This window comes from Meleagris gallopavo, chromosome 30 (genome assembly GCF_905368555.1).
Source record: "Meleagris gallopavo chromosome 30, MGAL_WU_HG_1.1, whole genome shotgun sequence".
In the NCBI taxonomy this organism is placed as follows: Eukaryota; Metazoa; Chordata; class Aves; order Galliformes; family Phasianidae; genus Meleagris; species Meleagris gallopavo.
The window spans coordinates 642,447-711,333 of record NC_139433.1 but is presented as its reverse complement, the minus strand read 5'-3'; the positions used below and the strand labels follow the sequence as shown (position 1 = coordinate 711,333).

Sequence of the window (68,887 nt, the reverse complement as noted above, 5' to 3'; positions counted from 1 at the left end):
ACTAAATGCACTGTAAGCATTTTATTATAAAGTGTTGTCTGTGTTAGGAACACAACCTGCTGCAGTACCTTAGGAGCTCTCTCAGCCTGCAGTGTGCCAGGACTAACATTATCACCCAGAGAAGCGAAGAGGTGCCTCTATTGGATATTGAGCAATAACAGCAGCTGGATATTGAACAGCTGTGCAAGATCTTACTGTTTTTTGCATGTCCACTAGCAGCTTACGGGGCCAGGTGGCAGTGCTGGAAACTGTGCGATGTCCAAACCCGTGGTGTGCCTCTGCTGGATAACTAGATCATACCTGATGCACACAACTTGCTGAGCATTTAGCTGAGAACATGATCGTGTCTAAACATAGGAGAACCGTAATTTTTGTAGGTAGGCAATGTGGCTGAACTTGCTCCAGTTTGTGTGGAATTAAGTCTCTGTCCCAAAGCAGACATGTCCTACAAACTGAGGCAAACACTCATACTGAATTGGTATGAGAATAATTACCATTATGCGAGTATCTAAAAAACAGTAATTACATTTTGAACTTAGGCACGTATTCTGATAACACTTATCCATCACAGGACATTTCACTTCAGAGCATGAAAGCTGGTGGAGCCTGTAAGAGATGGCAAACATGTTCTTATCATGGAACTGTTGGGCAACTTTAATTATAGGCACTGCTGTGCTGAGCTTCTCTAATGAACGCATGGCACTGACACAGTGGGTGTCGTGACCTAGTTCAGGGAAGTGATTTAGCAAGAATTTACCTCAGAAAGTTATGCTCACTAGACCTTAAGAACCAGCAGGTCACAGTGTGTTCTCTATTCATGTTCTAATTAGAGTTCATACTTCTCTGGTATCATTAACATAAGAGAGGAAAATTAACAGTTTATGCCATCAGAGTTTGGAGGTATTCTGATTTAATTTACCGACAAGTAAGTCTATAATAATAGCAGGGTAGATGTGATTCTGGCACTTTATTATTTCAATAAAAAGTAAACTCCACCCATACCAACTTTACAGTTCCTGTGACTTTTAGAAATTAATTACAAGAGTTATCTGTACCCTGTGAGCTTGTCAACTTGCTGATATAACTAGAATCTATTTTGGGTGCATGCCATTAAGATACTATAAATGCCGTGCTTTCTGATTAGTACTATTGTTAGGTCAGCATTTCTAAAGGGACATGGCCTAAAAGTCACTATGACTTTGACAAATTAAATATTTTTTCCACAGCAGAGTTCTCTCTCCCTCTCTTTCAACACCACTCTGTTTGAAGGTTTTCTTTCTTCTGAGACTTTGTAATTTGGATGAGCTCATGCTCTGCCTCCATCACTTCACACTTCATCTATCCATCCCATCCCTTTGCCATGACATTCAGTTCAAAACCATCTCAGACATCACCACTGTCATGTTCACTTCACCCCTAGTTTTCTAGTCAAAGAAGTGTGGAAATAGTTATTCTGGCCCAAAGCAATAACCACAATTTCCTCTATTCTGTGTGAAGCTGTTGTGTTAGCACCGACCCTGCTGCCCTAGAAGACTGGTATCACTGACATGATGCTCCGATTGAAATGTGGAGGCTGAGAAGTACAAACCTGATACAAACCAGACACAAACTTCCCTGGCTACTTGGCTACCTGTTTGACATCATGTCAGAGTCAACTGACCTAAAACTTTGAGCAGCTTAGTAAGATTTTAGTCTATAGATCCCTGTGACTTGCGTGGATCCGTATAGCAAAAGTCAGTCAAATTCACGTACCATTGTCTCGATACCTTTGTTATGTTCCTTTGTAGAGGAAGACTACAAGCAGATGCACTAGAAGCCTTCTTTTTTTCAGGGACAGGGACAAGACGTGGCAGTTGAGTTGGCTGACCTCTGTGAGTTTCTCATCAGTCCCCTTCTCAAGAGGGCTGAGGTCCTTCAGAATCATGGGCTGCTCATCCAACACACTGAATACTCTCCCACCCGGTTTGCCATCACCTACAAACTTGCCAGAGGTACCCTCCATCCTGTGCCCTGGGTTTCTGAAGGAGATAATCCCAGCAGCAGCCCTGGGGAACATCAGCATTTTTAAAAATCTTTTTTTTTTTATCTTAAATCTTGATCTGGTTCTCACAATGTATCTGTAGAGTGGCCAAAGCAGTGAATCCAGTAGAAAACTCTCAGCATTGTCCTAATCATGGTAACAATGCAGTGCTTTCTAACAGAATTTAAAAAGACCCAGACAAGAGATGTAGAGTGTCTTTCCTGACATATTTTGTATTTCCTTTCTGCTGACTTTAACTCTATTCCTATGGTCTCTGTAAGGTCCAAAGACTGAAGCAAAAGTATTTGAAAACCATAGATGGTAAAACTCTGAGTTTATTTCTTTTCACTTTTGATTTTATCCCTATAGAGTGTCTTCATCCTTCCTCTTTTGTTCCTTTCCCATGCAGTGATTTCTGTTAAAAAAAAAAATAACAACACCATTCCAGCATGTGATTTTACTCCTCCTTAAAACTATAGAGCTGCAGCACTTATTCATAAAAACTGTCTTCATCAGCTCTTATTCATCAACTGTCTTCTTTCTACAGGCATGCATGTGCATTTGCCCAGGCACAAAGGTCATGGCAGTCTGGTGAACTTCCCCTTGACTGTAGAAGGGGAAACATAACCTGTGTTTTCAAGAAGGGAAAAAGAAGGAAGATCCAGGGAACCACGGGCCAGTTAGTCTCACCTCTGTGCCTGGCAAGATCATGGAGCAGGCACTACTACGGCACAAGGAAAATGAAGAGGAGGTGATTGGTGGTAACCAACATGGCTTCACCAAGGGTAAGTCATGCCTGGCAAGCTTGTTGGCCTTTTATGATGGAGTTACAGCATCAGTGGATAAAGGAAGAGCAACTGACGTCATCTACCTGGACTTGTGCAAAGCGTTTCACACTGTTCCACACAACATCTTGGTTGCCAAATTGGAGAAAAATGGATTTGATGGATGGAGCACTCGCTGGATGCAGCATTGGCTGGATGCTGGCACTCAGACAGTTGTCAACAGCTCAATGTCCAGGTGGAGACTGGTGACGAGTGGTGTTCCTCATGATCAGTGCTGAGACTAGTGTTATTTAATGTCTTTGTAGGTGACATGGGCAGTGGGTTTGAGTGCACCCTCAGCAAGTTTGCAGATGACACCATTCTGAGTGGTGCAGTCGACGTGCCAGGGGGAAGGGATGCCATCCAGCGGGACCTGGGCAGGCTGGAGAGGTGGGTGCATACCAAGCTCCTGGAGTTCAACAAGGCCAAGTGCAAGGTCCTGCACCTGGGTCGGGGCAATGCGAAGCACGGATACAGGTTGTGTGGAGAATGGCTTCAGAGCAGCTCTGAGGAGAAGGATTTGGGGGTGTTGGTGGGTGAAAAACTCAGTGAGAGCCAGCAGTGTACGCTCACAGCCCAGAAGGCCAACCAGATCTGGGCTTCATCAAGAGGAGTGTGACCAGCAGAGTGAGAGGTGATCCTGCCCCTCTGCTCTGCTCTTGTGAGACCCCACCTGGAGTACTGCGTTCAGTTCTGGGGCCCCAACACAAGAAGGACATGGAGCTGTTGGTGTGGGTCTAGCTGAGAGCCACGAGGATGATCAGAGGGCTGGAGCACCTCTGTTGTGGGGACAGGCTGAGAGAGTTGGGCTCTTCAGCTTGGAGAAGAGGAAGCTCCAGCGACCTTCTAGCAGCCTTCCAGTACCTGGAAAGGGCCTACAGAAAAGCTGGGGAGGGACTTTTTATAAGGACATGTAGTGACAGGATGAGGGGAAATTATTTTAAGCTGGAAGAGGGTAGATTTAGATTAGATATTAGAAAGAACTTATTTTCTATGAGGCTGATGAGACACTGGAACACATTGCTGAGAGAGGTCATGAATGCTCCCACTCTGGAGGCATTCAAGGCTGGGCTGGATGGGGCTGTGAGTAACCTGGTATAGAGGGAGGTGTCCCTGCCTATGGCAGAGGGTTGGAACGAGGTCATCTTCAAAGTCCCTTCCAACCCAAACTATTCTATGATTCCATGAAATACAAGCTGACCTCTATACAGTGATACTTATATGCATGCATATGTATGTACATTCCTGCACAGGTACACATGCATGCGCACACACGCACACAGTCATGGAGAAATACAGTACCTCAACTTTCTTAGTGCCATCCATAAATAATAGTCAGCTTTGTAAGTGCTGCATGCAGTCATAGCTGGCTCAGCCATCACTGAAACTAAATGTCACAATGTCTCTTACTAGGTCTCTATTGTTGTATTCACTTGTGCTTGACTGTGCACCGTGCCATGGAAGGTCTCTGCAGGGGCAACATCACTATCCTCCGCAGTAGGACTGTGTCTTCTCAGAACATGTGCTTCTGAAGCAGGCAGTTCTCAGTAGGTTTGCTGTCCTGCTTTTCCCCAGCAGGTGAGTATTATTCAAGGGCTGTAACTTCCTGGAGTCAGAGACCAAGACTGTTATCCCCCAAGTGATATCCATTGCCAGGGTGCCTCGTGTGACACGGTGCAATGCCTTCCATGACCTCCTCAACTACTCCAAGACACAAAGGTAGCTTGGATTTCACACTTATGTTTTATACACACAAAACTCATATGATTGAATCATCTGCAAGGGGAGTTGGCTGGCAAGCTTAGCAGAATACCAATAAGTGTCATATGCAGCTGAGACCTGGTATTAGACTCAAATTAGATCTCTTTTTTTCTTTTTGCTCCACAACAACAACCACACAAGAGGTTTACACCTCCCATTGCCAACAATCAGTCTCATTGTTTTCAGTGCTGGTCACTGTTGCTGTACATACACAGATGGGTGGTATCTGCCTCACCCAGCAACACTAGTCATGTCCAGGGTCACCTGTTCCTGGTTTGCAGCTGTGACCACAGGGTCAGACATGAGAATTTGGTGCAGTGGTTCTCCCCTGGGCTCCTCAGGAGCAGGTGGCCATCAGCACAAGGAAGGGGAACTTGTTGCTTCAGAGATGCTCATGGCTTTTGAGCCGGAATGGCAAGCAAAAATGACACTTGCCACAGAGACAGCTGAGGCCTGTGACTGTGAGACGTTTCACCCAACAGGTGTGGTGAATGATGGGAAGCAGTGCAGGAAGGGTTGGTGTCATTGGCCTGGCTTTAAGGTGGCATGGTGTCCTTTGCCTTGCAGGGATTTGACCATGTCCAAGTGCCAGCCAGTTCCATCCCTGGACATTCAGCATAACAACAGCCTTTGTCTTCATATGAATGGTGGTAGAGGTACATAGTGGAAATGCAGCAGTGATCTCCAAGATCTGCTGCACCTCTGTAGCAACAGCTGTAGAAGGCATTGGCAGAGGCTTCTGCTGGCATGCCAGACTAGTTCTCAGCTATTTTGGATGCCTTATGTTCTGCATGTCTTGTCATCCATGCTAGATATCTGAGGGGCTAATGGCAGAGCAGTAATGGGCCATACAGGCAAGGTGTGTGCCCTTCCCAAAGCCCATCCCTTCTGAAGCAGGAGCAGGCTAGGCAGGCAATGTTGCCCTCCTGCCCCTCTTCCAGAGAGGGACATCTCCCAGACATCTTCGGGCACTGCCTCCCAGCACTTGTGTGTCTGAACACTCGCCAGCCACCCAGATCTTCTGTTGGCATCTCTGGGATGCCACAAACCAGATTTCATCTTTTCTGGGATACTGTCCTGTTTCCTTCTGGCACACAGCTCTGCTGATCAGGACGTCACTCTTGGGCCAGCTCAGAACCTGGTAAGCCATGACATAGTCTGTGGCTGTGATGTGATCACCAACACCCACTAGGTGGTGGCCCAGCACAACAAAAGGAAGCTTCCTGGGCCCGGAGAGCAGCAGGCCAAGTATCTTTTGGCTTGAGGGACTTCAGGAATGTGCTAAAGCACAAGACCAGTGGGCACCGTCCTAAAAATGCCATGGAGTGATCAACAAAACCACCTTTTGTTTTGAGAGCTTCGTCACCCAAAGTTGTGGCTGACTTCCAACAAGGGGCATATGTGGGAGGGGAACTAAGCAAACTCGTGATTACGAAGAGATGCCTCAGGATGGTCCCATGGTCTGCAGCCTAATTCTCCATAAACTTGAATCCAGCTCTCAGGATTTGACTCTCTGAGCCCTCTGGTCCAAACCTCTGGGATCAGTGTGTGGGTTGTCCTCATGTTCTGTGTGACAATATGGCTGAAAGGATGAACAGGAACCTCAGTAATTGCAGCCGCTCAGGGGCTGAACTCAACGGCTTAGAACCTTCACAGAACTCTCTATGAGAAACTGCATTTCTGGGAGACCCTGGTCTTTGTGGCTGTGCCTATTCTGTGACTCTAGGATTCATGTTCAGAAGACTGTCCAGAATGAGCTGTGCAGGTAGAAGAGGAGGAAGACTTGGACTGGTTCTCACTGGAACCGCCTTTCCATCTGAGGAGTATCAGTGTGCACAAATAGGTACCACTGCATCTGTGGGTCTGAATCCCAAAGGTGAATGCATACAGCCCCAGCCTTGAGACCAGCAGTGGATTTTTACAGCAGCCCTCATCCTACTGAACATAACCACTAGATGGGGAAGCAGGCACTTCATTTCACAGGATCTCTTACTCAGAAATTTCCCTTCTTTGCTATTGACTGTGCTCATGTAATGTCCAGAATCACCACATTCTTGCCTCTCTCTGATGCCTATAGGCATCTCTAAATGCCTACCTCAGAGGCCTGCTATTTAGTTTCAGATTGTGGGATTTCAGCCCACCAGGGTTTGCTAGTGCTGCACCAGGTTCCAACAGAAAGACCCCGAATCTGGAGGCATGCAGTGCACGGGTGGGGAGGAAATGATTGAACAGAAGAGCTTTCAGATACATTTGCAAACAAACATTACCTTTAGTCTCTTCTCTGTCTTCTATACAGCAATTATTTTTCCTGGCAGCCTGGAATATTTTTGCCTGTAGTAGAATCGAGGCCTGTTTTGGCTTCATGACCTACCTCTTTAAAATGCCATCAAAACCAATTATTAAATTAGAAACAAAAGCTACAGACATACACTGTAGTGCATACGATGGGGGAATAAAAGCTTTGTGGTGCGATGCTGATGTGCCTGGTAATCAGTGTTTGTTCTGAATGACAAGGTTATCAGCCGTGATGACTTCTACCATGACAATTTTGTGCATTTAGAATGTTTTAGTGGAAAATCTCTCATTGTGTGAATTCCAGGTTTCATTCTAAGCGGTACCTTCCTGCAGTAAGATCATAGGAGGCAATGCCCAAGAAAAGTGTGTATGTGTATGGATGTTGCTTCACATGTTGGAGAAGCTGATGGAGCTGGGAGGGCTGCAAATGACGCAGGCTGTGAAAAGACCCATGTAACTGTGGCAGGTTCCCTCATTAGCTTTCACCCAGCGCTAAAAATTGTTGACCTTAAAGATAACCAGTGTGAACATGTCTTCAACACCCAGCTGCAGAATTTTATTCAGCATTTGATTTAAATTAATATTCTCTCTTTAATGACTCCTGATGGCACTTGACTACTTCAAGCCAATGCCTTTAGCTCTTCTGGAGAGACTGAATTCCCGAGGAGCCAAAAAAATCACCTGCATATTGTGATCACACCAGGACTTCTGGAGAACTGCAGCAGTGCTGTGGAAGACCAGCACTTTCAGGATGAGGAGTCTGAATGCACTCCACAGCACACTGGACTGGCTGCACAAACCATGAGCATGAGATGCTTCTTTTTGTTCAGATATTAAGGGAGATTTAAGCAATTATAGCTTAAAAGAAAATGAGACTGAAAGCCTGTGTCTAACTGTCATGTAATTAAGCACTGCTATTTCTCATTTGAGGTTTTCAGTTTACCTGAGTTTGAGCCATACTTGAGTTATCTTTATCTCTTAATCCTTTCTCTGCTTGCTTCTTTACTACCTGATGAAGCTCTTGAAGACTGCATTGCACAAAAGTGCACCTGAGGTCCCAGTTTCTCACTAAACACAGAGCTTTGCAGATAGGCTGCAGCTAGCCCAGTGTGTTGCAAAATCATGCAAAAGCATTCCAAACTCTTACAGTCTGATTACTTCTTGCACAACTTCCTCCTCAGAGCTGAGGTGCCCCTGCAATTCCATAGAATCACCAAAAGACACAAAGTGGTTGATATCTTGAAACAAGTGTGGGCAACAGCCCCATGCGTTGGCATGTAGGCAGTGTGAATCACACAGCGCAGTACTGGCTGAGCACTGTGGGACTGCATTCCCAGCAGGGTGCTTGCAGGCCCCATGCAGCTCCGTGCAGTGCACAGCCTGCAGCTCAGCAGCTCTGGCCAGCAGGCATGGCAGGGAGAGTGGCAGCAGCACTGTTCTGCTGCTGCACAGGTCAAGGCTGAGGTGTTCAGGGCTCAGGAAAGAGCTCATCTGGCATTTACCAGGGAACCCTGTGTATGGCTGTGTGCTCTGAGAAGGTTATCCTTTGTTCTAACTTTGCACATGGTTCATAATTAACGTCAGACAACATTAGTACCACTTGCAGTCACTTTTCTCTCCAGGACAAGCTGTCCCCCTCAGCTCTCTGCATTGCAAAATCTGAGTTCAGGCCTCCTGGCTCCATCCCTTCAGCAGCTCCTGCTGCCCTCTGCAGCCCTTGCCCAACATCTGCCAGCAGTGAGGGATTGGGGCACAAATCATGCTCTTCCCACACCACTGTCTGTGCAGCCTGGCAGATATCTGCAGTGCATTGGAGGTTGCACTCACACTGGCTTCCAGCCCGGCTGGGAGGGCAGCAGCGTGGCCTCGCTCTCGGAGGCCAGCAAGAGTCAAAGTCACAAGAAGGAAAAAGAAGCAAGTCAGATGTGATGCTGTGTGGGGCTGGTGGATAACTGCTCCTCTCCAAAGGATTTCTTTCCCTCTCAGCTTGGTCCCTGGCTTTTCTCTGCAGCCGGAGGTTTGCAAATGCTGTTGTTCAGTCTCGGCAGGCAGAGGTTGGCCTCTGGACAACGCTGGGCTCCCTGCTGCCGCCTGAGCCTTCCCGATGCTTCACTCCAGCTGGTGTTTTGCATGAAGGTGCAGTGAGGGCCCTGTAAAGGTAATGCTCGGTTTGCTGACTGATTTTGCATGAAGGTGTTATGTTATCCATACAGGAGATTCCAAACTTGGAGAGGACTTCTGTTCCAGGGGAAGCATTAAAGGTGCTAAGACTTGCAAATACTGGGAAATACTTATTCTTCTTCCTGGGGTTCATACATTTTGTGCTATTTCCCATTCTCACAGCAGTGGGTGATGATGGGATGTCTCTCATACAGTTTGCTCTGCTTACAAAATTTGTGCACATTCAGGCTTTGTGAGAAGCTTACACACCTGCACCTTTCAAGAAGCAGCTTTCATTTTTGGTTTCATATAAGCAAAGGCAGGACCCTGACTGTCACCTCACTCACTTTAGTTCCATCTTTCACATTTTCTGCAATAGCTCTGCAAGATACGCACTTTAACCAGAACTTGAAAATTAAGTTATGTGCTAGATGCCTGGAAATGTTGGTTAGAGAGAGCGAACTTCCCTTCTTCAAATGTTTGTCCCTCTTCTGATACCTTATTTTAAAATAGCTGACCTGGAAAGTGGTAATAGACCTCCTCCATCAACTCATTTTTGAGGCAGTATTTCAAATGTGTGGATAAAACTTAGACATGCATCTAAAAACCTGTCTAAGGGGAAGCATATAGTAGAATGGAAGCATTAGTAAATAGTCTTGTTATTCAGTACAGAAGGAAAATCCTTCAGAGAGCACTTCCTGACTGCGCCTCGCTGCCCTTGTCAGTGCCAGGAGCAGGTTATTGCTGCAGGCTGCATGACTGTTTCTTGGGTGAATGGGAGATTTGCCCTGCACTTCCTTGTGCATACAGTGATCACACACAGCTGGGTGCCTTGTGGTTATTAGCAAGTGAGATGCTTTTTTAGGGATGTGACATTAAAAGTCTGAATAATGTTTGTTTCTTGATTTGCTGTTTAAATGCATAGCTTTCTGAGATGCCCTCTGTACTCCTTTAGCATGTAGTATTAAAAGGAGCTCAGCAACAGTACATTCAAAGTGTGGAGCATAGTTTCCAGGATTTACAGCTGCCTCATTCCCGTGGGATTTATTCCCGATGGCTACTAATGGGTGTATGGGTGACCTGAGTGACATTGTAACACGAGGCTTTCCACCAGGCACTTGCAGGCATTTCTCACTTCCTAACAGGGGATAAAACATACCTACAGCGAGCACAGCTGCAAATCCAGAAGGTAAGAACATGTGGATGGGAGGGAAAGGACAAGCATTAAAGAGGAAATAGGGGAAAAGGTGTGCACAGACAGGCAAAGAGAGAGATTGGGGCTGGTAGCACTTGAAAGCTTTCAGATTCTCAGCCTGTCAGTATTCCTTCAACAATGTGAGGCTAAACATATATGCTGGGATTACTTTAGTCTTGATAGATGGATAGTCGGAAGTAAGAAAACTCCACTGTACATCATTTTACCAACTTTACACAAGTTGGCAGATTTCAGGTTGGTCTGGGGCAGGGATGTCCAGGGCCGATCACATAGCAGAGGAGCCAGTAGTGAAAACATCTCACAAACTTGTTTCTTGTGCACTGCCTGGCCAGAGCCACAGGAGAAGCAGGTTCTGCTGGCAGCCCTGTTCCGGAGCTTCACCCATCATGTCACCCTGTACTGACTGCCAGCAGTGCTAAAAAAAGTACAGTGAAAAAGAGCAAAGGAAGCAGGACGCTGCTCCATTGCTACTCCTTATCATGGTGCTAAGAGGGCTGAGCAGATAGTGCGGGTGTCCTGCTAAATGTGACATGGCAGCCAAGCAGAGCAACAGCCCAGCGAGCAGATAATCACAGAGCCAGCAAGGCTTGCTTCCTAAGTGCCTGCGTGTGCTCCGCCATGGCCAACAGAGTGGAATTTTCCAGCTGGTTAGTCAGACTGCGCGTGCCACGCTCCCAGCTCCCCATCGTGGCCGCTTGCTGATGCCCGTTTAGCTTCAGGCTACAAACTGTGAGATTTCTCAGGGGCTTCTCCTAGGTCAGGAACAATCACTGGAAAAGTAGATCAGAGAGCTCACAGAGGAGGTGGCCTGATAAGCTGCGAACGTGCCTTCCCTCTAGCTCAGTTTCTGTAATGAGCTGTGAGACAGTTTGTGTGGCTCTGTTGACAGCATGCAGCCAGCACCACTCCAAGATTCTCCATGCTGCTGTTTGGGCTTCGTGTGCTTGCCTGAGCTAAGTCTAACGGTCTCCTGGCCACTGCCTCACTCATCTGCTTTAAAGTCTGCAACAGAGAGGAAGAAAGCTGAGAACTCAGCGAGGATGCTGGGTTAAGGAAGGAGGCATCTCATATAGTGTGATCGCTCCCTTGTTGCCATGCTGCAGGCTGGCAGGTGCGTCCTGCCCACGGCACCCTGAGTGCACACAGAGGCCTCCTGAATCACGACCCAGCACTGCATGTACAGCTGGGTTCTTCCTGGATGTTTAAGGAGACACAGGCTCCAAAGCCCTGCAGCAGGCCCCAGACCCACACAGCAGGCCCCAAACCCACATGGCAGGCCCCAAACCCACACAGCAGGCCCCAAACCCACATGGCAGGCCCCAGACTCACACAGCAGGCCCCAGACCTACACGGCAGGCCCCAGACCCACATGGCAGGCCCCAAACCCACACGGCAGGCCTCGAGCCCACATGGTTGGCAGGCACTAAACCCATGTGGCAGGCCCCAAGCCTTCTGTAGCTCTGCGTGGGGCAAAATTTTCACTGGAACACAAGTTCTGGAGATCTCTGTGAAGGGAAGACTGTGCTTGCACCTGGAATTCTTCAAAGTATTGGCCTTTAGAGCAACATTCTACACCAAGGCAAAAATGTCTTTTTGTCAACATTAGGAGTCAAAGAAACATGACAGAAGGATGAAAAAAAGGGAAAAAAGTCTCTGAAGAAGAACATGATTTTCCTAGAAAGAATTGGTGAGAACAAATTATGAAGTCTGTCAGGAGTGGCTACAAGCAGCTGGTTTTAGAGGATTCTGCAATTCAGTGAAGGAAAACCAAGGCTGTGGACTTCCTACACAGCTGTTTTCTCTGAGAAATCCCGTGATATTGAATTATTCTCCTTTAAGAAAGTTAGCTGGTAAATAATTGGATAGATCTCTAAGAAAAAGCAAATTGCAAAATCAGACCCCAGAAGTCCATAAAAGTAGCACATGGGTTTGGGAATAGAAGACAGGGAACCCATTAATATGTGTTAAGGGAAGCAATTGTTTGAGGCAGGGATCTGGAAGAAACCTGGAGCTGCTAACTGTCCTGTCTACTGCAGGACCATCCACACTGATTAAGCTTTTATATCTCAGATCTCAAGTGCATTTTAGTCTGTGCTTGCAAGTGCTGTATGCACAGGTGTTTCCATGTCCACATTAACTAAGGTATGCTTGTATACTAACAGCCCCTTGGTGTGTTAGTATTAAGTTCTGCTCAGCTTATCTACAGCAGCAGCTGGCTGCTTCTTCCAAATTATTACATACATTCCAGGGTCAGGTAGACCCACGCTTATATAATTTGCCTGGAATTGTGGTGAATTCATCACCACCAGGAAAGAGTAATGCAGGTTCAGAAATATTTCTAAATAGTATATTCTACTTAAAAGAAAATTAATTAACACAGGGCTATTCCTGTCCTAAAAAAGGAGGTCAGACTAAATGATCACAAATGGTCCCTTTTGTCCTTGTAATACACACATACACAGAGTTGGGAACTGATGGAGAAGAGCCTAATGCCAGTGGTAATGCCATGTGGAGAATACCAGAGAAAATGGGCCGAGTTAAATTTGGACAAATATATCATCAGAGCAGCAGAAGTATTGCCACCCTGTTTTCCCAGCTCAGAGAAGGCAGACTTAACCTGTGGTAGCACTGGACCAAGCCACATGAAATATTAGTAAGGTTTTTTGACATTCTCCAGTTTGTACAGCTCAGTCATGTAGGATGTAATGTAATGTTGATGGAAAGCCATGTAAACCATTCCCCTGATGTAATGAAGTTGAGGCATTTCAGGATGTTAATACGGAGCATGGTATAGGAGAGTATGCGGCTGTGCTGCTTCACAGTGTCTCATCCTCAGAAACAAACCACACACAGAAGTAACAGTTGTACCCACTACGTTCTCTGGACTGCAATTCCTGCCAAGAAATATTGCTCACTGTTTTTGCATCGCTTGGCTGCACAACAGTTGCAGTCAGACAGTATGGTGTATGCTGCATGCAGCTCGGCAGCTTCCTCTCAGCCCAACAGCTGTTCAGTTTTGGTCTTCCTATTTTGTGGCTGTCCTATGGGATGCTATTCTCCATATTAATTAAATCTTCCCCTCCGTGACTTCCCAGGTGCCAGGGACCCACTCACACCCCTCAAGCCAGAGACCATCCCAGAGCAGTTGCTGCCAACCCAATACCCATTTCCTTAGAGCCCAACTCTTATTTGAAAATTGGGTGAGATTCTCCTCTTCCAAGCTGCTCCTGGCTGCCCCATCAGCACCCAGCTGCGTGGGCAGGGAGGCTGAGGAGCTGGGGAGGGAGAGCAGCTTCTTCAAGCCATCCTGACAACAAATGCAAGCTCTGTGCTAATGTACAATGAGGCAGCTGATATCTGTTGGCAAACAGGATGTGACCAGAAAGCATGAGAGCTGGAGAAGCTGTGCAGCATGAAGTACAGCCAGACATGGTCTGCAGAGGTAGGGTGGTGGAAGGACGGAAGTGTAAGTGCAATCTGCTTATGGAAGAGAAGAAATAGAGAAAACAATTTTCAATAAGCAATGCCACGTGCACATTAGAACCGTGTCTGCACTGCACAAAGCACATTCCCAATTAATGGGCAAGACATTGAGTAGAGTAGGATTCAGTGTAAAAACACAGTAAGCAAAGTGAAACAAAGATCCTTAGGAAGAACTTGTTTATGACATGAAACCTGAATAAATCTTTCAAATACGTAAGGCAGAACTGCTAGACAATTTGTATTGCTGGGAGGAAAGCAAAGGGCTGAAAGGAAGAGTCAGAGGTGAGTTTGGGCAGAGAAGGGAATTTAAATGACTTCTTGCATCTATTCCCCCCTATCGGTGGGGCTTTGGGTGAGATTTTCATGAGAGCTGCCATTTCTACCAACAAGGTAAAAATCTAATAGTGAAGCAATGATACAGGTCAAGTGGGAGCAGATTTGCATGGGTCTGATCCCCAACAAAACAGTTCTTTACTTTTCTGCATTTCGTGTGTTGCAAGAGTTTAAATTTTGGCTTTTTGTTTCAAAATAGGGCAAAAATAAATGTCGAAATATTGGCTTTTCCCATAGGAAGGAAATGCCATTATTTGAGCAGCTCTGCTGAACGCAAAGGAGATTCATTTGCAGAAACTCTGCTAACTTGGAATGAAGGTCATGGCTGCATAATTGGACTCTGCTCCCTGGGCCAAGTGAGCAGCACAAGATATAAAATTAATCCCAACCCCCAAATTAAGGTTACTGTAACAAGGAGAATCAGACCACAGAATTGCAAAATCCAGCAGAGGAAGATTTGAGGGATTGCTTAACATATCAGAAAATCACATCTTTCCCCATGGCAATTAGCAAGGGGAATATCAGCACCTGGGTTTTTGCACTTGAGATTCATGGCAGCATGCTTCCTAGTGTGTTCTGCTCAGCAGCTGGGAGAAACTGAGTGCTGTCAGAAGGCTGAAGATAAATGCTGACTGGGAGGTAGTGAACCTGTGGGCATAGCTTTCTGCTGGATGCTTTCCAACCCAGCGCTGCAGCTGTTCCACTGGGCCTGAATATCTCCCTGTTAGACAACCAGAAGCCCCTGTGCAGACTTTACTTCAAGAGTCCTTTGCCCAGATCCTCACTCTTTTAGGACTGAGGTCTCTTCAAGCTGAGCAGAGGCACAGGCTGAGGACATGCATCAAGAGGGTGCAAAACAAGCTGCCCTGCACCTATGGGACATTTTTAGTCTACTTATGAGATAAGCACAAATCTTTCTGAAAGGCCCTTTGTGAAGGAACTCAAAGGGAGCTGATTTGGGAAAGCAGCTCCGTGCAGCGTCAGGCCGGTGCATTTGTCCTGTTTGATAACTTGAAGGTGCCTGGGAGTTGCCACAGGTAAAAGTCGATATGAAATGTGGATGAAGCTGGTGAAAGAGAAGTTCTAAGGCACTCAGCATCGTGTGTTCGTGGCTAAAGAAAGCACAGTAATATTAAATGGGGTCTAAGGAACTGGGTAGGAATTAGCACAGATTCTATGAGCCAAGCTGAGCTGCAGGCAGGGAAGGTGGAAACAGACAATTAACCACCATTAATCAACCATTTTGTGCAACTGCTGAGCTGGCCAAGTGCAGGGCAGCTCTGCCCCTCTCTGGGTAGTGCCAGAAATGCACTGTGCATGTGAGGAGACTTTTGTGACTGCAGCCAATCACCCAGACCTGCAGCGGGCAGCTAACAGCAAGATAGGTGCAATCCTATAGGGACAGCTGCTGGCTGGAGGTGGCTGAGCCACCTCCTCAACCCTCTGCCGCCACAAAACCAGCGGCATTTTGGAAAAAAATCAACTCACATTCCAATACATGCTTTGTTGAAAGGGTGAGTGACACTTTGCAGTGCACGGGGCTTGGGTTTCCAGTCCAGCTGATGCTCACATGAGCTGAGACCTCATCGAACTTGTGCAGCCTTTGGTAGGAAAACCTGTGCCTGTTTCCTCCATTTACGAATGAGCCACTGAGTCATGTGCAGCAATTTGCCTGGTGCAGGCGTTGTGCCCTTGTCTCCTGATGCAGCAATGGCCTGTATCTGTGCTGATTTGGCAGATGGAGGAAGGGATAGAACTAGTCAGGCCTGCAGGCTCCAAATGGCCCATCCAGCAAAGCCCCATGGGGTCACCCTGCGAGCGAATGTCTGCCTGCTGCTGCAGGAAAGCCCATGTGTGCTGGGAGCTGTGACCTGAGGCTGAGGAGGGCTCTTCCCTTCCCAATGAATCTGACGAGGACGGAGGGCTCAGGGGCATTTCAGCTCCATGAGCTGACACTGAGGCTTTGATCTGCCCCTTGCTGGAGAAGTCAGGCTATGGAGCAAGTTCTGGCTGCAGACACAGTGCATTGCTGCTGGTCTGCACTGGAGCTGGGTACACAGCAAAGCCCCTGCTCTGGGGGATGGAACAGGGGGGTTTACCACCTCCCTGTGACCTGTGTGTCTGGTAGGAATGGGAACAGAGGTGCTGCTGTAACCTTGATACTGGGGCTTGTATTTGGGAACTCATTTTTTCACTCTGCCCCAGCTGGCTGCGTGATGCTTACAACCTGACCCGTGCATTAATGTAAATATTGAGATGCAGGGCAGCTACTGAAAGGAAGCACAGCAGGAACGGACATTTCACAGATCAGTGAACAAAGGCAGTGCCTCCTTCCTTGAAAGCAGAGTTTGGCTCCCTGACAGACCGTGTTGCTAACACATTTCCTTTGCACGCTCAGTGAATGTGCTCTGCCTTGGGACTTGCCTAACTCACCACCAGGAAACTGCAGCTATTTGGCTGAGGTACAGGCACATGTCCATCCCTTTGGGCTGCTGTGGACAAACCACGTCGGTTTGTCTGGATCTCAGAGCTCCTGCTCACACGGCGGGGCTGGGGAGGATCTGCCTGCTCAGAGGGATGCAGGTCCTGCTGTTCCTGCACACAGCCACCCCAGCCAGGCAGCAGGGGATGGGGATGGGGATGAGAGTTGGTTCTTAGTGAACAGCTTGCCCTGCTCTCCATTACTGCTAACTTTCTTGTGTGAGGAGGGAGAAGAAAGTGCAGTGATAGCGTTCAGCCCAGTACGGACTGTGTGCAACATCACGCTGACAGGTGCTTCTGTCCTCTGGTCTCCTGCAATCATCGAAGATTTCTTCAGTCTCCTCCTCCATGCCACTCCCCCACCCCTGCTCCATGTATCCTGAGCATATTACAGTCTTCCTTTCCTCTCTCAGGAGGCATTGCTCAGAGCTCTCTGCTAACGCTGTACCTTTCAAAGGAGAAAATCCTACACCCTGCCTTTGAGCTTCGAGAATCAAGGAACAAAACAGCTCAGAATAATCCCCCGAGGAGAAAAAGACCTTCTGCCTGACCACTGACACTTGTTCCAGGTGAGCAGTTTTGTTGGGAAATCTGAATGCATGAATCAGAGCGATGCCCGGTCTGGTGATGGGATAGGAGCAGGAGGGTGGATGGAGATTGCCTTGGGCACAGATGTGGGGGCAACAGGGACAGCTCTTGTCCCATGTTAGGAGAGGGTTCTGCCCACATGGGAATGCTTTAGAAGTGGGGCTGTATTTGGGGCAGGATGCCATAACGATGGGCAGGTGAAGAGAGCCAGCGTTGTCACGGGACATTGGTATGATTGAGGGCTATAGGAAGAAAAGCACTTGTCCTCCCAGGATTGGATTTAGGGCCCCAAACTGCAGCTGGTCACCACTGTCACTGTGCTCAGTGGGGATGGAATTCCTGCCCCATGCACATCCCCTTTGGTCCCCTCGCACTGACAGCTGGTCCCAGCACCCATGGCTGGGCCCGGGCAGATCTGCTCTCCTGTGGCGCCTGTTGCAGAGGGATGGGTTGGCTGGCAAGGAGCTGGGAGATGAACATGGGCAAACCCCAGCGCTTCCCGAGTGCAAAGCCTTGCCAGGGGCTGCTATAGCAACTCAGCAATAGCTGAGCCCACCCCAATTGGGCTGGCGAATGGAAACCTTCAGCGTAGGCACTTTGGTGTCATTGCCTTCAGTGGGTGCTGCCCTTCTAAGGCCAAGCAAGGGGCCGGGCTGCTAAGGCTCCAACTGGCGTAGGGATGAGGGTGACTCCAGCCCATGGCCCATGAGTCATCTCTGTCCTGTCCCACTCAGCACTGGGGGCAAAAAATGGCACAGAGGCTGGATTCAATGCTGCTGACAGCAGGCGCTGAGCTACTGCTGGGGGAATGGGACAAGAGGGGGCAGCCAGGCAGCCCCTGTGAAGTGCTAGTTCTTGTGCCAAGCCCCTTCCCAGCCCCTCTCCTCCTGCAGAGATTCCCCTTCCCTCCTCTCCCTGCCTGTGTGCTTCCCTGCTACTCCCCAGGGAGACTTTCCTCCCTGAAAATCCTACCGCTGTTGACATTAAACACGATAGCAGAGTTTCCTTGGAGACGAGAGAAACAGTGGGCTCCAAAGTGCTGATTATTTCACGGTTTCTGGCTGGCTTTCAGTGATGAAATAAAAAGAAAAGAGTTGTGATAGCAGAGGGAGGAGGGAGCCCAGGGCAGCCTGTGTTGAGCAGGGCACTGACTCTGCTTTTCCAGTGCCACCTCTTTACAGCAGAGTTTCCTGAGTGTGCCCCAAGCAGCAGTGCAGCAGCACGCGCCGTGTCAAACTGTGCTGCTCTGGGACTGCGCTGCCCCTCTTCCCAGGCCCCTGGAGGCCAAAAAAACTGGAGAGAGACTTTACTGTGGGCAGTTCTAATTTGGCTGACTTCTGCTAGTCCCGGGAGTAAAACTGGCTAATTAGATTAACCCTTCTTTATTATTCTACATCAGCTTTAGCAGCAGGGGGACAGCAATATGAGTATCAACATTTGGATCACTCTCTCCTGTCCATTTGTCCCAAGCGGTGACAGTGAAGTTTGTCCCAAGATGACAGAACTTCAGCTTTGCTTTTACCATCCCCAAGCCAGTCATCATGGCAGGAGTGCCCTGCAGTGCCACATCCCAATGGTGGTCGAAAGTTTGCTTGGCCTGGAGGAGCATCTCACAGAGGACCCACTAAACTGATAGCACCCACTCCTGCTGAGACACCTCTGGGGTCCCCACTCAGTCATTTCAGTGAAGCAGCATTTTTTGGTTTATGTTTCAGACTGGTGTAAGAGTGCTGAGCAGGGTTTAGAGGGTGAGAGAAGAGGAGTGAGGAACCAGGTCTAGTTCTGTGCCAATTATGCATATAGACCTGCTCCAGGACACTGCTGGGGACAGTCCTGCTGAGCCTTGTCACACGGTGTGCCACCGTCCCTGGAGAAGCTCAAAGAAAGGGTAGATCTGGCATGAGTGGCATGGTGAAGATGGGTTGATACTGGGACTAGAGGATCTTAGTGGTCATTCCCAACCTTAATGATTCTGAGTTGATGATTATGAGATGGAGGGACTGCAGAATGGCTGAGGATGACATGGACCTCTGGAGATCATCTTGTGAGCATCTCTGCTCTAAGCAGCATCAACCAGAACTGGTACCTCAGTACCATTGTTCAGGACATGTCTTGTCAGTTTTCGAACATCTCCAAGGACAGAGATCTCACAACTTCTCTGGGCAGCCTGCTCAGTGTTGAACCACTCTTACAGTGAAAAAGTGTTTTCTTATGCATGAGTTCTTGTATTTCAATTTGTGTCCATCACATCTCTTCTGATCACTGGGCACTGATCAGGGTCTGGTCCATCGATGCACACCGTGCTGTTAGTTGCCTTGTTCCATCTGCACAGGGATCCTGAATTCCAGCTCCCCACCTCTCCACCACATCCCTGTGAGCCCAGCAAGAGTGCAGCCGTATTGCTTTACATGGATCTACTTTCTCCTCTTGATCCTGCAGTGCTGTGCCCATTCATGCAGAGGCACTTCAGAGGAGTTCTCATTTGTGCTGTTCTCCCCAGAAAAGTGTGAGTTAGTGCCTTTGTCCCTTAGTGCCACATGCACACATCTCTTCAATACCTCCAGGCAGGAGGACTCCACCACTTCCTGCGCAGGCTGTTCCAACACCTGACCACCTTCTCCATTAAGTAAATCTTCCTAATGTCCACCTCTACCCTAAACCTCCCCTGCTGCAACTTCAGGCTTTTTTCTCGTATCCTATCCCTCATCATCCAAGAAAAGACTGATGCCTTCCTTGCTGCAACCTCCTCTCAGGCATAAAAGTATTTTAAGAAATCAGCCCTGAGCACTGAGAAACGCTGCTGGTGGCCATCTCACAACTGGATTGAACTCCATTCACTGTGGCTCTTTGAGTCCATCCAGTTCAATGCACCCCAAATGTGGTTTGCCCTTGGCTGCCCAGGCATACTAAGTTGAGCGTGCATCACCAGCACCTCCAGACCCCTTTCTGCTGAGCTGCTCTCCAGTTACTCGTCTCCCAGACTGTACCCATGTCTGGCATTACTCATCCCAAGTGCAGAACCCAACCATTTCCTTTGTTGATCTTCACGTCATTGCTAATCTCTCTGTGCTCCAATATATCCAAGGCTTCTTGTCCCTGTGCGTCCCAGTTTAGTATAATGGGAAAAACTGCTTAGCATGTACTCCCCTCCCACATCCAGATAACTGATAGAAATGGTGAATGCAGAACTGAGCCCTGGATAACATCACTACTGACTGTCTGCCAGCCAGATGTTACCCCATGCACTGTGACCACTAGAGCTCTACCATTGCTCCAGTTGTGCAATGTGATGACCCAGCATAGTGTGAACTGTCCAATTCACAGCTGGACAATTTGTCCGGAAGGATGCTGTGAGAGATGGCACCACAAACCCTACTGAAACCCAGAACGGTCACATCCATCACCTTCCCTTCGTGCACCATGATCTTATCCCAGAAGATCAGATCACTAAGGCAGGACCTTCCTTGATGAACTCGTGTTCTATGTGGATAGCAGCTTTGTTCTTTGAACAAAATGATAAATGTCTTCCTTCCCCATTTTTTACTTTCACCATCTTCTGACTGCTGGCCTTAAAATGGTCAACATTCCACTGGTTATGACAAACCTCATTGCCAGGAACTAGGCATTAGTTTTGCAACACTGGGCTTTCTTACAAAATATACTGTGCTCCCTCATCTAGCCTTGAAGTTACCTCCAGAGCTGCTCTCTTGAATATCTCAGTTCTGGCAGAGCAGAGGCTGAAGAAGCCTCTGATTAGGAATGATTAAGAAAGCCTTCACCAAGAAAGCAAAGCTACCTTTTTCCTTCTGGGAAGGAAAATCCATGCCATTGCAGACTGCTTATCTGCAAGAAGTGTGTTTTGACAACTTACTGCAGCAGCTGGAGGACTTCCAGCTGATGCAATAGAGAATATTTACACAATTTCAGGTTGGCGATGCAGTGGGAATGTGCTGTAGAGAGGGCTGCTGGATTGCAAAATGTACAGATGGAGAAAGGCAGCAGACAGCAAGAGGGTGGGGACATCACAGAGCGGGTCCTGGTGAGCTCCTTCTGTGCTCTGAGAAGGCTGCTGAGCATATGGTGAGCATGGCATCCTAGTGATTCATCCTGAACTTTCCTGCATCAAAATAGAGATTTTGTTTTCTTTGCATGAAAATACTTTTTTCCTGCTACGTGTGGATGGGGAGACGTCTGGAGAACAAAACAGGTGAGTCCCTCTGCAGGCGTGGGTGCTGCTCCCACCTTCCCTGTGTGGGAACCCTTGTCACTGCTGTGATGTGGTCTAAGGAAGGGGAGGTCTGGAGGAGAGATCAGTCTGCATTCTCCTCGATCAGTGCGGGTCTCCTCAGGTCGCTGTGGCAAATGGGAAGCCTGCTTTGCACCAAGCAAGCCGTGGTGGTGACAGCAGGTTCCATTCACTGAGAAATGGGAGCACTGCATATAAAGTGCCCTTTGCCTTCCCGAGGTGTGCCGGTGCTTGGTGAAGAAGCAAGCAGTTTGGGAGCAAGAAAGCCTCAGAGGATCTGACCCTTTATTTGTCAATTCACTTTGCAGGAGTTTGTTTGCAGGAAGTCAGACTGCATCCCTCCAGCAGACATATTTCTCACCATGAGGGCAGTAAGCTCTGGGACAGGCTGCTGGAAATCCCGCAGATCATTTGATCCTCTTTGGCTCAGGGAAGGGATTGTTCAGTGAGTTTGTGACAGCAGTGGGTGAGGTGTGAGGGGTGATGCTGGTAAGGTCAGACAGGAGGACACGAGATGTGTGAAAGGCCTTCTGGGGCACAGGTACCGTTTCTTAATGTACCATGAAGGCACAAACATTCTTGTGTGGCCAAAGGCTGGATGCTTAAAGCCTTCTTTCTAGAGGTGGCTGGATTTTAGGGAAGCAAAGAGATGTCTGAAGGGACTTTCAGAAGCATCGATGCATCTCCTGCATCTCTCAGTTCTTAAATATATTTAAAACTCTGTTCTCGGTAGCAACTCAGATAAAGATGGAAACATCTATTTAATCATTAAAATTAAAAAAAAAAAAAAAAAAGGAGTCCAAATAAATCAAGTCATACCATGAAGCACTGACTGTTTAATGCCTTGATCTCATGGTAGGTATTTGTTTGGTCCAAAGCAGAGGTGGTGTGCACTTCCTGAGGAATAGGATCTCGGTGCCCGGGGGTTTCTTTGACTTAAATTCAGGATTGCAAATGGAGAGGCTGTCATTTGCATTGCACCACCGAAGAAAGGTCTCTCAGCAGCTGCTGAAGTGCTGAAGTGCCCCTTGGGTTCCTGAATCCATCCAGTCTTACATTTTCTTCACAAACCCTTGGGAACAAGAGTCATTTTCAGCTCCTTTCTCTCCTGCGCTCCTCCCCAGCCAGCGCAGGCAGAGCAGCGTGCAGGGGCCGGCCATGAGCGAGCAGAGCCACGTCAACAGCCTGTTCCTCAACGAGGACGCAGCCAAGCGGCTCCACGCCGAGGGCCGGGTGCAGCGCCTGCGGCAGGCCGTGCAGAAGCGGGCGGCGCGGGCCAAGAAGAGGATGAGCAGCATCACTGCTGACAGCGCCAAGAGCTTCTTCCGCAGAAACGCCTTTGTCCTCTTCACCATCGCCGCGGTCTTGCTCGGTATGGGGCGTCGGGCACCGGGTGTAAGCGTGGGGGAAAGTCTGCTTATTCCGTGATGGTTTTGTTTTATTGTAATGGTTTGTCTGGGGAGATGGAGCTGAGGGGGCCCTGTGTCTGTCGCTGCTCTCGTAAGAGTGAGCACTTTGGTGGTAATGGTCTCGCAGGGAACAGCCCAGTGGAGCGGCAGGAGGTGGTGGTTCAGCTCAAGGCTGCCATGCATGTACACACGTAGAGGGGGAGAGAGCAGGCGGAGAAAACTAGAGCGCTGCATTACAGAAAAGAAAGAGCATTACGCTCCTTTGGGGAGGGGAGGAGCAGAAGGGAGAAGAGGAAGATGGAAGCCACGCTGTAGGATGGAGTGAGGGCAGGCCACCAGCTCGCTATGACCCCTGTCCATTTTCATCCCTTGTTGACCCACAGGGATCATCCTGGCCTTTTCCCTCCGTCCCTACCAGCTGACCTACCGCCAGATCAAGTACTTCTCCTTCCCAGGAGAGCTGCTGATGCGCATGCTCCAGATGCTGGTTCTTCCTCTCATTGTCTCTAGCTTAATTACAGGTGAGAAGAGCTTTCTGGTGCTTTCAGCCAAGGCAGTACTCAGCAAAGTCTGGTGCTGGCTGTTGTTGGAGTTTCCCTTTGTGCCCTGCCTGCAGGTGCTCAGATAAGCAGGGCTAATAATGACAAGCCTGAACCTACAGCTACAGTGACCATGGTTTACACTCATATCCCTGCTGGTTCAGTAGTGGTGAAGAGAAGCAGAAGGCTTTGTGCTTTCTCACAAGGCTGGGGAGGGCACAGTGTAGTGCTTCCAATGCCCAACAGTTGAGCACTAAGAAGGGTTTACTTGTTCCAGGTATCCCTGCTTGTGCAGGGGGGTTGGACGAAGTGACTTCCAGAGGTCCCTTCCAACCCTAACTTTAACTATAATTCTGTGATTTCATTCAGATTAACCTTGGATGTCAAAGTTTGTTATCCAAATGTGATTCAGATTTCCACTAGCCTAAATGAGGTTAATTTGTGCCAGTCCAAGAGTCAGAGTTGATTCTTAGCTGGAGCACCTGCCTCATCCAGGTCCTGGTAGAAGACAAACCAGCCAGCCAACCCGTCAGAGGGCAGAAAGGGTTGCAATGCAGTCCATTCTGTGAAACATCCCACCACTAGGAATTAAAGACCCATTGTCCTGGGGTGGCATTATTTCCCTTCTGAGAGCTTTAGGAGGAAGTTGCTATATTCCCAAATTCAGCTTAAGATTTATAAATGTTCTGCATCTTCATGAGCTTAAGCAACTTCCCCCCATATCTACTTCACCCTGGAGCTCCAAAGTCTGGCCCTTGCACTTCCTAGAGACCCAGCTCCCTATCCCTGTCCCCTGCATGCTTTGAAACTCACTCTAAGATAACAGACTTGCTTACCTCGTCTGTCTGCCTGACTCCCCAGGAATGGCCTCTCTGGATGGCAGAGCCTCAGGGAAGATGGGTATGCGGGCTGTGGTCTACTACATGGTGACCACAATCATAGCAGTCTTCATTGGCATCCTCATGGTGATCATCATCCACCCAGGCAAAGGATCTAAGGACAAGCTTCACCGAGAAGGCAGAATTGAGCAGGTGCAGACCACAGATGCCTTCATGGACTTGGTGAGGTAGGTGGACCAGTTGTCAGTCCATATCAGTGAGAGCAGACTCTTCCACTGAACATCCCTTTGAAACGCCACAGCTTTAGGTATATACAGCCAGGGAAAGAGGTCTTTGCTGAGTCTTTCTGAATATGCTACTTTTAGCTCAGTCAGGGGAGGCCTATCACCTTCCTGCAGAGCTGCAGCCTTTGTCCCATATTTGAGGGAATGGGGATTTTTAGCCTGGGAAAATTTGGGGGTGATCTATTTACAGTGTTCTGCTGCCTGGAGAGGAGTTGAAGAGAATATGGAACCAGATTTTTCTGAGAGGTACACAGGGAAAGGGCAAGAGCAAGCTGGAACAAGCAAGATTCTGATTTAGCACAGGGAATAAACAGTTCCCCATAGGTAGCGTAGATGGGGTACTGGAAGCCAAGGAGATGAAGGAATCTTTGTCCTTGAAGAAACTCAAAGCTCTGCTGAACAGCCTGAAGAAATCTAGCATTGAATGAGGCCATCAGCAGCCATTTTCCAGTAACTTCTGCGACTTAGAATAATGGTGATCAAAATCAGTATTTAACAGTGAGGTTGGGCTAACACTTCTTGGTTTGACTACATTTGAACCCAGGCTTGGAGGATGCAAGGTGGTTACCCAGCTTTGTCACTCTGAGATACAATGCTTGGTCTGCAGCCCTGGAGTCCTGCCCTTCTGTTAGGAGTCCACGTGTTGCTTTGACAAGATCAGTTTAATCCAAAGGCTATCAAACTAAGAAGTGGACTGAGACCTGACGAGTGCACAAGGATCCAGTGTCACTTCTCCACTGGAATTTCTGAGATGTGTTACGTCTGACATTGTTTCATTTCTTGCTCGTTTTACTTAAGAGTCTCTCCTGTTTGGGAAGAAAAGGAGCACCTCACAGTACAGTGTTTGCACAGAATAATCTGAAAGGACTGGAAAACAGTCAGATTGAAAAATAGTTGTAATGGAAATGTGGGAAGCAGGATTAGCAATGACCATGTGCACTTCAGAGATCCACCTAATAAAGACTGCCCCAAGTATCCAGCAAGTTGAAGAAATGATACCCAATATATTGTCTGACCCCCCCGTTGTCATGACCTTTTGCAGCCAGCTGTGACATGAAGCTTCGTTTCTGAGGTACAGGATAACAGAGATCAGATGAGTGCTGTAGAGATGAGGCTGAGAACATGGCAACATGGTACTTTTTCAAGATTCAGTGAGTTCTGATGATGCTTTTGCAATGAACCCATGTCCCAGTGAAAGTCTCCAGCCAGTGCTACCATCCAGGAACCAAGTGACTGGTCATGATGTCTAAGCACCAACTTTGCAGAATGGGAAACCAGTCAGAAGACACCCAGAAGAAATGAAGCTGGCTGCTGGATGCTCTGGGTTCAGCTGAGAATGATAGGATGGAGTCAAAAAAGAAACCATTCAGATTGAACTTCATGCTTTGTGAGGATAGGCTGAGGGAGCTGACCTGCTTCAACGTGGGGGCCAAGGCACAATCTAATAGCAGCAAACAGCTACTTCGGCACAGCTACAAAGATGATAGAGCCAAACTCCCCTCTGAAGTGGCAGAAATCTTGACAAAATGTGCAAACCAGAAATATTGGCTTGGGGGGGACAGTGGTACATTAGGATATCTTTTCGCCCAGGACTGTGGTGCAGCCCTAGGGCAGCTTAGCAGAGATGTGGGAGATCTCTGTCCCTGGAAGTTTTCAAGGCTTGGCTAGACAGAGCCAGAGCCAAATGTAGCGTCTGCAATGGTTCAAGGTGAACCTCCTGAGGGCCGTTCCAACTGCTCCTGCAATCTGTGACTTGTGCTTAATAAGCCAGAAAGATGGAAAGGATCATTTCTGAGGCATACCTGCAAATTACTTCATTGCTCACCCTGCTTCGACTTTTTAGGATTTTGTATGCATGTTAGAAAAGTCATCTAGCTCCAGATCAGCTCCAGATCTTCAGCCAGACAGAAAGGGCCAGTCTGCTCCACAGGCTGGCACTGTGGCTGTTGTGACAAACAGTATTGCTTTCAGACAGAGGCCTTGGCCATGGAGCCCACGTTTGCTGGGATGTCAGACAGGACAATAACTCTTTTCTTGTTTTATCTGCAGGAACATGTTCCCACCCAACCTGGTAGAAGCCTGCTTCAAACAGGTACGAGATCCCACCCGACCTACGGCCTCCCTTTGTGCACTGTGCAGTAGCATATATTCCACAGTAATCCAATGAAGGGTGATTACAGGGATTTCTTTTATACTGCCTTAGTGCTTCCCTAATTTTAAGCACTCAAGGAGGAATTCTAGTCAGTCTGTGTTGTAGCATTCCCCAAGCAAGTGACCATGAGCCTTTATCCTGCAGTTAAATGGTCCTGTGTCAGTCCTGGATTACCAAAGAAAGAAGGAAGTTGTTCATTTCATGTTGGTATCTCTCACTAGAAAGAGAAATGTTGCATGTGGATTAAATAATCTCATTTTTAGAGTTGTAAAAATTAGAAGATATAGGAGACAACTGCAGTACAGAGAAGAACTGATAAAGGATTAGATACAAGTGAACAACTTTGGGGGATCTGTCTGTTTAGTCCATCAAGTAAAGATAGAGCATCTGACTTGCAAGATTATAGATACATCCAAAGGAGAGAACAATCTCCTTAATCTTAAGACCAAAGAGTAGATATGGACTTAAAGGTAACAGTGACTTAAAATGAAAGCAAGAGTTCAAATGGAGAATTTGATGCAGATTTCAACTTTGAAACAAACTACCTAGGGCAGAATGGAACTCTGGCTTTTGAAATTGAGATTAAAAAAAGGGGGATGTTTTGGTCATACATGAGTCAGTAGGTGGCATCTAGATGCAGTTCTTCAGATGCTCCAGTGCTCTCTTTTGACCTTAGGCTCTGTGAACTTTTCAGCCAAAACATTAAAACTGGGAGTTTGAGAACATTCATGGCAAGTGTCCCACTGAGGTCAGTGATGACTTGCAGTTCTCTCTGTTCTTTGGGCAGAGGTACGACAGCCTGGCTGTCCTGAGCTCCTGAGCGAGGGCCTGGGAGTGCATCTGACAATCTCTGTCATTTCAGTACAAGACGCAGTACAGCACCAGAGTCTTCACCAGAACCGTCCTTCACAGCAGCAATCTCACAGCAAGCATGGCAACCACTCAGCTCCCCGCGCCTGAGAACTCCACCGGCATCCTGGAGAATGTCACACATGCCCTGGGGACCATCTCCGAGGTGCTGACCTTTGAAGAAGTCATTCCCATCCCGGGCTCAGCCAATGGGGTGAACGCTCTGGGGCTGGTAGTGTTCTCCATGTGCTTCGGTTTGGTGATCGGCAGCATGAAGCAGAAGGGACGGGCCCTGCGGGAGTTCTTTAACTGCCTCAACGAAGCCATCATGAGGCTGGTGGCCATTATCATCTGGTGAGGAGCACGGCCGGTTGGAGCAGGAGGTCTGCAGGTGCAGTTTCCGCTGACCTGATGAGAAATGGAGTAGCTTTAAGGATGACGTGCATAGGAAAAGTAGATGGGCACAGCTCTCCTTTGGCTCCATCAGGCTGGAGAGAAAAGTCTGGATGGGATATTTGTTCACATTTCATTTCCTGTTGTTCTTTGTTTGTTTGTTTTGTTTTTACCTTAGAAATATCAGGTACACCAGGACTTGCTTTCCCCGAGGCTGCTGGAAACATCCTTGGATGACCAGAAAGCTGAAGTGGAAGATCTCTCAGCCTTACCAGCAGGCGTAGGGCATGAGGCTTTCCCACAGAAAGCTTTCCTTCCAGCTGTGTTCCAGGAGCCTGAGCTAGCTGAATCACAGTCACTGCTGCCAGTTTCCTGCCCCTCAGGGCAGCACTCTCATGCCTTAGCTCCGAAAGCTGAGCTGGGTTGACAGGATCAACTCCAAGTTACTGCTTTTCAGCTGGAGGTCTCCCAGATCCCACCTCCTCCAGATCTCAGCTCCTTGTTGCTTCTTATGCCTGCACTACATGGTCCAGACAAGGAAGGCATTGCTGCAAAAAGTCTTCTTAGTAAGCAGGATTTTACCAAATCTTGTTGTTAAGCTCTTTACCTGTCTGTGGCTCAAGCTCTGAATGGCAGTTTGTTGTTGGAGAGATATGGGACTGGCAGAACATGTGGAAATGCCTGACAGGGAAGGATCTGTCAGCTCCACATCTTCTCCCCCATTCTCAGTCACTCCAGCTTTCTTTCCCTGGTGTCCCAGTGGCAATCTTGTATTGCAGAGAAACATCCTAGGCACAGGAGATGGCCTTACACAGACAGAGATACGGGGCAAGAGCAACCTTGAGCTCACAGCAGAGCCATGCACTGCCTGGGAGCCCCAGCCCCTCTGGCATCTTTTCCTCCATGGATGAGCCAGAATCTGGGGCCTTGCTTTCCTAAGGGGAGACAAGAGTTGCTCAAGGGCAAAGGAAGGGAGAGCAGAGTGGAAGAAGAGGACCTGCACACTCTTTATTCTCACAGACCATTTGAAGCTACCTTCAACTACCTGAAAAGGCAGAATTCTGATGGGCTGGACACTGGTTATGCTCAGGAAATGGCCTGTGCAAATACATTAGGTAATGTTTGAAGACATCCCCTGCCTCACCAAAACACTGCTGGTGCAGGAGGCAGGACTGTCCCCCCCGCACGCCTTCCTGGAGCCACAGCCTGCAGAACATCTCCCAGGAGCTGCTTTGTCCTGGAGAGATCTGGCCACAACCTGCAGCCAAGAATGTCTTCCAAGAAAAAGGTCAGAGGAAATGAAATATTTGTGAAATCCTTTCCTGAAACTTTTCCAAACCTCCCAGGCTAAGTTGGAGTTTGGCATGTGGACCTCTGAGCTTTGTGCATGAGTTGCATGTGAGCTCCTGAGCTGTAGAGGCCAAGCCCTGAGAGGGGTGGCCATGGAGCTGGGATTTCCTTCGGTCCAATTATTTGTTCATTTAGTTCAGTGCCCATGATAATTCCCTTGCCTGTGTTATGGCTTCCTTCCCTTGGACCCTCTGCTGCTCATGAGATGCACTGTTGGGAGAAAAAGCTAGAAGAAATGGGAAGGGTAGCAGCATGCCTCAGAAAGAGGTTGCACATAAACCACGGCTGCCTTCACAGATTGTTGTCCCAGTCCTCAGCACACCAGCTGTGGGTGCTCTGTATGTTCCTCTTCCCTGCACGAGAACCTCTAAAGATAACGAGGCATATTGCTAGGCACACAGGACACTTGCTTTTACACCCATTTCCTTCTTACTTCTGTAACTGTGCCTCTCAGTGAAAAAGATCCCCTCAGCCCAAGCTCTGCTAGGAAAGGAAGGGACTGTGAGGGTTCCTTATAACCCCCCAGCAATGCCACAAGCAATGTTGAGGAGAGATATAGGAACCTGGAAGTAGGAAGAAACCTCTACCAGTGCCCAAGCTGTGCACCCAGCTGGTTTTTGACTCTGAGATCTCTCCACATTGCCAGAAAAGAAACCAGCAGTACAGTCCACCAACCAACATGCTCCTGGTGTGCTGGCTTATGGAGGATGTGCCCAGAAAGCATGCACTGAAGCAGGTACGGAGATGGGGATACCAGTTCTGAGCACTGTCCATGTGTTTCATCCGCAGGTACGCCCCAGTTGGGATCATGTTTCTAATTGCTGGCAAAATCCTGGAGATGGATGACCTGGCGGTGATGGGGGGCCAGCTGGGGATGTACACCCTCACTGTCATCGTCGGGCTCCTCATTCACGCCCTCTGCATCCTGCCGCTGCTCTACTTCATCGTCACCCACAGGAACCCCTGGGTATTCATTGCAGGGCTTCTGCAGGCCCTCATCACAGCCCTGGGCACCTCCTCAAGGTACAGTGGCTACACCGCCTCGGGGGGAGGTGAGGTTGGAGATGGTGTGGATATTCCGTGGCTGCTGCTCAGTGCTTTGGTCACCTTCAGTGCAGCTCTCAGGTCTCACCACTTCAGGCACTAACAGCATTTTGCATTGGTCCAGACAACTCATTTCAGAGCAGAAAGTTCCCTGCCCAGGAGACCTTATCGTGTGCTCCTCTCCACCCATCAGCTCACAACCCGCAGTCCTCACAAACATGGTGGTGACTGTGCTTGCAGCCCTGAAACACTCAGCTCAGGACACAAATCAAACCCCACTGAATCCCAGCATTATTTCCCGTGCACACACCTCCACATATATCTGCTCACACGCATTTGCACACTTCTTTTTTGCCTTGTGTGCAGCTGCTGTCAAACTTCCAGGAGTGTCCTCAGTCACTCACACAACCAAAGCAATGGACTGTGGGGTGCTGTTGTATCAGTTTCTCCTACATGCATTTTCACACTGAAACACAAAAGATAAACTCACATATTCTTTTCTTATGTACTAAGTTGGGAAGGGGAAAGGACATGAGTTTTTTAAGAGCTGGAAAAGAAGTTTTGGTCTTGAGGCTCCATTCTGTGCACCCAGAATCCCCCAAATCCTCTTCTTTTGGTGTTACACCAGCACCACCAGCACCACACAGCCCCTGCCCATCCCCCTGAGGAAAGCCGTGTCTGAACGGGCAATGCAGCGTGCACCATACTGAGGAACCCTTGCTTAGACTGTTCTTTCTCCTAGCAGCATCTGGCCTCTGGCTCACATGGCAGGGTGAGAAACAGGTGGGTAAGGTGACAACCCAGGCAGCAGTTTGGTCCCCCTGGCACAGCCAGCACATACCTGATTTGTGGTGTTTTCTAAATTCCTTTTAGCTCAGCGACTCTGCCCATCACCTTCAGGTGCCTGGAAGAAAACAACGGCGTGGACAGGCGCATCACGAGGTTTGTGCTGCCCGTGGGAGCTACCATTAACATGGATGGCACCGCTCTGTACGAGGCCCTCGCTGCCATCTTCATTGCACAAGTCAACAACTACGAACTCGACTTTGGGCAGATCATCACAATAAGGTGACTTTTGAAAGGGCTGAGGGTTTTGGGAGGGATCCCATAGCCAGCCCTTGGGTAAGCCTGTTTTGTTGGCTTGCCTGAGCTTTCAGGTTCCTCTTTCATTTGGAAGTATGGAAAATGAAGGGGAAACTTCCAGGAATGGAAGCTAATAGGGCTTGAGTGCCATTATTCGAGACCCTTATGACCTTACTGCATTCCCAATTTGGGCCAACCCTTGGGCAGAGCTGCTGTGTGCACTCTGCTATGGCTGGTGCTGGCAGGACGTGCTGGATTCAGTCTGATGCCCCACATGTCACTTTCCTTCTCTGTGACCGGGGCAGAAAGGCTTCCAAAATGGTTTGTAGATAATGTGCTGAGACTCTTCCTGATGCTTCTGCAAATGTGACTGCCTGTATTCTTCCTTTTGCTGAGAGATGTGCTTTGCTTTCTCTCCAGCATCACTGCCACGGCAGCCAGCATCGGTGCTGCAGGCATTCCCCAGGCTGGGCTGGTGACCATGGTTATAGTGCTGACATCAGTGGGGCTGCCAACTGAAGACATTACGCTGATCATCGCTGTGGACTGGTTCCTGTGAGTTCTCTGCTCAGCAGCATGCCCTGTCCTGTGCTCCTGTGTCTGCACTCCCAGTGTCTCTGCTACAAGCAGACTCCGTGATCTGTATCAAGAGGCCTTTGCACAGAAGTCCTCTCTGTTCATTCATCTTCACCATATACTTCAGTGACCCAATGCATCAGAATTCACTTACAGATCAGCTTGGTGACCAAGCAGCATGTCCTTAGTTTGTTTATCTTACTAGATAACTATTGGAAATGATCTCCAGATCAACAGGGACAGGTTGTGTCAGTAACAAAAATTCACACTGCTGAATGACAGTGGTTCTGTGCTACTAAACAAGGACAGTGGGATAGGGTGGGATGGGATGGGGAGGGATAGGGTGGGATGGGATGGGATGGGATGGGATGGGATGGGATGGGATGGGATGGGATGGGATGGGATGGGATGGGATGGAGGGGACTGGCCAGACAAACCTGAGCATCTAACTAGCAACACATTTCCACTTCTATCCCTTTTAAACTCTGGGACAAGTGATTTCTCAGGAGCACCCTCAGGAATGAGACTGAAGAATGTTCTGTCTAAATCCTAACTCAGGGATACATCGGCAGTGTTTCCTCTGTTCTTCTGCCTTGTGTATTGCTGGTTTGTAGCCAAAGCAGCCCAAGTCTGCTCCCAGCCACAGCTGAACAGTGGGAAACAGTCTGGTCCAACACCTCCATTCATTCTGGGAGAGGTGCATAAGATCAGAACTGACTGGAAAAGCTCACACCTCCTAAGATACTGAGTTATCTCTTGCACTTACCCAGAAAGATTGCTTTCAGAGAGGTACAAAAGTCCTACCAGCTCTTGTAAATGCTGCAGGATATTTTGGTTTGCTGGACTGATGACAGGTTTTCAATATTCAGGCTTATATATCAGGTTTTCTTGAAATGTTCTTCATCCCCTTAGCTAATAGTAAGAAGTTACATATCACTTTTCTCTCTAATTTTTCAGAGACCGCCTTAGAACGACCACCAACGTCCTGGGGGACTCTCTGGGTGCTGGCATTGTGGAGCATCTCTCCCGGCAGGAGCTGGATGCGCAGGAATGTGAACTCGGTAATTCTGGGATAGAGGAGAAAGAGCAGCCCTGCCAGCGGGTCTGCACACACAACGACAGCCTCAGGCACCCCAGCAGGGAGACAGCACTGTGAAGTCAGGCAGCATTACACACTCGTGCTGTATAAAGCCAAGACTTGAAGCAGAAGTCTTGGAGGACAGAGAGGAGGACAGAACATGACAGACTTTCCAACATCTACACTGTTCTCCTCCCCCACGTGCAGTCTCCCCTGATCCCTTTTATCCCCCATCTCTTTCCAACTGACCTTAAAGAGGAGAAAATTAAATGGCAAAGAAACTTTTGTTCCATGAAAGCCTAGTTTAGTCATTCTTCCTGGAGTTCAAGAGCTAGACCTGAGTAAATAAGGCGCGGTGGATGAGCTGGACCAGGAGCTCCCTCCGTTCTGAGCTGAAGTTGAAGCATAGTTAATTGACAAGGTGGGTCGGTGACACCCCCACCTGCGGACTGGCACCAGGATATTGGCATGATAATCATTGCTAATCCTGCAGATGCAGAGTGCAAAGCCTTCGCTTGGTCAGTGGCTTCCCTTCAAGATTTTGGCAGCTTTGAGATCTCTGGTGGGCACCTGCACTCCACTTCAACTCTTCACTGGCCAGTGCTTGTGAAAAACCAGTGTTCTTGTGTACAGTCCCAGCGTTTGCACAGTAACACCACCAATGCCTCCTGAAGTCTTCTCACCCCTCTGGCAATCCTTCTGGCTGTGGGTATTGAGGTCTTCTATCTCTCGAAAGAAGATGGGACCACAGAGTAGGGACAGGGCTGTGCTGCTTGGTAGCACAGAGGTCAGAATGGCTTTCCATTCATGGAAGCAGTGAATTATGAAAGTAGCAAACAAATAATGGAGCGTATCCACTGTCCAACCTTTGAACCAGTTCTCCTCTCAGCCAAGCTCTGCCAAACAGTTCACTTTGTTTCCTTCTAAATATCTGTTCTCCTCTTAGTGAAAGCAGAAGGGGAATTGCAAAGCTTAAGAGCAGTGTGCCTCCTGCCTCATGCCACGGCTGCTCTGTGCCAGCTGTTTCTCAGCTCAGAGGCAGGGACAAAATTACAGAGCTGTCCTGTGCTGTCTGTGCCTTCATCCATGCTACAGTATTGCAGGGAGAATGCTGCTGTCTTGGGCTTTTCTCACACTTAAAGTATGCTTAAACTATGCTATCAAAGCTGGTCGGACTGCATCTGCAGCATTTGCTGCTAAAACAAGAGAAAAGTGACGATCTGTTTCTCACTCATTTTTATAAGCTTTGATTTTGGAGTCCAATTTTTGAGGCAAAACTGAGCCCTCAGGCAGAAGGCTGGAATACGTGGTGTGCAGCACTGTTTGTTACTCTCCACATTCAAGTAAAGGATTATGAATGTTCTGAACATCCGAGCAGCTCCTCGGGCAGCAATTCTGGGAATATATCTGCAGTTACAATTACAGAAGTGCATCATCTGGGAATGTCTGAAATGCTGAAAGGCAGCAAAATCCAAAAGCTGAAATCCAGCTGCCCAAAAACTTGGCTGTAATGCTGTTTCTACTTAGAAATAGAGCGGTTTCTATGGTTTTCAGTATATATTGGGGAAAAAAATCAGTCTTTTATAAGACTTACAGAAAATTGGACAGGAAAAGACCCCCAGAACCCAGGCAGGGATGCAGACAACCCCAGCAGGCCCTCTCTGAGCAATGCTGATCTCTGGGTTGTATGTCCCAAAGCATTTTTTCCTCCCTGACATAAACCTCTCCTTGTCACAGTGTAAGAACGTTGTTTCTCATCCTGACTTGGCAAGTGCGATAAGAAATCATTCTCCTCCTCCTCCTCTTTGCATGAATATAATTATAATGTCTGCTCTTCTCCTTTCTAGACTAAACAGAGCCAGTTCTTTCAGTATGCCCTCTCAGGTAAAAAATACTCACAGTCCCATCCTCTGGACTTTTCCCTCTGTTCCACACCTTTCTCCAACTGGATTAAGGACAGCTGGACAGAACGATCCTACTGAAGATCTATTAGCACAGAGGAAAGAACATTTCATGCACACTGAGATAGAGATCTTAGCTTCAGCTTAGCACGGGTAACAGCACGCTGCTCAGGGGATCTGCTCAAACGGCAACAAATTCAGGTCTGCTCGGCTTATCTTAAATCCCAGTGAGGTATGATAGTGAGGTTAGACCTGAACTTTGATGAGATAGCTGTATCTAAAGGCTGGATCTTAACCTCAGAGTTCTAAGGTGTGTTAGCTTGCATCTACAGTGAGCTAAGACAGCACTGGCTTAGCACTGACACAGCTCAGCTGATGTGAGTCCACACCAGCAGAAAGAACAGACCTTATAAAATCCAACCGTGCATGATGATTTCACAGCAGCATGGTAGCATTGCCTCCACCCCACTGATGATGCACAATAATTCCTACACCATTTTAAGCAGAACTGCTGCCTAGCCAGTGATTTCCCAGCCTGTGTTTGTGCAGTTGATTATTGCTACCTAAATACAGTAATTTTATTTATCCTTATTGAATCACATCTTGCTTTTCTTTTTTTGCAGATTATTTGTCCAACTTCTCAAGAAAGCATTGAATTCTACTCCTGAAGAGACTTCTTGTATATATATATATATAAAGGGCAAACCAAGGGATGAATTGGAAGAAAAGGAGAGATGGTTGGATTGGACTCTAGCTCAAGTGGGAATTAATTCTGGGAAGCCCTACGGCATGGGTTATGCAGAGTCAAACTAGTTGATCATGAATGTCCCTTCTCTTCTGGCTTTATAATATATGCACATGCTTTCTGGTTTAGAGGTACTGCAAAGGGTCCTTCTGATTGTTTCCAAAAGCTATCAGAAAGGATCCTTATGGTAACTTAACTAAACTCAGCAGGACTCTAACCTGTTTTCAGTTGCTGTTAGCAGATACATAAGCATATCACAAAAGGGGCTCTCCATACTGCACTGCATTGGCATCATCTCGCTTGTTCCCACCAAGCATGCTGCTCCAAGCCTTGCCATGTGATTTCTTACCTTCAACAAAAGATTAACGAGCACAGATGAGTAGATGGCTCCTTTTCCAATCTTGCAAGCCAGTTTGCTGTGGGGAGTTTCAGAATTCAGCTGATATTTTTTTGCTGTGGTGTCCACCCATGTTGTGGACCAATCTATGATCAGGATTATCCATTTGTTTACAATACCCAAACAGTATTGTCAGGAATTTGCTTATATATACACAAATATATCTATATACAGGTGTGTGTGTGTATAAATGGGGTACACGTGCACACGTACATATACACACACAATTATTCTGCTGCTGATCCAAGGACAGGCAGTACTGAACCCTCGGTCTGTGAGGTTGCATACTTAATTTTGACACTCAGTTTGATTTGCAAAACTACTAAAACAACAGACACTGCTTTACATTACAGTAATGAGTCTTCTAAAGCAAGGTTTATTTGGAAGGAGCTAATTGTGCTAATTGTGAGCTGTGGCTGCTCCCAGTGTGTATATCCCAAGGTCTCGAGTCCCCACGCTGTCCAGCTTTGCAAGGAGGCAAGCTTTCAAGTTTTCAGCCAGGAATACAGAAGTGTTTGTACTCATTCCAAGCCCAAACTCTGACCTCGTACCAACTCAGCCTTCAGAACTGCGCAACTGAAAATATTAAATCATTTTATCAGCTGTCTTTTTAAGTTATCAGCTATTTGGGAATGTATGCGGTCTTTCCTTTACTGTAGTACTGCTGCTTCTAGTTGCAGAAACACAGCAAGTTTCTTCTCTTGGCAAATAACTTATTCCTGATGACTGGATGGGCAATGTTTGGGCTGAAACAGGGAGCTGCCTCAGTGCATACACCCATGAGGAGCTCTTGGATCAGGACACATCCCTTCAAAGGGAATTTAAGAGAGAAAATATGTGGAATAGATTTTCACACCTTGGGCCATGGATCACATTCATTACATAGTATGTGCACGTTCTTTCGGAAGCCGGATCTGCCCATGAAATCTGGAATCACAAAATCTTTTGCTCTCCCCAGGGGTGAAGGTGGTAACTGGAAATCACTGCTGCAGTGGTGGTGGTGTTGTCACATTTGGGCAGTTTGACTGTATTAATTCCCAAGGCCTTTCTTTCCATGCTGTGAGTTTCAGTGTCAATAAAGATAGTTTGCATATTTGAAAAATAAAGGGAATGTTTTTCCACAGCGCTCTTACATGATGTTTCCCCCCCCACACTCTTCTCCCTCATAGCCATGACCCCACGAAGTCAGGGATGCCACGTTCAGCATCATGTGTTACACGGCCTTATCTCCATGTCTCTGTGCTACAGGTCAAGTGCTAAATTCAGATTTTTACAAGGTCTTTCCCCAAAGCTTTTCCTTTGATGCTGTCTTCTGCATATGTCTGCTATGGCACAGCAGCACAGGGCTGGCTTACTTGCTGCATGTGCTGTGCATAGCACATAGGCACAAAACTTCTGTCTGGGAAATCTACCCAAAGATTTCTGGGGCTTAACAATAATGAATTTATATTTCTCTGAAATGCTGCATTAGTGGCACGGTAATTGAGCAATGCTTAGCTCCTTCTCCCTTTGAGAACCCTTCTCATCTTCTTTCTGCTCCGTAAGGAGCCCCAGATCTCAAATGGAAGAAGGAAGTCTATGGAATGTGGGGAAGGGGTCCGGCTGTAGGGGAGGGATATAGAAACACTGTCAGGGCATGCAGGGATGGCACATGGAGGTCTAAGGCCCACTAAGAATTACATCTGGCGAGAGAGGTCACAGCAAAGAAAGGCTTTTGTAAAGCACATCCATAGCAAAAGGAAGACTGGGGAAAATGTGTGGCTGCGGATGATTGAGGTGGGTGCTGTGGTCAGGGAGGACACCGAGGGGGTGGGGTTGCTGAACACTTCTGCTTCAGTCTTTATTGCTAAGGCTGCCCCTCAAGAATCCCAGATGCTGGAGATATTTGAGAGCTATTGGTGATCGGTGGATGGTTGGACTGGGTGATCCTGTAGATCTTTTCCAACCTTGTGATTCTATGATTCTATGATAAGAGAGAGTCTGGGGAATGGAAGACTTCCCTGTGGTTGAAGTGGATCTGATCACAGATCATCAGGGCAAACTCAATGCACAGAAATCCACAGGCTCTTATGTGTGCTGTGGGAGCTGACAGAAGGGACCACCAAGCTGCTCTACATCATCTATCAAAGGTCATGGAGAACAGGAGAGGTGCCCGAAGGGCTGGAGGGTGGGCAATGTCTCTCCAGTGTCCAGGAGGGCAAGAAGGAGCATCTGGGAAAGTTCAAACCAGTCAGCCTCACTGCCACCCTGGGAAAGTGATGCAGCAGTTACTCTGGAGGTCACCTCCAGGAAAACAGAAAAGAAGGTTATCAGGATAGTCAACATGGATTCACTGAGGGGAAATCACACACAAGGAAGCCGGTTGTCTTCTGTGCTGCTGTGACCAGCTGGGTAGATGAGGGGAGAGCAGTGGGTGTTGTGAGCACTGACTACAGTAAATTTGACATGGTCTCCCACAACATCTTCATAGTGAAGCTAAGGAAGCAGGGAAGGATGGGTGGGCAGTGAAGTGGATTGGACAGTGAGGAGAACTGGAATATGGGCAGAGCTCAGAGGGCTGTGATGAAGGGATGGAGTGCATCCTCAGCCAGTTTGCTGATGGTACAGTGCTGGGTGGAGTGGGTGACACTGCAGAAGGCTGTACTGCCATTCAGAGAGAGCTGGGCAGGATGGAGAAGGGCGAGGAGGAACGTGATGAGGTTTAATGAGAGCAAGAGCAGTCTTGTGCCTGGGGAGGAATAACTGCATGCATCAGGAGGCTGCAGGGAGACCTCAGTGTGGCCTTCCAGTACTTGAAGGGAGCATATAAACAGGAGGGGGAACAGCTGTTTATGAGGGTGGATGGTGACAGGACAAGGGGAATGGTTTTATACTGAGACAGGGGAGGTTTGGGTTGGATATTAAGAGGAAGTTTTTCAGCCAGAGGGTGGTGAGGCACTGGAACAAGTTGCCCAAGGAGGCTGTGGATGCCCATCTCTGGAGGCATTCAAGGCCAGGCTGGATGTGGCTCTGGGCAGCCTGGTCTGCTGGTTGGTGACCTGCACATAGCAGGAGGTTGGAACTGGATGAGCACTGTGTGCCTTTTCAATCCAGGTCATTCTAGATGGCCGTGCCCAGAGGGTAGTGGTTAATGGAGTTCAGTCCAGCTGGCAACCCATCACAAGTGGTGTCCCCCAGGGGTCGGTACTGGAACCCATCTTGTTCACTATCTTTATTGATGACCTAGATGAGGAGATTGAGTGTGCCCTCAATAAGATTGCAGATGACACCAAGCTGGGAGGTAGGGTCGATGTGCCTGAGGGTAGGGAGGACCTTCAGAGGGATCTAGATAAGCTGGATCACTGGCCTGAGGTGAATGGGATGAGGTTCAACAAGGCCAAGTGCCAGGTCCTGCACTTTGGCCACAACAACCCCATGCAGCGCTACAGGCTTGGGGATGAGTGGCTGGATGACTGTGAAGAGGAAAGGGACCTGGGGGTGTTGGTTGATGCTCGGCTGAACATGACCCGACAGTGTGCCCAGGTGGCCATGAGGGCCAATGCCATCCTGGCCTGCATTAGAAATAGTGTGGTCAGCAGGAGCAGGGAGGTGATCATCCCCCTGTACTCAGCACTGGTGAGGCCGCACCTCGAGTATTGTGTTCAGTTCTGGGACCATCACTACAGGAAAGACATTGAGGCCCTGGAATGTGTCCAGAGAAGGGCAATGAAATTGGTGAGGATCTGGAGCACAAGTCTTATGAGAAATGGCTGAAGGAGCTGGGATTGTTCAGTCTGGAGAAAAAACCTGAAATCCAGGAGCTTGGCATGGGCCCACCTCTCCAGCCTGCCCAGGTGCCACAGGATGGCATCCCTTCCCTCACGCATGTCAATTCTCCATGCCTCCATGGCTGAGCATTCCATTACAACCAAGAGTTTTGAGGAACTTCTCTCCTTTGTGGCCTCCTTCTTGACTCCTCACATTTTTATTCTCAGAAATTCACCTAAAAGCCTTTGCAAGAAAATTATACTGCAAGCTGAATGATGTGAGCTGCTTGCTGCTCTGGGATTAGCACAACCCATCCCACTTGAACACAACAAAAAGTCAATGGAACTACAACTGGCACTCAAAGAAACATGAAAAACACGCAAAAGGACCTTGTAGAAGAGAGAAACAGAGGATGCCAGAGTGTGGCATACATCCAGGGACAAACTCAGACCCCAGGTAAGAGAAGAAGGGTCACAGAGACAGCAGTGGATGGAAGACACGAAACATTTGAGAAAGAATTACTTTATGATTCTGGAAAAGGACAGAGACTGTAAGGCTGTAGGACTGGGAGCCCTGCAGCAGCCAGAGCCACAGGCAGGGCAGGGGCTGCAGTGGCCCATGGGGGGACAGAAGATGCTCCATCTTGGAACAGGAGTGGATGTGCAGGCAGGGCCTGGCAGCGGGGCTGCAGCCAGCCAACTCTCATGGGGCACGGCCTTGTCACCAGCACAGCACTGTGCAAACCTGGGAACCACAGGAAGGGCTTAGAGGAGGTCCTGGCAAGAAGAGATGCGTTTCCAGGGCCTCCTGGGCTGGACGAGATCAGAAGGGCTCCTTTCAGCCACGGGAACCTCAGGCATTCAACAAGCACTCAGCCACATTTGCATGGGCTCTGGGAAGGAAAAGCACTCCTCCCACTGCTGTGCTACAGGGCCCTGTTCCCCCTCCTTCCCATCACCTCATGCCTGGCTTCCCGTGGGGGGTGGGAAGTAACAAACCTTTTTTTTTGTATATCCATGTATATATCTTTTTGTATATAATAAAATATTTTTAAATATTTAAAAACAGTCCCTTCAAAAAGATTTGACCTTTTTTCCTTGAAACTAATGCAGCAATGTCTGTTTCGGTGGAAATGGCTGCAATTGTAAGTGAGTTGTCGTGGTGCTCATCAGAGATTTTGGATCCAGTTTTACACATGGATTCTCCAAGGGGAAATCATGAGCCAACCTGCTAGCTTTCTCTAAAGTCATCACTGGCTGTGTAGTTGGGCGGAGAGCAGTGGATGTTGCACGGGCGGATGGAGGGGAATCGCCCTGGGTCACTGTGGCCAGAAGAGACTCCAGCAGGGGCAGTTCCCGTGGGGGAGGAAGCAGGGGCAGATGGTCCTGCTGTGCAGATGTACAGGCAGGCATAAAGATACCTCACGTGTCATGGCTCTTCTGCCTCCACATTGTTTGGGTCCTGGCAGTTTTGTCTTTAGACAGGGACTCAGTCAAGGCTGTACACCCAGAGCAGGATTTTCCAGGTGGCGACTGGTCACCAGTGCTGCCCCCCAGGGCTCAGTACTGGGGCCACTGCTATTGAACACCTTTATCAGTGATCTTGATGAGGGGACTGAGCGCACCCTCAGTACGGTCACAGACCACACCAAGTAGGGAGGGAGCGCTGATCTGACCAAGGGGAGAAAGGCGCTGCAGAGGGACCTGGAGAGAGTGCATCGATGGGCCAAGGCAAACTGTGTGAGTTGCCATAGGGCCAAGTGTCGGGTCCTGCATTTTGGCCACAACAGCCCCAGGCAACCCTACAAGCTTGGGGAGGAGTGGCTGGAGAGCAGCCTGACGGAAAGGGCCCTTGGTGGACTGATGGACAGTCGGCTGAATATGAGCCAGCAGTGTGCCCAGGTGGCCAGGGAGGCCAATGGCACCCTGGCTTGGCTCAGGAATGGTGTGGTGAGCAGGACCAGGGAAGCCATCCTGCCCCTGTACTGGGCACTGGTGAGGCCTCACCTCGAGTGCTGGGTTCAGTTTTGGGCAGCTCAGTACAGAAGGGACATGGAGGTGCTGCAGCAGGTCCAAAGAAGGGCAGCAAGGCTGGGGGAGGGCTTGGAGAATAGGGCCTACGAGGAGAGACTGAAGGAGCTGGGGCTGTTCAGCCGGGGGAAAGGGAGGCTGAGGGGAGACCTTATGGCTCTCCTCAGTTACCTGAAAGGTGATTGCAGTGAGAGCCGGGCTGCTCTCTTCTCACTGGTGACAGGACAAGGGGAAATGGCCTCAGGTTGTGCCAGGGGAGGTTTAGGTTGGATACCAGGAAGAACTGCCTTCCAGGAAGCGTTGTTAAGCGCTGGAATGGGCTCCCCAGGGAGGTGTGGGTGAGTCACCATCCCTGCATGTGTTTAAGAACCGTCTGGATGTGGTGCTCAGGGACATGATTTAGTGGAGGGCTGTTAGGGTAGTATGGTTAGGTTGCGGTTGGATTTGATGATCTTGAAGGTCTTTTCCAACCTGAGCAATTCTATGATTCTATGATTCTATTGGCAAGGGAGAAATGGTGCACCGGCCAGTGAAATCCGTTCCGTTATGTACCCTAAACCCAACGCAAGTGATGCCTCCCCTGGCACTCACTGCTTGAGCGCCTCAGGCTCACAATCTTCCCAACACTGTTGCTGTGATACATCTCCACCTAAGGACCGCTACCAAACTGCTGTCTTTAGGTATGCTTTGTACTTTGAAATATCTGCAGCATTTTGAAGTTAGCACATCCGTTCTGCTTTGTGTTTGGATAGGAGAGCGATATTCCAAAGTGAGCACATGTGTCCTGTCCTGTGCTTGGCTCTCCCCATCCTTTGCCTGACTGTCCCCATGCCGTCCTATGCTGGGCTCTCCCATCCTGCGTATTTTCCTTATCCTGTGCTGTGTCAGTCCTACCCGAGTCAGTGCAGCCCATTCTCAACTTCACTCTATCCATCAGCTTTCTTCACGAATCAATAACATTCATGAGCGTTTTGTAAGTTCAGTAAGGGGCTCCACTGCATACCAAAAAAATATACTGGAAACAACAGGTTCACAGGAAGGTTCTAAGTTCAGGAATATGCTACATACAAAAAATACTGGAAACTTGCACTGCAGAAACACAATCTGCCTCTGTTGTGGTTTTGTGATTTTCTGTTGTCACTATTCCACACCACAACACCGTGTGGAGCAGCGGGACTTAACGAGCGAATGTCGTGGTTCCGTTTACTGCCTTTTATGGGCACTTCGAGTATCCCGATGGCGGGGCAGCATCCCCGGAGGAGCAGGCGGGCAGAGGCGGTGGGGCGGAGCTCCGGTCGGGACCCGAGCGCCTGTCTCTGTCGCTCGGCTCAGCCGCCTCGGCTCCCGCGGAGCAAAGCACGTGCTTTCCCTCGCACTGTCGTGGTTTGCCTGGCATTTGGGATGCTCTTGTCTCTCTCGTTCTGTTTGACTCGGTTAATTCAGTGAATTCCCGTTCCTCCTCGATCGCCGCCGTTGCGTTTTCTCTTGGTTCAAACTATCTGCCAGCTCTCTGCCCTTCCCCCTCTCCCGGAGCGCACGCGGCCCGGGGCCGGCCGGCTCGCGGAAGCCGTCTGGAGCCCTTCCTTTTTTCTTTTTCCCGGGGCTGTGCCCCCCCGTCACGGACTTCTATCTAGGGATAACCCCGTGACAGCCTCACACACAGTGAGGGTGGTGAGGCACGGGAAAAGGTTGCGTGGAGATGCGGTTGACGCCCCATCCCTGGAGACTTTAAAGGCAGGGCTGGAGCGGGCCCGGGCATCCTGATGGAGCTGTGGTGTCCCTGTTCATTGGGGGGGAGTTGGACTAGATGGCCTTCAGAGGTCCCTTCCAACTCTAAGGATTCTGTGATTGTATGATTCTGTGCCCTGGGGTGTGAACGGATGCAGTGTTTGGTGCGATCCGTTCTTTGTGCCACACGCGAGCATAACCAGATGTGTTTGGTCTGCGCCCCTACAAGCTCTGAGAGTACAGAGGCAGTTCTAAAGGCCGCCCACTGAGTGTCATCAGTGACATCACAAAGGGTCAGGGCAGCATAGGTGATCGCAAGGGGAAAGCGGAACAGTTGCAGGAGCGACAGCGACAGGGCAGGAGCACAGGGACCTTCAAGGCATTCCTGAGCACAGCCCACTTCTCGCCATGCCACTCCCGCATGCGCGCAAGAGCCGGCGAATCTGCCTCTCCTGTTCCCCTCCCTTTGCCAGCTCTGCTTCTCAGTCTGGTGAGACTGGTGGCGAGGTGATGGAGGTGAGACCTCCCCGCAGGCCAAAGTTGGCTTGGCAGGCGTGGACTCCAGAAGAGGAGGAGGAGGAGGAGATGGAAAAGAAGGAGATCATAAATCCACGTGAGTAATGGGTGGGAAGCACTGGGGACAGCGGTCATGCTTTACTGAAAGCTGGCACCCACTTCTCCTGGCACCTCCTTTCCTGAAACTCCCTTTCCCAGCATGGAGTCCAGCTCCAGCTAAAGGGATAGTGGAACCACGGGATCCAGGGATGGTTGGGAGTGGAGGACCTCAAAGCCCTCACGGGCCCAGCCCCTGTTGTGGGCTGGTTGCCACCCACTGGATCAGGCTGCCCGCAGCCGCATCCAGCCTGGCCTCGAGCACCTCCAAGGATGGGGCAGCTGCAGCTTCTCTGGCCAGCCAGCGCCAGTGCTAACCTCTCCCAGACCGTTGGGATGGGTGCCAAGAGGCTGCTGGGCTGGCAGGATGTCAGGGAAGCAGGCAGGATGGATGGCTCCATGCCATGCGCTGGGGCCGCTCTTTCCCTCACTCCTTGCCTTCAGCCCCTCTCTATGGTGCTCATTCTTCTCCTCCTTGCTTAGGTTTTGAGATATTGGAGCACTGGAGACGAGCAGCCATTGCATGCATCTGCGAGTTTCTGAGGAGAAAGGACAAGGCAAGAGCAGCTGTTTCCACTCACTGTGGAAACAGCCCCGGTTCTTCTGCAGGCCGCTACCCTGCAGGCATAGCACCGCACCCCATGATGCTTGGGGTGCTGCTGGCCGTGGATCTCACCTTCATGCCCCCTCTTGCTCCCTCTGTGACTACCAGGATGAGCAACAGAAAATCAGATTCCTGAGAAGCATCTGCACGCTGTGCAAATGCAAGGACACGTCGCTCAACTTGGATGCTTTCTGCCGAGAAAACCGGCTGGCAGCGAATGTCCAGGTGGGGAGATAGGCAGTGGGCTGGAAATGGGGGCATGGACTCCCCTGCACCCTTTTGTGGACAAGGCTGGCACGGGGAAAATTGAGCATGGACACGGAAGTGTCTTCTGGTGGCTGCCACGTCCCACCCATCCCATCCCTCTTGGTTCTGTAGGTGCTGATCGATGAGGAGCCCAAGCACACTTTGGGCTCAGAAATAAAGCAGGAAGCCATGAAGAGCTTTGCCAACATGAGGTAGCTGCCCAGACCCACATTTGGCTAGCATGGCCCCAGGGCAGGCTCCTGGCAGCCCTGAAGCTGGCAGGGAGGCTTCCTCCTCCCCATGGAGGTCCACGTCCTCCTTCCCATAGCCTCAAGGCACGGTGTCCAACAGACTTCTCTCTCCCCTTCCAGCACTGTGGAGACAGCACTGGAAGGCCAAACGGAGAGCATCCTGAATTCTTGCTTCAACAGTGTCTTCTTTTTGCCTCCGGAACTGTGCATACCAGAAAAGGAGAAAAGACTCTACCTTGAGGTGTGTGCTGGGTGGGCCACCGGAGCCCCGGGTCCCTTTGGGCTGCTCCCTGGCTCCTTGTGCTGAGACCATAGGAGAGCCAGGCAGGGCAGGAAACCAGCTTTGCTTTTCCACCCTCGTCTCTTCTCTGGGGATAGGGTTAGGATGAGGTGCCCCATGAGGGGCCCTTCTGCAACTCTGTGTCCTCTTGCAGACCATGAGTGCCATGGACAGCATGCTAGAAGCCTTGGTGCAGAACTGCCCCAACAGCAGAATGAGGGAGGAGCTGCACAGCATCTTTCAGGTCTGGCAGTTGCAAAGAGCGGGGTCACTAGGAGGGATGCGATTGTCCCTACTGCAGTGACACAGAGCCTCCTTGCACGTGACGGTCCTGCAAAGGATCCCTGTGCCCCTGCTGCTCTGTTCTTCCTTCCCCGTGGGGAAGATCCCAGAGCTCCTGCTGGAGCGGCAGAAGCTCCCAGGGCAAGTACCAGCAGATTCTCTCTTTGCAGGCTCTGCTCCACTTCTTCAGCTCCCAGCAGATGCATGTCCGTACGAGAGCCCTGCATGGGGTTTTAATGATGATCACGAGTTTTATGGAAAAAGTAAGGAGCCAAGCACCCTCCAGCCAGGCTGTCTCCCATTCTCCATATCCCAGAGCAGCTCAGGGGTGCAGCTGCAGCCAGGGTGCAGCTGGGAGCTCTCAGCCAGGCTCTGCTCCAAACAAGGGCTTTTGCCCCATCTTTGCCCCCACTCTTCCCTCTCCAGGCCCTGCTCTGCCTCCGCTCAACCCTTCCTCTCTTCTCCTTCTCTCACCCAGGACTGGGACAGCGCTGAAAATTACAAGCCACTCATCGAGGTGTACTTCCCAATCCTGGGAAAGCTGCTGGGTCACCTCTGCCTTTTCAATCATGGCTTCGATAGCACCAGAATTCCAACTTCAGAAGCGCTTCATTGCCTCCACGCATTTGTCCAACAAGAAAGAAGTAAGAGAAGATGGGTTGGGCAGCATCTCTCTGCTCCTATGTCTGCTCGTTTCTCCTATTCTTATGCTTCGTGAAGCCTGACCATGGAGTTTGCAAGTTCCCCAAGCTCCTTTACTCTTCTGAGCAGCTTCACCATTCCTAAGCTCCCTCTTGTTCCCAGCACCCATCACCTTTAGCTGTGTAATCCCTTTCCTTCACTCTCCTCAACCCATAGGGTCCCATCAACCTATGTCTGCTCACCATTGCTCTCCATGCACAGGTCTCCTACACCACGGGTCCCCTCTACTGTGGGTCTCCTCAGAACTCCGTTTTCAGTTTAAAGCACCTTTCACCAATTGCTGAGTTTGATGGCAAAGACATTGTTTCCTTCTGACTCTTCCATTCTCCCTCCCTTTTAGAAACAAGCATGTCAGAGGAGATGGAAAATTACGTGCATCTCTATGAGAAGCAGGAGGATAGAAAGCTCAGAGATGTTGACTTTCCCAGTCCCAGTGATTGCGCCAAGGTAATGTCCCGCCTTGCTGAGGATCTTGTCCATAGCATCAGCAGGAAACATTTGTGAGCAAGGGGAGTGCAAGGGCAGCAGATCCAGCCCTCCTGGCTGTCCGCAAGGCCTTCTTGCCAAATGCCCATGCCCCCACCTGCAGTCCATCTCCCAGAGCCCTCTCTTGCCATCCTGCGCCACGCAGTGGCAGAAGCTGATGCTGCCAGCTTTCCGACAGGCTCTGCTGCCCAGCATCTCTCTGCAGAGCTGCTCTCCCTGCTCGACCAAGAATGCTCAGTGTGGCATCTCCTCCCTCCCCTGCTTCCACCCACAGGCGTTTGGAGGATACCTCAGGCCTGCTGAGAGGATGGACATCGTCCTCACAGCCCTTGAAGCGATGGCTGACTCCAGCATCTATGACAAGGAGGCGGCCTGCAGTGTGATGGCCGTGGCCATGGAAGACCACGCCTTCTGGATGCCAGATGTAAGCAGCTTTTGGCCACTGCCCCATCCTTGAGCCGTTTCAGGCGCTGCTCTTCCCTCCCCAGCCGAGGCCTCTTGGGCTCCTGAAGCCATTCTTAGCGATGGGAAGTGCAGTGGTTTCAGCGGCACCTGTGGTAATGGTTGTGGTCTGTTCTTGCGTGTGTCCGCTTTAGAAAACCCCGATCATAACCTCCATCCGCAAGAACTTGAGGAGCATCACCACAAAGACAGCGCGGCACTGCCTGGACTCCCTGTTCCTCCTTCTGACCAGCCAGATGCCCACGGAAGAAGTCAGGAGCCTGCTGAAGTTCTCTCCACCAAGTGACAGGTACTGTCCTCAGCGGCCTGGAGGGCTTCTTCCAGGTGCCCCCTGCTCGCCCAGGGCTCTCCAAGCAACGTGGGCCTGCAGGGTTTTAGCTGTGGCTAAGGCAGCTCTGCCTACAATGTATTTGGGCTTGTAGCAGCAGCGCCCTGGACATGTGGGAGGTGATGCTCTGCATGCCGCGGACCTTGGAGAAGGTTTTGAAGGAGGTGACCAAGGGCTCACAGCTGAGCAGGCTGGTAGAAGGAGTCACAGAAGACACCTGTATCCTCTTCTTGGCTGTGAGTCAATGGATAACGCTTTGCTGCCCTTCAGGGCTGCGTGTGCCCCTGCAGGCTCTCACCTGGCTATGTCTATGTTTCAGCTAATGGCAAAGAGTGAAGATAATGAAGACTTTTTTGGTGACCTACGCCACCTCAAGGCTTTTCTGAAGCATCCAAGCGTGGAGATGCACAGCGTGGTGCTCAGAGGGCTTGTCATGCTCTCCGAGACACAGGAGAAGGTGAGTGGGGCGTTGTCAACTGAAGCGGCACTGGGCTTCTTGGGCAGCGACGGGAGGAGGGTGACGGTCACGGTGGGGCCTGCTGGCTTTGAGGAGCTTTGAGGATGGGACGTCAAAGCCCAGTAAAGCCCAGCTTTTATCGTGTCACCATCCAGAGTAGGTTGCCCCTGGCCCCATCCATCCTGGCCTTGAGCACCTCCAGGGGTGGGGTACCTACTTCTCCGGGCAGCCTCACCACCCTCTGAGAAAAGGATTTCCCCATTGGCCTCGCTGAGGCCCCATCAGTGCTCCCACGGCCGCTTCCGCTGCGACTGCCGTGCCAGCTGCCAGGAAGTGAGGAGGAGGCTGGAGCTCAGAGACTGGAGTGTTTTGCCCAGGCGGTCGTTCCCCGCATCAGACAAAGGAACTTGCGTTTCCTACAGGCAAGAAAAATGCGGGTCGTGCTGCCAGAGATCATGGCCACCCTGCAGGATGCCAGCACAGACATCAAGATGAAGGCCCTGTTTGTCCTTCAAAACATCATGGGCTGCGTGAAGAGGAAGGAGGCCAGCTCCATCGCTCTGCAGCACGCTGAGGAGCTCCTGCCTCTCTTTGTCGATGTAAGTGAGGCTGCTGTAGGAGGCAGAGCCCTCGCAGGGGCACCCTGCAGTGCCACCGCCTCTGGCCCAGCTGTGTGGGCAGCACTCGCTTTGGGCCCTCTCCCCTCCTCGCTCCTCCCGGGCTCCTTCCGGGCAGGGGGACAGCTGTGGGCCCTCGGAGAGCCCCGTGCCCAGCATCTGCTCCCCGCCATTGGCTTCCGGCCCTCCATGCATCCTCCGCTGCCTGTGCAAGGCCAGGCCAGGCCCGGTCCCCACGCATGGTGCAGGAGGGCTTGCAGGCGCTGCGTGCCACGGAGGCGGTGTGAAGGCAGCCCGGCCTCCTCGTGCTAAAATGCTCTTTCTCCCTCCCAGGAGTCCAGTGCTGTGCTGGTGTCCTCCATCCGTCTCTACAGAGACATGGTGCAGGCCGTGGTCTGGTACCACCGGCGCAGAATGAAGGGGATGGTGCGCAGGGGCCTGGTCCCACTGCTCCTTCGGATGAGCGATGAGAACCAGGACGTGGCTCAGGTACAGCTTTCCATCCCACCGGGGGCACGGTGACACCGTTTGGGTGCTGTGGGTGCCAGGCTGTGTGGCTGCTGCCCAAGGCCCGCAGGACAGGCCCAGCTCCCTGCTGTTCCTCGCACCGGAGCAGGCGGAGGGGTTCTGCTTCCACAGCCTGGGCTCAGAGCTCTGCTTCCCGCAGCCTGGGTGTCGAAGGCCTGGGATGGAGCCAGCTGGGAGCCCAGCCTTGTGCTAGGGATGGCCATGGAGGGACTGCGGCTCCGTGTCTCTGTGTGGCCATCACACCCTGATGTCCGTGTTCTGTTCCCTTCCCACAGCGTGCTGGGAAAAGGCTCCCGGCCCTGCCAAGAGGAGGGCAACGCCGGGTCTCCTTCCTCGGGCCGTGGTGCCATCTCCCAGCTTCTGCTTCCCCACAGGCCGCCAAGAGAGCCATTGTACAAATAGCCAATCTCCTGCGCTGGAACGACCTCCGGGAGCTGGCTGAGAAACAGGAGACGTGGAGGATCGCGCAGTGTTTGGTAAGGAGAGCCCCAGAGCCCCAGAGCAACAGGCACAGCGCGGGGAGCTGGGGAGCGTCTGCAATCCCCATGTTCTTGTGCTCCCTCCAGCTGCAGCGGGACCAGAGCAAGGCAGAGGAATACCTGCAGCAGAGCCAGGCCTACCTGCAGGACCCTCAGGCGGCCTTGCGACAGGAGGCCGCGAGGTTCATTGGTGAGCCACAGCCCCTTTGTCCCTCCCTTGGCAGTGGTTGGTGGTCCCAGCCACTGCCCTGTGGCCCTAAGAGCCCTGGGGTGGGTCCCAGGGCCCTGGTGCCTTGCTCAGGCCCCCCTCGGCCACTCTCGCTGCTGGGGAGCAGTGCGGCTCTGCTGCTGGGAGCAGGGTCTGACGGCTGCTCTGTGCCTAGGTCTTGCTGCGCGCTACTCAAGGGACCTGAGCGAGGAGAAGCTACAGGACATCATCACGGGTAAGCGAGGGCTGTGGTGTGTGTACTGAAGCTGGGGGCAGAGACCCCCGTGCCTCGCTCTCCTCCAAGGAAATCTGTGGGGCAGAGGGACGATACAGAACCACAGAGTCCTAGAAAGGTTGACTTTCAAGCGACCTTAAGGATCTCAGAACCAGGGAATCCTAGAGAGATGGGATTGGAAGGGATCTGAAAGATCATGCAGCCATGAGATCCTGGGATAATTCAGTGGAAAGGGAGCTCAAAGATCCTACAACCATGAAATCCCAGAGCGGTAGAAGGGTTAGGTTGGAAAGAACGTTAAAGGCCATCCTGTTCCAACCCCCTACTGTGTCGTGGATGCCCCGAACTGGATCAGGCTGCTTAGGCTAAATCCAACCTGGCCTTGACCACCTCAAGAGATGGAACCCACGTGCTTTCTGGGCTGCCTGTGCCAGGGCCTCCCTGCCCTCTGAGGAAAGAACTTCCTCCTGAGTCAGAGTCAGAGGAAAGGGCAGCAAGGCTGATGTTGTGGTGGGAGCCCAAGCTCGATGAAGAGGGAGATGATATCGTGCCATTGTCCCTGATGTCTGCTGGAAGTAGAGTGCCTGGAGAGGAAAGTCTTGGGGAGATTCCTGCGGTGTGTGGAGACCCTCCTTTGCAGGATGTGAGAGTCAAGGAGGGAATGCGTCCACCTGCAAACAGGGAAGGAAGGACATGTGGGTTAAGTGATGCTGATGATCTCAAAGGTCTTTTCCAATTGAGATGATTTGGTGATTCTAATGCATTTGGCTCTTTCCTGATCGGCCGCTCCGTTTGTCCTGCCCAGCCTGGGACAGAGACGTGTGGCATTGGCACGGTCTGCGGAGTTTGCCTGCGATCTCTGCAGCTTGCCTCATCCCTGCTCTGTTTCTTCCTGTTGCAGCCCTCATGCCTTTGGCCAGTGACGCCGAGAGCTCGGTCCAAAGCTTGGCAGTGCAGACCACACTGATCCTCAGAGCAACCATGAGGACAGCAGCATCACGACGGGGCCTGCGAGCGCTGTGCTGTCTGTTCCGCTGAGCTGCAGCACTCCTGTGACAGCTCTGTCCCTCGCAGGAGCACAGCAAACCCAGTGCCCTGCTGCCCTTCACACTGGGACGTCCCTGCCTGTGCTCAGCAGGCGCCGCCATTCCTGGCCTCTGCTCCTGGCGGCTGTACAGCGCATCCCTCTGCACCCCCGAGGCCACGGCTGTCCAAGCTGTTGGCTTGGCTGAGCAGCACTGAGTGAAGAGGAATTGTCTCAGGCCACATCAATGCACATATATATGAACAGTGTATTATGTACTATGTAATAATGTAATGAGTGTAATGTGTGTAACATTATGTATATATGTATATATATAAGATAGGGAAGTAACAAACCTTTTTTTTTTTGTATATCCATGTATATATCTTTTTGTATATAATAAAATATTTTTAAATATTTAAAAACAGTCCCTTCAAAAAGATTTGACCTTTTTTCCTTGAAACTAATGCAGCAATGTCTGTTTCGGTGGAAATGGCTGCAATTGTAAGTGAGTTGTCGTGGTGCTCATCAGAGATTTTGGATCCAGTTTTACACATGGATTCTCCAAGGGGAAATCATGAGCCAACCTGCTAGCTTTCTCTAAAGTCATCACTGGCTGTGTAGTTGGGCGGAGAGCAGTGGATGTTGCACGGGCGGATGGAGGGGAATCGCCCTGGGTCACTGTGGCCAGAAGAGACTCCAGCAGGGGCAGTTCCCGTGGGGGGAGGAAGCAGGGGCAGATGGTCCTGCTGTGCAGATGTACAGGCAGGCATAAAGATACCTCACGTGTCATGGCTCTTCTGCCTCCACATTGTTTGGGTCCTGGCAGTTTTGTCTTTAGGCAGGGACTCAGTCAAGGCTGTACACCCAGAGCAGGATTTTCCAGGTGGCGACTGGTCACCAGTGCTGCCCCCCAGGGCTCAGTACTGGGGCCACTGCTATTGAACACCTTTATCAGTGATCTTGATGAGGGGACTGAGCGCACCCTCAGTACGGTCACAGACCACACCAAGTTGGGAGGGAGCGCTGATCTGCCAGAGGGGAGAAAGGCGCTGCAGAGGGACCTGGAGAGAGTGCATCGATGGGCCAAGGCAAACTGTGTGAGTTGCCATAGGGCCAAGTGTCGGGTCCTGCATTTTGGCCACAACAGCCCCAGGCAACCCTACAGGCTTGGGGAGGAGTGGCTGGAGAGCTGCCTGACGGAAAGGGACCTTGGTGGACTGATGGACAGTCGGCTGAATATGAGCCAGCAGTGTGCCCAGGTGGCCAGGGAGGCCAATGGCACCCTGGCTTGGCTCAGGAATGGTGTGGTGAGCAGGACCAGGGAAGCCATCCTGCCCCTGTACTGGGCACTGGTGAGGCCTCACCTCGAGTGCTGGGTTCAGTTTTGGGCAGCTCAGTACAGAAGGGACATGGAGGTGCTGCAGCAGGTCCAAAGAAGGGCAGCAAGGCTGGGGGAGGGCTTGGAGAATATGGCCTACGAGGAGAGACTGAAGGAGCTGGGGCTGTTCAGCCTGGGGAAAGGGAGGCTGAGGGGAGACCTTATGGCTCTCCTCAGTTACCTGAAAGGTGATTGCAGTGAGAGCCGGGCTGCTCTCTTCTCACTGGTGACAGGACAAGGGGAAATGGCCTCAGGTTGTGCCAGGGGAGGTTTAGGTTGGATACCAGGAAGAACTGCCTTCCAGGAAGCGTTGTTAAGCGCTGGAATGGGCTCCCCAGGGAGGTGTGGGTGAGTCACCATCCCTGGATGTGTTTAAGAACCGTCTGGATGTGGTGCTCAGGGACATGATTTAGTGGAGGGCTGTTAGGGTAGTATGGTTAGGTTGCGGTTGGATTTGATGCTCTTGAAGGTCTTTTCCAACCTGAGCAATTCTATGATTCTATGATTCTATCGGCAAGGGAGAAATGGTGCACCGGCCGGTGAAATCCGTTCCGTTATGTACCCTAAACCCAACGCAAGTGATGCCTCCCCTGGCACTCACTGCTTGAGCGCCTCAGGCTCACAATCTTCCCAACACTGTTGCTGTGATACATCTCCACCTAAGGACTGCTACCAAACTGCTGTCTTTAGGTATGCTTTGTACTTTGAAATATCTGCAGCATTTTGAAGTTAGCACATCCGTTCTGCTTTGTGTTTGGATAGGAGAGCGATATTCCAAAGTGAGCACATGTGTCCTGTCCTGTGCTTGGCTCTCCCCATCCTTTGCCTGACTGTCCCCATGCCGTCCTATGCTGGGCTCTCCCACCCTGCGTATTTTCCTTATCCTGTGCTGTGTCAGTCCTACCCGAGTCAGTGCAGCCCATTCTCAACTTCACTCTATCCATCAGCTTTCTTCACGAATCAATAACATTCATGAGCGTTTTGTAAGTTCAGTAAGGGGCTCCACTGCATACCAAAAAAATATACTGGAAACAACAGGTTCACAGGAAGGTTCTAAGTTCAGGAATATGCTACATACAAAAAATACTGGAAACTTGCACTGCAGAAACACAGTCTGCCTCTGTTGTGGTTTTGTGATTTTCTGTTGTCACTATTCCACACCACAACACCGTGTGGAGCAGCGGGACTTAACGAGCGAATGTCGTGGTTCCGTTTACTGCCTTTTATGGGCACTTCGAGTATCCCGATGGCGGGGCAGCATCCCCGGAGGAGCAGGCGGGCAGAGGCGGTGGGGCGGAGCTCCGGTCGGGACCCGAGCGCCTGTCTCTGTCGCTCGGCTCAGCCGCCTCGGCTCCCGCGGAGCAAAGCACGTGCTTTCCCTCGCACTGTCGTGGTTTGCCTGGCATTTGGGATGCTCTTGTCTCTCTCGTTCTGTTTGACTCGGTTAATTCAGTGAATTCCCGTTCCTCCTCGATCGCCGCCGTTGCGTTTTCTCTTGGTTCAAACTATCTGCCAGCTCTCTGCCCTTCCCCCTCTCCCGGAGCGCACGCGGCCCGGGGCCGGCCGGCTCGCGGAAGCCTCTGGAGCCCTTCCTTTTTTCTTTTTCCCGGGGCTGTGCCCCCCCGTCACGGACTTCTATCTAGGGATAACCCCGTGACAGCCTCACACACAGTGAGGGTGGTGAGGCACGGGAAAAGGTTGCGTGGAGATGCGGTTGACGCCCCATCCCTGGAGACTTTAAAGGCAGGGCTGGAGCGGGCCCGGGCATCCTGATGGAGCTGTGGTGTCCCTGTTCATTGGGGGGGAGTTGGACTAGATGGCCTTCAGAGGTCCCTTCCAACTCTAAGGATTCTGTGATTGTATGATTCTGTGCCCTGGGGTGTGAACGGATGCAGTGTTTGGTGCGATCCGTTCTTTGTGCCACACGCGAGCATAACCAGATGTGTTTGGTCTGCGCCCCTACAAGCTCTGAGAGTACAGAGGCAGTTCTAAAGGCCGCCCACTGAGTGTCATCAGTGACATCACAAAGGGTCAGGGCAGCATAGGTGATCGCAAGGGGAAGGCGGAACAGTTGCAGGAGCGACAGCGACAGGGCAGGAGCACAGGGACCTTCAAGGCATTCCTGAGCACAGCCCACTTCTCGCCATGCCACTCCCGCATGCGCGCAAGAACCGGCGAATCTGCCTCTCCTGTTCCCCTCCCTTTGCCAGCTCTGCTTCTCAGTCTGGTGAGACTGGTGGCGAGGTGATGGAGGTGAGACCTCCCCGCAGGCCAAAGTTGGCTTGGCAGGCGTGGACTCCAGAAGAGGAGGAGGAGGAGGAGATGGAAAAGAAGGAGATCATAAATCCACGTGAGTAATGGGTGGGAAGCACTGGGGACAGCGGTCATGCTTTACTGAAAGCTGGCACCCACTTCTCCTGGCACCTCCTTTCCTGAAACTCCCTTTCCCAGCATGGAGTCCAGCTCCAGCTAAAGGGATAGTGGAACCACGGGATCCAGGGATGGTTGGGAGTGGAGGACCTCAAAGCCCTCACGGGCCCAGCCCCTGTTGTGGGCTGGTTGCCACCCACTGGATCAGGCTGCCCGCAGCCGCATCCAGCCTGGCCTCGAGCACCTCCAAGGATGGGGCAGCTGCAGCTTCTCTGGCCAGCCAGCGCCAGTGCTAACCTCTCCCAGACCGTTGGGATGGGTGCCAAGAGGCTGCTGGGCTGGCAGGATGTCAGGGAAGCAGGCAGGATGGATGGCTCCATGCCATGCGCTGGGGCCGCTCTTTCCCTCACTCCTTGCCTTCAGCCCCTCTCTATGGTGCTCATTCTTCTCCTCCTTGCTTAGGTTTTGAGATATTGGAGCACTGGAGACGAGCAGCCATTGCATGCATCTGCGAGTTTCTGAGGAGAAAGGACAAGGCAAGAGCAGCTGTTTCCACTCACTGTGGAAACAGCCCCGGTTCTTCTGCAGGCCGCTACCCTGCAGGCATAGCACCGCACCCCATGATGCTTGGGGTGCTGCTGGCCGTGGATCTCACCTTCATGCCCCCTCTTGCTCCCTCTGTGACTACCAGGATGAGCAACAGAAAATCAGATTCCTGAGAAGCATCTGCACGCTGTGCAAATGCAAGGACACGTCGCTCAACTTGGATGCTTTCTGCCGAGAAAACCGGCTGGCAGCGAATGTCCAGGTGGGGAGATAGGCAGTGGGCTGGAAATGGGGGCATGGACTCCCCTGCACCCTTTTGTGGACAAGGCTGGCACGAGGAAAATTGAGCATGGACACGGAAGTGTCTTCTGGTGGCTGCCACGTCCCACCCATCCCATCCCTCTTGGTTCTGTAGGTGCTGATCGATGAGGAGCCCAAGCACACTTTGGGCTCAGAAATAAAGCAGGAAGCCATGAAGAGCTTTGCCAACATGAGGTAGCTGCCCAGACCCACATTTGGCTAGCATGGCCCCAGGGCAGGCTCCTGGCAGCCCTGAAGCTGGCAGGGAGGCTTCCTCCTCCCCATGGAGGTCCACGTCCTCCTTCCCATAGCCTCAAGGCACGGTGTCCAACAGACTTCTCTCTCCCCTTCCAGCACTGTGGAGACAGCACTGGAAGGCCAAACGGAGAGCATCCTGAATTCTTGCTTCAACAGTGTCTTCTTTTTGCCTCCGGAACTGTGCATACCAGAAAAGGAGAAAAGACTCTACCTTGAGGTGTGTGCTGGGTGGGCCACCGGAGCCCCGGGTCCCTTTGGGCTGCTCCCTGGCTCCTTGTGCTGAGACCATAGGAGAGCCAGGCAGGGCAGGAAACCAGCTTTGCTTTTCCACCCTCGTCTCTTCTCTGGGGATAGGGTTAGGATGAGGTGCCCCATGAGGGGCCCTTCTGCAACTCTGTGTCCTCTTGCAGACCATGAGTGCCATGGACAGCATGCTAGAAGCCTTGGTGCAGAACTGCCCCAACAGCAGAATGAGGGAGGAGCTGCACAGCATCTTTCAGGTCTGGCAGTTGCAAAGAGCGGGGTCACTAGGAGGGATGCGATTGTCCCTACTGCAGTGACACAGAGCCTCCTTGCACGTGACGGTCCTGCAAAGGATCCCTGTGCCCCTGCTGCTCTGTTCTTCCTTCCCCGTGGGGAAGATCCCAGAGCTCCTGCTGGAGCGGCAGAAGCTCCCAGGGCAAGTACCAGCAGATTCTCTCTTTGCAGGCTCTGCTCCACTTCTTCAGCTCCCAGCAGATGCATGTCCGTACGAGAGCCCTGCATGGGGTTTTAATGATGATCACGAGTTTTATGGAAAAAGTAAGGAGCCAAGCACCCTCCAGCCAGGCTGTCTCCCATTCTCCATATCCCAGAGCAGCTCAGGGGTGCAGCTGCAGCCAGGGTGCAGCTGGGAGCTCTCAGCCAGGCTCTGCTCCAAACAAGGGCTTTTGCCCCATCTTTGCCCCCACTCTTCCCTCTCCAGGCCCTGCTCTGCCTCCGCTCAACCCTTCCTCTCTTCTCCTTCTCTCACCCAGGACTGGGACAGCGCTGAAAATTACAAGCCACTCATCGAGGTGTACTTCCCAATCCTGGGAAAGCTGCTGGGTCACCTCTGCCTTTTCAATCATGGCTTCGATAGCACCAGAATTCCAACTTCAGAAGCGCTTCATTGCCTCCACGCATTTGTCCAACAAGAAAGAAGTAAGAGAAGATGGGTTGGGCAGCATCTCTCTGCTCCTATGTCTGCTCGTTTCTCCTATTCTTATGCTTCGTGAAGCCTGACCATGGAGTTTGCAAGTTCCCCAAGCTCCTTTACTCTTCTGAGCAGCTTCACCATTCCTAAGCTCCCTCTTGTTCCCAGCACCCATCACCTTTAGCTGTGTAATCCCTTTCCTTCACTCTCCTCAACCCATAGGGTCCCATCAACCTATGTCTGCTCACCATTGCTCTCCATGCACAGGTCTCCTACACCACGGGTCCCCTCTACTGTGGGTCTCCTCAGAACTCCGTTTTCAGTTTAAAGCACCTTTCACCAATTGCTGAGTTTGATGGCAAAGACATTGTTTCCTTCTGACTCTTCCATTCTCCCTCCCTTTTAGAAACAAGCATGTCAGAGGAGATGGAAAATTACGTGCATCTCTATGAGAAGCAGGAGGATAGAAAGCTCAGAGATGTTGACTTTCCCAGTCCCAGTGATTGCGCCAAGGTAATGTCCCGCCTTGCTGAGGATCTTGTCCATAGCATCAGCAGGAAACATTTGTGAGCAAGGGGAGTGCAAGGGCAGCAGATCCAGCCCTCCTGGCTGTCCGCAAGGCCTTCTTGCCAAATGCCCATGCCCCCACCTGCAGTCCATCTCCCAGAGCCCTCTCTTGCCATCCTGCGCCACGCAGTGGCAGAAGCTGATGCTGCCAGCTTTCCGACAGGCTCTGCTGCCCAGCATCTCTCTGCAGAGCTGCTCTCCCTGCTCGACCAAGAATGCTCAGTGTGGCATCTCCTCCCTCCCCTGCTTCCACCCACAGGCGTTTGGAGGATACCTCAGGCCTGCTGAGAGGATGGACATCGTCCTCACAGCCCTTGAAGCGATGGCTGACTCCAGCATCTATGACAAGGAGGCGGCCTGCAGTGTGATGGCCGTGGCCATGGAAGACCACGCCTTCTGGATGCCAGATGTAAGCAGCTTTTGGCCACTGCCCCATCCTTGAGCCGTTTCAGGCGCTGCTCTTCCCTCCCCAGCCGAGGCCTCTTGGGCTCCTGAAGCCATTCTTAGCGATGGGAAGTGCAGTGGTTTCAGCGGCACCTGTGGTAATGGTTGTGGTCTGTTCTTGCGTGTGTCCGCTTTAGAAAACCCCAATCATAACCTCCATCCGCAAGAACTTGAGGAGCATCACCACAAAGACAGCGCGGCACTGCCTGGACTCCCTGCTCCTCCTTCTGACCAGCCAGATGCCCACGGAAGAAGTCAGGAGCCTGCTGAAGTTCTCTCCACCAAGTGACAGGTACTGTCCTCAGCGGCCTGGAGGGCTTCTTCCAGGTGCCCCCTGCTCGCCCAGGGCTCTCCAAGCAACGTGGGCCTGCAGGGTTTTAGCTGTGGCTAAGGCAGCTCTGCCTACAATGTATTTGGGCTTGTAGCAGCAGCGCCCTGGACATGTGGGAGGTGATGCTCTGCATGCCGCGGACCTTGGAGAAGGTTTTGAAGGAGGTGACCAAGGGCTCACAGCTGAGCAGGCTGGTAGAAGGAGTCACAGAAGACACCTGTATCCTCTTCTTGGCTGTGAGTCAATGGATAACGCTTTGCTGCCCTTCAGGGCTGCGTGTGCCCCTGCAGGCTCTCACCTGGCTATGTCTATGTTTCAGCTAATGGCAAAGAGTGAAGATAATGAAGACTTTTTTGGTGACCTACGCCACCTCAAGGCTTTTCTGAAGCATCCAAGCGTGGAGATGCACAGCGTGGTGCTCAGAGGGCTTGTCATGCTCTCCGAGACACAGGAGAAGGTGAGTGGGGCGTTGTCAACTGAAGCGGCACTGGGCTTCTTGGGCAGCGACGGGAGGAGGGTGACGGTCACGGTGGGGCCTGCTGGCTTTGAGGAGCTTTGAGGATGGGACGTCAAAGCCCAGTAAAGCCCAGCTTTTATCGTGTCACCATCCAGAGTAGGTTGCCCCTGGCCCCATCCATCCTGGCCTTGAGCACCTCCAGGGGTGGGGTACCTACTTCTCCGGGCAGCCTCACCACCCTCTGAGAAAAGGATTTCCCCATTGGCCTCGCTGAGGCCCCATCAGTGCTCCCACGGCCGCTTCCGCTGCGACTGCCGTGCCAGCTGCCAGGAAGTGAGGAGGAGGCTGGAGCTCAGAGACTGGAGTGTTTTGCCCAGGCGGTCGTTCCCCGCATCAGACAAAGGAACTTGCGTTTCCTACAGGCAAGAAAAATGCGGGTCGTGCTGCCAGAGATCATGGCCACCCTGCAGGATGCCAGCACAGACATCAAGATGAAGGCCCTGTTTGTCCTTCAAAACATCATGGGCTGCGTGAAGAGGAAGGAGGCCAGCTCCATCGCTCTGCAGCACGCTGAGGAGCTCCTGCCTCTCTTTGTCGATGTAAGTGAGGCTGCTGTAGGAGGCAGAGCCCTCGCAGGGGCACCCTGCAGTGCCACCGCCTCTGGCCCAGCTGTGTGGGCAGCACTCGCTTTGGGCCCTCTCCCCTCCTCGCTCCTCCCGGGCTCCTTCCGGGCAGGGGGACAGCTGTGGGCCCTCGGAGAGCCCCGTGCCCAGCATCTGCTCCCCGCCATTGGCTTCCGGCCCTCCATGCATCCTCCGCTGCCTGTGCAAGGCCAGGCCAGGCCCGGTCCCCACGCATGGTGCAGGAGGGCTTGCAGGCGCTGCGTGCCACGGAGGCGGTGTGAAGGCAGCCCGGCCTCCTCGTGCTAAAATGCTCTTTCTCCCTCCCAGGAGTCCAGTGCTGTGCTGGTGTCCTCCATCCGTCTCTACAGAGACATGGTGCAGGCCGTGGTCTGGTGTCACCGGCGCAGAATGAAGGGGATGGTGCGCAGGGGCCTGGTCCCACTGCTCCTTCGGATGAGCGATGAGAACCAGGACGTGGCTCAGGTACAGCTTTCCATCCCACCGGGGGCACGGTGACACCGTTTGGGTGCTGTGGGTGCCAGGCTGTGTGGCTGCTGCCCGAGGCCCGCAGGACTGGCCCAGCTCCCTGCTGTTCCTCGCACCGGAGCAGGCGGAGGGGTTCTGCTTCCACAGCCTGGGCTCAGAGCTCTGCTTCCCGCAGCCTGGGTGTCGAAGGCCTGGGATGGAGCCAGCTGGGAGCCCAGCCTTGTGCTAGGGATGGCCATGGAGGGACTGCGGCTCCGTGTCTCTGTGTGGCCATCACACCCTGATGTCCGTGTTCTGTTCCCTTCCCACAGCGTGCTGGGAAAAGGCTCCCGGCCCTGCCAAGAGGAGGGCAACGCCGGGTCTCCTTCCTCGGGCCGTGGTGCCATCTCCCAGCTTCTGCTTCCCCACAGGCCGCCAAGAGAGCCATTGTACAAATAGCCAATCTCCTGCGCTGGAACGACCTCCGGGAGCTGGCTGAGAAACAGGAGACGTGGAGGATCGCGCAGTGTTTGGTAAGGAGAGCCCCAGAGCCCCAGAGCAACAGGCACAGCGCGGGGAGCTGGGGAGCGTCTGCAATCCCCATGTTCTTGTGCTCCCTCCAGCTGCAGCGGGACCAGAGCAGGGCAGAGGAATACCTGCAGCAGAGCCAGGCCTACCTGCAGGACCCTCAGGCGGCCTTGCGACAGGAGGCCGTGAGGTTCATTGGTGAGCCACAGCCCCTTTGTCCCTCCCTTGGCAGTGGTTGGTGGTCCCAGCCACTGCCCTGTGGCCCTAAGAGCTCCTGGGGTGGGTCCCAGGGCCCTGGTGCCTTGCTCAGGCCCCCCTCGGCCACTCTCGCTGCTGGGGAGCAGTGCGGCTCTGCTGCTGGGAGCAGGGTCTGACGGCTGCTCTGTGCCTAGGTCTTGCTGCGCGCTACTCAAGGGACCTGAGCGAGGAGAAGCTACAGGACATCATCACGGGTAAGCGAGGGCTGTGGTGTGTGTACTGAAGCTGGGGGCAGAGACCCCCGTGCCTCGCTCTCCTCCAAGGAAATCTGTGGGGCAGAGGGACGATACAGAACCACAGAGTCCTAGAAAGGTTGACTTTCAAGCGACCTTAAGGATCTCAGAACCAGGGAATCCTAGAGAGATGGGATTGGAAGGGATCTGAAAGATCATGCAGCCATGAGATCCTGGGATAATTCAGTGGAAAGGGAGCTCAAAGATCCTACAACCATGAAATCCCAGAGCGGTAGAAGGGTTAGGTTGGAAAGAACGTTAAAGGCCATCCTGTTCCAACCCCCTACTGTGTCGTGGATGCCCCGAACTGGATCAGGCTGCTTAGGCTAAATCCAACCTGGCCTTGACCACCTCAAGAGATGGAACCCACGTGCTTTCTGGGCTGCCTGTGCCAGGGCCTCCCTGCCCTCTGAGGAAAGAACTTCCTCCTGAGTCAGAGTCAGAGGAAAGGGCAGCAAGGCTGATGTTGTGGTGGGAGCCCAAGCTCGATGAAGAGGGAGATGATATCGTGTCATTGTCCCTGATGTCTGCTGGAAGTAGAGTGCCTGGAGAGGAAAGTCTTGGGGAGATTCCTGCGGTGTGTGGAGACCCTCCTTTGCAGGATGTGAGAGTCAAGGAGGGAATGCGTCCACCTGCAAACAGGGAAGGAAGGACATGTGGGTTAAGTGATGCTGATGATCTCAAAGGTCTTTTCCAATTGAGATGATTTGGTGATTCTAATGCATTTGGCTCTTTCCTGATCGGCCACTCCGTTTGTCCTGCCCAGCCTGGGACAGAGACGTGTGGCATTGGCACGGTCTGCGGAGTTTGCCTGCGATCTCTGCAGCTTGCCTCATCCCTGCTCTGTTTCTTCCTGTTGCAGCCCTCATGCCTTTGGCCAGTGACGCCGAGAGCTCGGTCCAAAGCTTGGCAGTGCAGACCACACTGATCCTCAGAGCAACCATGAGGACAGCAGCATCACGACGGGGCCTGCGAGCGCTGTGCTGTCTGTTCCGCTGAGCTGCAGCACTCCTGTGACAGCTCTGTCCCTCGCAGGAGCACAGCAAACCCAGTGCCCTGCTGCCCTTCACACTGGGACGTCCCTGCCTGTGCTCAGCAGGCGCCGCCATTCCTGGCCTCTGCTCCTGGCGGCTGTACAGCGCATCCCTCTGCACCCCCGAGGCCACGGCTGTCCAAGCTGTTGGCTTGGCTGAGCAGCACTGAGTGAAGAGGAATTGTCTCAGGCCACATCAATGCATATATATATGAACAGTGTATTATGTACTATGTAATAATGTAATGAGTGTAATGTGTGTAACATTATGTATATATGTATATATATAAGATAGGGAAGTAACAAACCTTTTTTTTTTTGTATATCCATGTATATATCTTTTTGTATATAATAAAATATTTTTAAATATTTAAAAACAGTCCCTTCAAAAAGATTTGACCTTTTTTTCCTTGAAACTAATGCAGCAATGTCTGTTTCGGTGGAAATGGCTGCAATTGTAAGTGAGTTGTCGTGGTGCTCATCAGAGATTTTGGATCCAGTTTTACACATGGATTCTCCAAGGGGAAATCATGAGCCAACCTGCTAGCTTTCTCTAAAGTCATCACTGGCTGTGTAGTTGGGCGGAGAGCAGTGGATGTTGCACGGGCGGATGGAGGGGAATCGCCCTGGGTCACTGTGGCCAGAAGAGACTCCAGCAGGGGCAGTTCCCGTGGGGGGAGGAAGCAGGGGCAGATGGTCCTGCTGTGCAGATGTACAGGCAGGCATAAAGATACCTCACGTGTCATGGCTCTTCTGCCTCCACATTGTTTGGGTCCTGGCAGTTTTGTCTTTAGACAGGGACTCAGTCAAGGCTGTACACCCAGAGCAGGATTTTCCAGGTGGCGACTGGTCACCAGTGCTGCCCCCCAGGGCTCAGTACTGGGGCCACTGCTATTGAACACCTTTGTCAGTGATCTTGATGAGGGGACTGAGCGCACCCTCAGTACGGTCACAGACCACACCAAGTTGGGAGGGAGCGCTGATCTGCCAGAGGGGAGAAAGGCGCTGCAGAGGGACCTGGAGAGAGTGCATCGATGGGCCAAGGCAAACTGTGTGAGTTGCCATAGGGCCAAGTGTCGGGTCCTGCATTTTGGCCACAACAGCCCCAGGCAACCCTACAGGCTTGGGGAGGAGTGGCTGGAGAGCAGCCTGACGGAAAGGGACCTTGGTGGACTGATGGACAGTCGGCTGAATATGAGCCAGCAGTGTGCCCAGGTGGCCAGGGAGGCCAATGGCACCCTGGCTTGGCTCAGGAATGGTGTGGTGAGCAGGACCAGGGAAGCCATCCTGCCCCTGTACTGGGCACTGGTGAGGCCTCACCTCGAGTGCTGGGTTCAGTTTTGGGCAGCTCAGTACAGAAGGGACATGGAGGTGCTGCAGCAGGTCCAAAGAAGGGCAGCAAGGCTGGGGGAGGGCTTGGAGAATATGGCCTACGAGGAGAGACTGAAGGAGCTGGGGCTGTTCAGCCTGGGGAAAGGGAGGCTGAGGGGAGACCTTATGGCTCTCCTCAGTTACCTGAAAGGTGATTGCAGTGAGAGCCGGGCTGCTCTCTTCTCACTGGTGACAGGACAAGGGGAAATGGCCTCAGGTTGTGCCAGGGGAGGTTTAGGTTGGATACCAGGAAGAACTGCCTTCCAGGAAGCGTTGTTAAGCGCTGGAATGGGCTCCCCAGGGAGGTGTGGGTGAGTCACCATCCCTGGATGTGTTTAAGAACCATCTGGATGTGGTGCTCTGGGACATGATAGTTCGGTTAGGCTGAAGTTGGATTTGATGATCTTGAAGGTCTTTTCCAACCTGAGTAATTCTTTGCTTCTATGTTTCTACACATTGGCTGAAAAGACTCCTGTGAACAGCAAAGAATACCCAGCCATGATTTCCATTTTGTTTTCATCAACTTTCGTCTGCAACTCCATTTCCCATATACCGAAATATGTGGCATGGAATTTTCAGAAGTAATGTATAGAGTTGCAATTGGATCTTCAACTCAACAATTTGACTGAGTGGAGACCTCTCTCAACTGAGAAAAACATCTCTCCTTTCACGGTTGTTCTCTCTATAGTATGTATTTTACAAGAACTGTTCCAAATGTAGTGCCTCTTTTTTCATGTCAGCTCATGACATAGGAGGCAGATGTTGGTGGGAGGCAGTAGAGGTTGAACCTTCCCACCAGTATCCCATTACATTTTGTTGCTGTGTGACAGATAGCAGCACAGGGGCAGTCTGACAAAATGGGTCTGACGCGGGAGTGGAGATGAAGCAAAGGGGCCTAATTAAATTCCTCCATGCGGTCCAATGGCACCTGTTGACATTCATGGACACATGCTTAACATCTGTGGAGACCAAACAATGGATGTGAGCACAGTGGAGGTGTGGTCCATTCCAGTGACTGGCTCATCTCTACTGCTGCAGGTTTTGATGAGCGCAGCATGCAGCTCTCATTAATTGCTGATGAAAACATACAGCTAGTGTGGTGACTGCATCGAGAAATAGCTTTTTCTAATTGAGAACTTGCTCTATCAACCACAAACCATTCTGCATGAGCTGTCTCATTAGACAGTGGCCACTGGAAATGTCAGGTAACCAGGAGGTGTTATCAGAGACAGGAGGTGTCTCTGAGCAGAGCAGTGCTAATAGCACACGGTTTTACTGCTGACCACAAAGACTTGTGTGAGACGGGGACCAGCACTGGGGAGCAGCTGGGCATGTGGTTGCTCTAGTGCTGCATTGTATCTTGGTATCTAACAGGCATGAAAACAGTTCAAAGCACACCTGTACACTGCTAGAGGGTAAATCTTACACACCCTGGGACTGGGACAGTGAGTGACCGGCAGAGATCAGCATCTGCCCCAGCCTGCCCTGATCAGATGGGTGTCAGCCGTGTGAAAGAGGATGGTGGAGATGGAGGCTCAGATGTTGTGATAGCAGGGAGGTGTTCTGCTCCTAAATTGGAGCTCCAAATAGGAGAGAGATCGGTTCAAAGGGTGGATTATAGAGTGGATAAAGAATTGCTTGGAAGGTCATAGCCAGAGAGTTGTGGTTAATGGCTTTATGTCCAGGAGGCCGATGACAGCTGGTTCTGTCTTGGTTCCAATGCTCTTCAAGATTTTTATCAAATACATAAACAATGGGATTGAGTGCACCCTCAGCAATTTGCTGTAAACAAGCTGAGAGGGGCAGTTCACACAATAAAGCAAGGGCAAGTTCACACACCAGCAAGAAAACTGGGTCTGTGTCTCACTCACAGCTTCTCTGGGTGCAGGAGGAAGCAGCCAAGCAGTAAGCTTGGGCATGTGCTGTGGACGAGGGTACCGTGCTACTGAACTTACTGTATGCATCATCTCTCACTTTAAGAGAGTTGCTACAGAAGTTGAATGTCTCAATCAAGGTTTGTGGTAAAATCTCATTCGCTTTCAAAGGAACTGACCTTGACAATCACAAAAGGAACTGGCAACTATTCTCTTTAATAACCATGTCAAGCAAGTGCTATCCTGCACCACCCTGTTTTGCACACAGAGCACAGCAGATCAGACCTCTGATTTCCTGTTCCATGTCAATTTTCTTTTCCCCTCAATATCACTTTCCATTAAGAGAAGGCAGCTGAAGAACTGGCCCCCAGGTCAGCTTCCAACCTGAGTCTCCAGCAGCTCAGAACCAAGAGTCCTTGCACACGCTCCAGCTGCTTGTCTTCCCATGTCTTCCCCTGCTACCTGGGGACAGATGTGGACTTCCAGGACAGATGTGCTGTCCCTCTGAAGCAAAGACCTATCTGGTGAGGAGAGCTGTGCTTGTAGTGCATCTTATGCAGCACATAAGTGGGACAAGCCCTCTTTTTTCACCTCACATAATAACTGAGCTACAAGAAGTGACGTTCTACTTGTTACTGCAGTTTACTTACTCATTTGTTGCTGTTCAGTCCAACCCTATTCCTGGTCGCTGCTTCAGCACTTGGCCTGGTTCCCTGCAGCCATTTGGAGTGTCTGTCTCCTCCACATCACCAGCTCAGCCCACAGAGAAATGCAGCTGTGTACCATTTAGCAGTACCCATCTCCACAATAGAACAAAAACACCAGAAACAACAACATTCTCCCTGCAAAGCTGTGGACATATATTGACATACATTTCTGACCATCTCCATCCTCACTCAGTTCCGCTCCAACAGAGTCATATGCAAAGACATGATTGTATTTGGTTTGGTGAAAACACTGCAGCAACAGAAGGCTTCTTGGCTTCTGCTGGAATGAGACCAATGTGCCTTAAGAACACCGCTAAGCTCTTCTCAGAGATGATGTAAGGCCATCAGAGGATGACAACGGATTGAAACTAGACCTGTTGCATCTCACTGTGCTGCTCATCGGTATCCACCTCTACCTCTGCCCATCACTGGAAGCACTGGTCAATGTATAGGACCCCAAACATCCTCCTTCACCCACCATTCCCGCAGCCTGGGTGTCGAAGGTGTTGGAAATATCCAAATAATTTTGTCAGGACGGTATCTCTGATAAAAGCAGATTTTATTCGCCATTGCAATGGCGGGCGTCCCGCAAGCAGGAGCGCACCTATGGACACAACATGACAGCCTTTATACCCTGTTTTCTCCCCCTTGCCTCCCCCCTCTCCCCTGTTTCCCCACTGGCTGGGTACTCCAGGTTCACAATCTTATCAGCGGATTTACATTTGTTATTTACTTGTTAATTTGTTTTGTTATCTGGTGTCAGTCAGTCGCCATCCTGTCGTTTCCAAGATGTCTCAGTGCTCTTCTTGTCGTATTGATATGGTGATTTGCTTCCAAGTCTTCGTTAAACAAGGATCACCGTAGTGGGGGATGATGTCAGGCCTTCCGATGTCTCTTCAGGTGCTTCCTCGGGCATGCCATGACTTGTTCTATGGTTTGATCTGGTGCAGGATATTCTTGCAGTGTGTATGACAAAATATACATATATACACCTATATACACCTATATACAGAGCGTGCGTCCCTGGGAAGGGTTATCTAGACGATAAGTGATGTAAACTATGAGGGATCTTCCCCAAGTTAAGCAGAAAGACTCCCAGAAAGAACTATGACAGTGGAGATCATGAAATAAAAATATGTATTATCCAATTCTAATGCAGAAACAACATTTGATTCTCACAATTCCCCCCTTTTCTTTTTTCATAGATTGTTGATTTCTGCAATTCCTTCTGTTTTCTTTTTTTTCTTTTTTTTTTTAAGGTTCACTTTTATAGACATCTCCTTCTTCTTCATTTTCTTTATCTCCCATCTCCTCTAATACAATCATTTTTTCCAAATGTGGTGGCTGCATTGGTGTTTACTTCAATAATGCTGTCTCGATCAATCACTCTACCACTCCCCTCATACAGGGGATAACTCAGCAACCAGTGACCATCAGGGCTCCTTTTACTACTATCAAAGAAGTACATGTGGATACAATCACTCCATTCCATTCACCAAACCAGGACTCCAACCATCCAGCGATACAAGTATCTATTCCTGATTTTTCTGACAATTTATTAGCAAGGGTGGTAGCCCTTGCAATGCCTTAGTTATTTTGTCATCCAGAGCTGTGTTATTGGGATGAAGGTGCAACAAAAAGTACCCAGCATTACACATACACCCCTTTCTTCAGCTTGCATCATATCTTAGGAGATCCTATTTTCCCAGGCCATCCTACTTGTGGCATCTAACTGTTCTGCAATCTCCTTTATTGCACTCATTGTATAATTTGTAAATTTCCATTGATTATAACAGATGTAGTTAATCCAATCTACATTCTTATTGATCATCACCCACCAGGACGGTCACTCAAATCCTGCAACAGTTTGATTTCTCACCTTAAAATTATCAGGGACAACAAGAAGTGAAAAGTTTAAATCCTTAGCTTGCTCACATACCAAACAATTACTGATATAAGTATTCTTTGCAATGATGATTTTTTTTTTTTTTTACAAGAGATGCATAAGCATTTACATCAAATGCTGAGCTTAACTAAATGAACATTTCTAACAATTATAAGAGCCCGTATTACTGTCCTTGGATTTACAATTTTAAGGATCCAGCTGACTTCAGTTCCCATTGTGTTCGAGGGACCTTCTTAACTCTAGTATGATGTATCCACAAAGTTTGTTCTTTAATTTTTACTGTTGTGTGGGGCATTAGCAGCACCTGGAACAGACCTACCCACCTTGGTTCCAGGGGCAAATCTGAAAGAGATCTGCAATATACATATAATCTCCTTGTAAAATATTATGTATCAGGCCGCCAAGGCCTTGGGCTCTAGTTCCTAGAACCAGTTTCTCTATTTCCCAAAGTTATTCCTGTAGACTTATCACATGCTCAGTTAGTGTTTCACTCCCTAGTTGGGTAGAGATCCCCGTTTGTACAACATAAGGCCTTTTGTACAGTATTTTGAAAGGACTTAACCCTTCTTTGGCTCTAAGTTTCATTTGGTCCTAAGGAGAGCCAAAGGCAACAACTGTAGCCAGGACAGTCCAGATTCCTGGCCCAGTTTTACAATCTGTGATTTAATTAGATGATTCATCTTTTTCACCTGACCACTCGCCTGTGTTC

The 68,887-nt window shown here is 50.7% G+C and overlaps 3 protein-coding genes across 10 annotated transcripts; all 3 read left to right on the top strand.

Annotated features, from left to right (window-relative positions):
* The first annotated feature begins 8,658 nt into the window (after positions 1–8,658).
* SLC1A6 (solute carrier family 1 member 6) lies at positions 8,659–37,169 on the top strand. 8 transcript variants are annotated; one of them, XM_010724759.4, is made up of 13 exons: positions 8,664–9,058; positions 16,987–17,142; positions 22,532–22,779; positions 23,200–23,337; positions 24,217–24,421; positions 26,528–26,570; positions 27,493–27,833; positions 30,012–30,245; positions 31,140–31,334; positions 31,770–31,904; positions 32,883–32,986; positions 34,851–34,887; positions 35,528–37,169. In XM_010724759.4, the coding sequence occupies exons 3-12, from the start codon at positions 22,566–22,568 to the stop codon at positions 34,853–34,855; spliced, it is 1,614 nt and encodes a 537-aa protein (XP_010723061.1). In that variant the 5' UTR covers positions 8,664–9,058; positions 16,987–17,142; positions 22,532–22,565; the 3' UTR covers positions 34,856–34,887; positions 35,528–37,169. The 8 variants fall into 8 exon arrangements, 6 of the variants coding, with proteins under 6 accessions (XP_085067823.1, XP_019465523.1, XP_085067822.1 ...); XM_085211697.1 differs by lacking the exons at positions 34,851–34,887; positions 35,528–37,169 and having other exon boundaries at positions 8,659–9,058; positions 24,217–24,255; positions 24,340–24,421; positions 32,883–33,300; XM_019609978.3 differs by lacking the exons at positions 34,851–34,887; positions 35,528–37,169 and adding an exon at positions 21,089–21,368 and having other exon boundaries at positions 8,662–9,058; positions 32,883–33,300.
* A 6,790-nt stretch (positions 37,170–43,959) lies between these two features.
* LOC146542478 (maestro heat-like repeat-containing protein family member 7) lies at positions 43,960–51,685 on the top strand. The gene is made up of 19 exons (XM_085211459.1): positions 43,960–44,164; positions 44,647–44,720; positions 44,876–44,992; positions 45,146–45,225; positions 45,385–45,505; positions 45,699–45,788; positions 45,997–46,089; positions 46,305–46,470; positions 46,869–46,975; positions 47,289–47,438; positions 47,611–47,765; positions 47,902–48,040; positions 48,124–48,261; positions 48,684–48,860; positions 49,212–49,367; positions 49,781–49,882; positions 49,973–50,075; positions 50,269–50,328; positions 51,230–51,685. The coding sequence occupies exons 1-19, from the start codon at positions 43,960–43,962 to the stop codon at positions 51,364–51,366; spliced, it is 2,370 nt and encodes a 789-aa protein (XP_085067585.1). The 3' UTR covers positions 51,367–51,685.
* Positions 51,686–55,726: 4,041 nt separating this feature from the next.
* LOC146542477 (maestro heat-like repeat-containing protein family member 7) lies at positions 55,727–62,516 on the top strand. Its single transcript, XM_085211397.1, has 17 exons — positions 55,727–55,783; positions 56,065–56,144; positions 56,304–56,424; positions 56,618–56,707; positions 56,916–57,008; positions 57,224–57,389; positions 57,788–57,894; positions 58,208–58,357; positions 58,530–58,684; positions 58,821–58,959; positions 59,043–59,180; positions 59,603–59,779; positions 60,131–60,286; positions 60,700–60,801; positions 60,892–60,994; positions 61,189–61,248; positions 62,150–62,516. Exons 1-17 carry the CDS (start codon positions 55,727–55,729, stop codon positions 62,284–62,286), a joined length of 2,031 nt encoding a protein of 676 aa, XP_085067523.1. The 3' UTR covers positions 62,287–62,516.
* The last annotated feature ends 6,371 nt before the right edge of the window (positions 62,517–68,887 follow it).

Excerpts from the sequence above, each read along its gene's own strand:
- SLC1A6 (XM_019609978.3), top strand. The coding sequence starts at position 22,566 with ATGAGCGAGCAGAGCCACGTCAACAGCCTGTTCCTCAACGAGGACGCA. Across the intron at positions 26,571-27,492 it reads TAGAAGCCTGCTTCAAACAG|TACAAGACGCAGTACAGCAC; the intron begins GTACGAGATCCC and ends CTGTCATTTCAG. Across the intron at positions 31,905-32,882 it reads ATCGCTGTGGACTGGTTCCT|AGACCGCCTTAGAACGACCA; the intron begins GTGAGTTCTCTG and ends CTAATTTTTCAG.
- LOC146542478 (XM_085211459.1), top strand. The coding sequence starts at position 43,960 with ATGCCACTCCCGCATGCGCGCAAGAGCCGGCGAATCTGCCTCTCCTGT. Across the intron at positions 47,766-47,901 it reads TTCTCTCCACCAAGTGACAG|CAGCGCCCTGGACATGTGGG; the intron begins GTACTGTCCTCA and ends GGCTTGTAGCAG. Across the intron at positions 49,368-49,780 it reads AGAACCAGGACGTGGCTCAG|GCCGCCAAGAGAGCCATTGT; the intron begins GTACAGCTTTCC and ends GCTTCCCCACAG.
- LOC146542477 (XM_085211397.1), top strand. The coding sequence starts at position 55,727 with ATGCTTGGGGTGCTGCTGGCCGTGGATCTCACCTTCATGCCCCCTCTT. Across the intron at positions 60,802-60,891 it reads GGAGGATCGCGCAGTGTTTG|CTGCAGCGGGACCAGAGCAG; the intron begins GTAAGGAGAGCC and ends TGCTCCCTCCAG. Across the intron at positions 61,249-62,149 it reads GCTACAGGACATCATCACGG|CCCTCATGCCTTTGGCCAGT; the intron begins GTAAGCGAGGGC and ends TTCCTGTTGCAG.